This window comes from Carassius auratus, unplaced genomic scaffold (assembly GCF_003368295.1).
Source record: "Carassius auratus strain Wakin unplaced genomic scaffold, ASM336829v1 scaf_tig00017073, whole genome shotgun sequence".
NCBI lineage: Eukaryota > Metazoa > Chordata > Actinopteri > Cypriniformes > Cyprinidae > Carassius > Carassius auratus.
This window is the reverse complement of record NW_020524739.1, coordinates 211,016-283,104: the sequence shown is the minus strand read 5'-3', so window position 1 is coordinate 283,104 and position 72,089 is coordinate 211,016. Positions and strand designations below refer to the sequence as shown.

At 37.6% G+C, this 72,089-nt stretch overlaps 1 protein-coding gene across 1 annotated transcript; it reads left to right on the top strand.

Moving 5' to 3' along the window:
- The first annotated feature begins 32,842 nt into the window (after positions 1-32,842).
- LOC113075490 (protocadherin-11 X-linked-like) lies at positions 32,843-54,414 on the top strand. Its single transcript, XM_026248208.1, is given in 5 exon segments — positions 32,843-33,290; positions 40,211-40,795; positions 45,992-47,476; positions 47,478-48,479; positions 53,367-54,414. Coding segments are annotated over 4 exon segments (3,111 nt in total). The 5' UTR covers positions 32,843-33,290; positions 40,211-40,255; the 3' UTR covers positions 53,451-54,414.
- The last annotated feature ends 17,675 nt before the right edge of the window (positions 54,415-72,089 follow it).

Sequence of the window (72,089 nt, the reverse complement as noted above, 5' to 3'; positions counted from 1 at the left end):
TGATTTGTTTTGTCCCTTTTTAAGATTGTGGCTATGTGACAATAATGAGCAAATGCAATAAATGATTCAAGAAAGCTCATTTGATCATCTCTGCAGTAAGAACAGAAATGCAGTAGAGACAATCTGCACAGTAAATAATGAGCCAATCAAACTTTTAGTCACAAGATCAAGGGAGTCAAATGTACAAACCTTGCATGCCATCTGTTGTTAGTATGTTTCTTAACATAAGAACAACCACCTCCGCACCCTATCCACCTCCAGCCCCAAGAGAGCACACAGACACATACACTCACACATGCGAACACACACTTAAAGCTTGAGCCAGGAGCCCCGCTTCTCTAAGAATCAAACAATTAAGAAAGTTGCTTTCCTGAATCCACCAGCTGGATGTGCTTTAATCTCAGATTCTCTGCGAACTAGAGAGACAGTGGTGCAAATTATTTGCTTGTTTTACATCACATCACATGTCAACTATAATGATGGAGGCCCACGCAAGATTTCAGCGGACAAAAAAGCAGCATGCGTATGTCTCAGTAAACCCACGAGAGCAGCAGCCTGTGAAGCAAAACAGCTTTCACTTTCATGCCTTTCTCTCTCTCTCTCTCTCTCTCTCTCTCTCTCTCTTTTTTTTTTTTTTTTTAGTTTCAAGTAAAATTCTCCATAAGCCTTCAGTCGTTTGAAGAAAGTCCATATTTGTTTAATTTTTGAAATGCATTACTTTTGGATGGAATGCTGATACAGAAAGATGGATGAATTGTGATACCACACTTATTATATATATTTTTTTCTTAGGTCTTGCTGTTTCAAATTTAATCATATATGTTTAGATTTAAACTGTAAACATTTGCAACAACGATCAAAGAAGCAATATCAACTGGATTTTTTTTTTTTTTATTACACCATGCATTATGAGGCTGCTGAAAGCTGATTGCGGACCAGGAATGAAATATAATATATGTGTTTTATTTAAACACCTCATAATTCGGTCTGATTTTATACACTAGTTATGAGTGTACAATGACTTCTGGGAAATTAACTGTGTATCATGTTTTACCAACAAACAGAATTCCGATTATTTAGATGCATGCTGTGAGAATTCAGACCTGCAGAAAGGGGTCACATTTATGAAGCCCTCTCAAAAATTCACCAAGAGCTTTGCGTGAATATTGAATACCAATCTCCATGTGAATATAAATATCGTTGGTGATGTAAATGGGGGGGGGGGGCACTTTATAAAACCAATGAAGGATAAAGGTTTGTTTATGCATCAGTTGTTTGTAAACATTTGCTATGCTACATTTCAATAATATTTTATATCTGTTCACTCAAATCATTGTAGACGAGGGAGTGTTAGGGAAACCTGTCATAAATTAAATTTTTTCTTTGGATAAAAATATCACCATGTACATTTAATAATAAATCATAATGTAGAATAACAAACATGCATTCATGTTCAAGGGCCCTGGAGAGCCGTGTGGTGTCCTAAACCATTTGTACTTGACAAAATTGATGTGAGCAAGTGAACGAGTCAAACCCTTGACATACTCAAATATAAAATACACTAGATTTTTACAATAAACCTTTAAGAAAATCTTTACAATACTTCCATGCATCCACATCCATCTCTGTTTCCTGCCCCACTGACCAATTTCTTCGCCAGACTACAATAAGTGGGACAAAACTAGATGACCTATAAGGAGTATGTCGTGATAGTGTCTAATAAGAAGGTTCCTAAGCATGTTATACTGTAGTTTAGCACAGCTTGACTATGTCAGTGTCACTTTCCCCAATGCAGCCATTTTCAAAATGTATGTGATAGAAGGGATCAGAAAAAAGCACCATGCTTTTGTGTCAGTCTGGTTAAAAAAGGAAAAAAAAGATAATTTCAATCTGTTTTAAGTAATGCTGAATGACAAAAGGATGAAGAGGCTTCAGCAGCAGTCTGACGAGATTACCAGTGGGAGAAGAATCTTAGAGATGGCAGTCTTTCACAGCCCACTTGACTTAAAGCTGCGGTAGGGAACTTTTGACGCTCTAGCGGTTAATAAACAGAACTGCTTGCGTCCTGCGGAAGAACATCGTAGCCGGAACTACTTCTCTCTGTTTAGGTCTATGAAGAATCACAAAGGTACTGGGTTACTTTTTTCTTTAAAAAATCTCAAAAAACAAAAACAAATATATGAATAAATAAATAAATACAAATAATTATTGTGTGTGTTCAGCAGTTCAGCAGATTAAATAAACTCATGCAGGCACAACAAATTGAGGGTGGGTGAATCATGACGATATTTTGATATTTCAAGATACATGATAGAAGTTACAAGATACATTGCATGCAATATGGAATGCTATGATTATGAATTTATGACTTTATTCTCTAATTTAAGACTCATAGAAACCCTGTACAAAATGTGTAGGCTCACACTTCCAGGCCAAATCTCAGAAGGCAAATTGTGGCATAAAGGGATGTGCTGGAAATCTCGGTGGTGGTCAAGTGCCATAACACATTTCCTCTGAACAGAGCATGAAATCATGAGATGATCCAAAAGGGCTGACAATTATGACCCCCTTTTGAGCTCATTTATGAAGAAGAACCAAAAAAGCAGGCTTTCATGCTAGAAATTGTCAGGAAGCACATCACCGAGTGTTAAAATTTCAACTTCTTCACAGCACTTGCCATAAACACATGGCTTTGTATGGCTTGTTCAGTATGTAAAATATATTCATTGAAATCCTAAAGCTGACAATGTTACACGTTTCCTTTATTAACCGAGGCTACAGGAATCCCGCTCTGTTGATTTATTTAATGAAACTCTCAAGTGGCTCTAGGGTACCAAGGCACCAAATGAATAAGGCGTGCACCAGTGCTTCTAAATTCAGATATATCACCACAATTAGAAAGGCCAAACTGCCTGTTCAGTATTCAGATTCAGACTACAAAATGATCCACCACAGAAGCTTGTGGTGTTGAAAAGATTATTATGCATCAAAGACATTGGCAAAAGCTCTGCCCACAGCAGCTCATTGCTCCTCATTCGTGGCACTACTTCACTTCTGCACTAGTTAGATGTCACTGGGGGATTGTTATCGGGACTGACTCTTCATTCCGAATCGGAATGTGTTAGGGATCAGTGATTTTAAAACTGGTCATGGGGCAATTTTCACCACCACAAAGCCTGCATGTGTCAGGCTGGAAGTGACAACTGCAACACTAGTACACACATCTCCCATTGGATCTGCATGGCATCTTTTATAGCGTGTTTGGAGACATAAAACCACAGTTTGCTTTTTAAATCTTGAAATCTCATGTACTCTTCAACAGGAAATGTATAAAAGGCTCCAAATGCAGTGAATGTGACAAGGTGGAGTGTATACAATGGATTTCTTAAAGAGTCATTTGCTAGGAGATTCGTATTCAAGACTATGCTTCTTTGGATCCAGACTTAAGCTTCAAATTCTTAACAGGATGCAGGAAGACTGAACATTGATTCTGCTGCTTCTCCCCTTGGAATAATAAATCAGTTGAGTGTTGCAGAAGCTAGCTATATGTGTATGTAAAACGTTCAATTATTATTATTATTTAACCCTTGGCTTTATTGTACACTATGTGTAAGGAGTATTATTATTATTATTTAGTTTTTTTTTTTTTTACTTTATTTCTCAACAATACTTAGAAATTGTTTGGGGACATCCGATTACATAATTTCTTTACAAATTCACAGAAGAAAAAAAAAATCCATTAAAATCTCAACTGTGGCAACAGCATTAAATGTTAGCAAGTGAATCTGCAGAAAATAACACTGAATAACTGAATTTACTGAACTGAAAACATGATGATTAACAGCACTACTGCTAATAAATACTGTTTAAAAGCCAGCAAACAAATAAAAATAGACTGTCAAAACAATCCATTATTTCATTGTTCGTCTGGGGAAAATATTTACATATTTTTGAACCATTTTAATTAAACTAACTTTAATGATGATGCACTTCTACTGTAGTTTAATATATTTATATTATTTTAAAAGCAAATTGGCTACTAATGAACAGTTGTCATTTAATGAAAAATGTTACTAGCAATGTGACTTTTTACTCATACTAATTCCAGTTGAAATATCAGAGCACTGAACATTTCATTTTTCTATTTCAAACAATGTGTGTGCTAGTGTGCTATATTCCAATGGTTCTGAAAACATATGAAATAAATTAAAACTGTCATTCAGTAATATTTTCTTCTAAATATGAAAAATGAAATTTTCAACAATTATATTACATTCTTGGCAGTGCCTGATCGCTATGAAAATCATGGAAAAGAACGACACACACATTTTTCAGATTTTCTTTTGTATTAATAACAGCATATGGTTTTGGAAAGGGGTGAGCAAATGAGTGTGGATAATGAATTATTACTTGAATATCCTCATAGCTCAACCTTTATGTGTTAATTAGCGGAAACTCTTCTATTGTTGGTTTTCAGACTATTTGACAATTCTATTTGAGTTCTTTTGAACTGTAGCTCTTGGACACATGACTTGGAATTCATTGGTCACTCAGTAATTGCAAACCTCCCAGCACAGCAGATCCAGACTCTTCAATTCATTCAATCGTGCTTCACGGACGAGATGGGCTTTTGATGTTGCTATGCACTATATTCTTTGTTTCCAACATAAGGCAGTGCACATAGCATAACCATAGACATTATTACATGCAAGAGGTTCCTGCAGATTCATAGCAGTCACCAAGGAGTTATTGTTGTCATCTATTGTTGTCTTCACCCTTGAGCAGCCTAGTGCTGGTCTTTTTAGGGTATTCACTTCCTGTTTGAGAATCAACAGTGCTGAACTTCTATTTATAAACGGTATAGTCCATTTCCAGAGTATGTGCATGAACAGTTTAACTGACTGTAGAGTCAGACCAATGTCCCAGTTTCTGAGTTTGTAGAAAATTATTTTAACGGAATAACATACAGTAGGTTTCATAGACAATTGGATGAGCTTTTGGGGCAAACCTGACCTGTTGAAAACCACTGGGGTGGTGCTGCTCTTCTCTCTGGAAATATGGCACATAGATTGTACTTTTCTAACTGGGGCCCAGGTCAGGAAGCAGACAGACTGGCTAAACCGACCGTCTGCTAGCTGCCTCACGTCACAGAAGTCAGTTAATTCTTAGCACATAGAGACTCTTTCATCTAGATATCACACTATAGAGACTGTGTCTGTTTCCTGAACTAGAAAATGCAAAAAACATCCAAACCAATTTAAGAGTAACAATTTAATTGAGGTTCAACAAAACAGATGCAATACGGATAAACATATAGAGCTTGGCATATTGAATATCAGGTCCCTTTCTACAAGAGTTAGGGCACTTTTTTGCTTCCTATAACATTATCCAAAGAAACAAGTGTTGATGATGAATCCCCTGTGATGTTTGTATTGGCTACTGTACACAGGCCACTAGGGCACCATACAGACTTTATTAAAGAATTTGCTGATTTTGTATCCGACTTGTGCTGGCTGCAGATAAAGTTTTAATTGTTGGTGATTATAACATCCATGTTGATAATGAAAAAGATGCATTGGGATCAGCATTTATAGACATTCTGAACTTTGTTGGAGTTAGACAACACGTCTCAGGACCTACTCATTGTCAAATTCATACTCTAGATTTAATACTGTTACATGGAATTGATGTTGATGGTGTTGAAATTATGCAGCCAAGCTATGATATCTCAGATCATTATTTTGTTTTGTGCAAACTTCATAGAGCTAAAACTGTAAATTTGGCTTTTTGTTACAAGTGTGGTAGAACCATCACTTCTACCACAAAAGACTGCTTTGTAGGTAATCTTCCTGATGTATCCCTATTCATTGTTCATGTATCCCTATAGCATTTGAAATACTGTTGCTCCTTTACGATTAAGGAAGATTAAGGAAAACAGTTTGACAACGTGGTATAATGAGCACATTCACACCCTAAAGAGAGCAGCCTGGAAAATGGAGCGCAGCTGGAGGAAAGCATAACTAGAGGTATTTTGTAATGCTTGGTGGGAAAGTAACCTATCCTACAGAAAAGCATTAAAAACTGCTAGATCTGATTACTTTTTTCGTCTCTTTTAGAAGAAAACAAACATAACCCCAGGTTCAATACAGTGGCTAAATAAAAAATAAAAATAAAGCATCAACATCAAAGCAGTAATGACTTTATGAACTATTTTATAAAATTGTAACCATTCAGCCGTCAGCTACAGTAGACATCAGAAACATCAGACAGTGCACTATAGATCCCCTGAGGAAAAGTTTCACTCATTCTCTACTATAGGAGAGGAAGAATTGTATAAACTTGTTAAATCATCTAAACCAACAACATGTATGTTAGACCCTATACCATCTAAGCTCCTAAAAGAGTTGCTTACAGAAGTCATAGATCCTCTTCTTACTATTATTAATTCATCATTATCATTAGGACATGTCCCCAAAACCTTCAAATTGGCTGTTATTAAGCCTCTCGTCAAAAAAAAAAATAAAAAAAAAACACAACTAGACCCCAAAGAACTAGTTAATTAAAGACTGTCCAAGATACTAGAAAAGGTAATATCCTATCAATTATATTCCTTCTTAGAGAAAAATCAAGGCTCTTCAAGGCTCAGTACTAGGGCTGATACTCTTCATGCTTTACAGGTTACACTTGGTAGATATCATCAGGAAACACTGTGTTAGCTTTCACTGTTATGATTATTAAACTCAGCTCTATATTTCTTTGCGGCCCAGCGAAACATACCAATTTGAAAAAAACTAACGGAATGCATAGTCGATATAAAAAACTGGATGACGAGTTATTTCTTACTGCTAAATTCTGAAAAAAAAAAAAAAAAAAAAAAAAAAAAACAGAGGTGTTAATTATTGGACCTAAAAACTCTGCATTTAATAACCTAGAACACTGTCTAAGACTTGATGGCTGCTCTGTCAATTCTTCGTCGTCAGTTAAGAACCTAGGTGTGCTATTTGATAGCAATCTTTCCTTAGAAAGCCACGTTTCAAGCATTTGTAAAACTGCATTTTTCCATCTCAAAAATGTATCTAAATTACAACCTATGCTTTCAATGTCAAATGCAGAAATGTTAATACATGCATTTATGACCTCAAGGTTAGATTATTGTAATGCTTTATTGGGTGGTTGTTCTGCACGCTTAATAAACAAACTCCAGCTAGTACAAAAGACAGAAGGTACAGAACTAGGAAGTATGACCACATTAGCTGGTTATTAGACAACTTATAACAATGTAAAAATCATAAAGTAAACACTGTCATAATGAAGAACAAAATAATAAGCAATCACTTGACATAAATGTGTGGTATTCATTCACACACACTGGTTTAGCTATATAACCTTTTGAAGTTTAATGAATCACAATATAGCTGTGATATAAGTGTTTTTCAGAATCGTTTGAACCTTGCAAGTTTTAAACATTCCTGCTCCACTGCAGATACTTAAATATACTTAAGTAAATCTAAATGTTGAGCACAAGCCAAACGTATTCTGATAATGTGTATACATGCCAAATGAAGCTAAGCTATGATGATCATATTATCTAGATCTATTATTTTAACTTTAAATGAATACATAAATAAATAATGAATGAATGATTTCAGAAGGAATAGAGCGCTTGCATTATAAGACCAAATGTTATTTCAGTCTTACTGAAATGTAAATTTTAAGGTGCGTGTAAACTTAGTTATTTTTACATAAAAAACATGTGGCTTCTTAGTGTTATTACTTTTCCAAATCCAAATTTTATTGCCAGTCCTCAAAATCAACAATTTTCTCTATTTTTTTTGTCTGTAGCACAAAATAACCCTGTTTACATTCCGACTCATTTTGACAGCACGAGTCACATATTATGTTCATTATAATAGCAGAATTGCACACATTGTGTTTGCAGTGGATGTTTGCACACATTTATTTTGTTAGGGTGTGCAGTTTTCAATGGGTTGCCTGTGATGCCAAGATGAAACTAAAATGTATTTTGTCTTCCTCACAGAATACAACATGAATCAAACAAACCACCCCTTATGAGCACAAAGCTTCATACTAGGAAAACTTGAGAGAGCAACTTAATGCGCATTAGACTTCAGATCGTGCAATGAGATAAATTGAGAGGGGATACCAGGAAAGCAAAATGGCCTCTGGGCAGAATGTCTGTCTTACACAAGCAGAGCCTCTGGGTCGCTGTAGGCAACATTCACGACAAATGACATACTCTGGATGTTTCTCTGAGCATCTTGTAAAACTCCACAGAGCAAACATTGGGCCAGTCACCAACACATGTCAACGCACACCAGCCCTGTCCCCATCAAGCGGAAGATGTGAGACGGAGGTTACTCAGATGAGTGGTTCGATTCCTCTGATCGTTATCAGTACACTGCTCTGTTTTCACCAAATCCTCATAAGAAATCATTTCACCTTGGGCTCAGTATATCTGAAACTGTCTCTGTTATTCAAGTGTAGAAGATTATATTCACTGAAAACAGAAGAGCGCAAGATGTGAGTCAGATGCCTCTGAGGGACTGTAATGTTTTAAGATCTGCAAAAATGGAAAGCTCCTTTTTAAATTAAAAAGACAACAAGAAAATGGCAGATATATCTGGCTGTTTGTGTAGAGTCTTAGTCACTGATACATAAAGGGACAGAGGACACAATTTAATGAGCCCTTGAATATGTACCACTGACATTTTCAGTGGCCCCTTCATGCAGTGCCATCCAGACTCTAACCTCTTAACACTTTTACCACGGCATATTTGCTATATTTACATATTTCATCACCTCCTTGATGGGTTGTTTTTATAATGCAAATATTTAACATCTATAGTATTGCCATCTGTATTTAGCAATACATTTATTTTAACAATACTTTTTAACTTTTTTGGAATCGGGTTTGTATAAAATAATCACCCCCGCACACAGTATTTGTTTTATCCAGCTGTATTTAATCAGTGCAACTTATAACATTCAAGTAAAAAAAAATCACAAAGAAACTGTGTCCGTCTTCTTTCATGCTGAAAAGCAACAAATTTTGATTGTTTTAAAGGGGATGTTTATTTCCTATAAACACTATGTGTTACCCCCGACATCATAATGAATTAGTTCCATAATAAACAATGATGAAATTTACTCTCAACTAATAAATAAAACACTGGACATTAAACAACACACTACCCAGGATGTATATTGGCAGATATTCTGCGCTGCTCTCTCTCGGCAGTAATGGGAAAACCCTGTGGGAATTCTCTGCAGGCCAGAACCCCTAAAAAACATGAGGGAGCACATCTGGGGCCCAGCAGGTGTGGGATGTCCCACGAGAGGTTGTTGCCAGGTATTAAAGACCAGCTTCCCCCAGTGCTCAAAGACATCTAGATAAATGTGATAATCAGCAGCAAGCCCAAAAAAGACCTGTTTGCCAGAGGGGTGTAATTGTGTACTCACTGACATTTTTCTATAATTCTTACATACATGTACTCCACCCTCCTCCTATTTCAGAGTAGAGATCATTTTTTTACCCTGTCGTGCCCTAAGGACAGTCTGTGTTTACAGTGTAGCTCAGGTTTATTTTTGGTTATGTTTATGATTACAGTCACTATTGCAATTTAAGGAAAAATTCAGCCCAAACATGGAAATTCTGTTATTATTTGCTTACTTTTAAGTTGTTCCAAACCATATGACTTCAATTCTTCTGTGGAGCATAACGGAAAATATTGCATATAGCCACTAGATTCATTTTACAAGGACCAGTAAAATACAGACGTGTCTAGAAGGCCACTGTACTAATGAGTGCAAAATTCTCACACAAGCACATTACATAAAAAAACATACATGTTTTGAAAGACATGAGGTTGAGTAAATATTGATCATAGTTATATTTTTGAATAAGCTATTGCTATCCAAATAAACACAAACTATATTTGCATGAGGCTTCTGGAAACTATGTTGTTTTAAACAAATATGTCACACCATGAGAAGCATTATACAAATTTAAGTAAATGTTGTAGGTAATGTTACATGGGAGTCAATCAATCATGTGAGGAACACTTGTAGTGTAGTGCTGCTGAAATATGCTACAAAACACAAATAATAATGTAGACATTTTTAGATTGGGAGATTGTGTTGATTAAAGCAACAATCAAGCTTGCATTTGCATGACTCTTGACAGCCACTGTACAATCTTTGTTTACATGTTTATCAAACACTGAAAGGATGAGACAAGGGAAGCCAAGAAAAGTGCCACAATCTCATCAGCATTCTAGAGAGCTGGCTGGCCATGTTATCCTTGATAAGGAAGCCTGGAGTAATTGGGGAAGATAGCTTTTATTTCAGCCATCATTATCTCCCCCTCCTTTCTGTTGAGATTTAATTGTAATCATTTCCTCCCAAAAATATCATTGACTTTGTGAGGTATCTGCAGCAAGATCTGAATAATATTAAGGTGTCCGACAAGGGACACTGGGTTAAGTGAAGAATGGGATGCAGATCTGGGACAACATGAGATATTGATTTTTCTTTTTCTTTTTTGGTAAACAATCTAATTTACCCAGAAATATTTAGTTATAATTTACTTTAATTTTCATTTTACTCCAAAAATTCCTTTTTATTAGTATTATCAAGATTTTAGCCATTTGTGTTATATGCAAAACAGTGGCCAGGTTATAATTCAAAAGTCAAAAAAATGAGGGAGAGTAAATGATGACCTTTCATTTATTTATTTATTTATTTATTTATTTTGAATAAATAAATAAAAATCAGGGTTTATATGACACCTGTCATTAATCATTTTAAGGTTTCCAATGATCATAAAAGTCATGCCAGGCTCTGCGTGAATCCTTTAGAAATGTCGCACCAGATGAGCAAAATTTATCAAGGTACTAAAAATCATACCAGTCACCTTCGACTTCACCCTGCTGAAATATGCACATGTCTGGAGGACACTATGTAAAGCAGAGGGGCAGTAAATTAATTTTAGATTGCATCTAGAGGACTACCTGGTAAATTTGGACTAAAAATAACTTAGAGGCACTTGACAACTAAGGATAGAGATGGAGCATATATTCTAAAGCCTGATTAAATGAGCAAAGTCAGCTTGTCGAAAAGGGTTGTGGAAAATAGGATAGGTTTGACCTTTCTCACCTCAGTTGTGAACCCAGCTCAAGGTACACACACACACAACACAAATCCTTGTTGTTGTACTACATAAAGTCTGTAAGATTGTACATATATATCTTAGTCTACATTTTAATAGGCTATTAGAAACCGTAATAATACTAGGCCATTAGTTAAATGCCAGATATTATTTATTAAGCTATGACTCTGAATAATTGTTTTTTATAATAGAGACCATGGTTCTTCCATGATTCTCAAAACAAAACATTATGGCCTGGGTACACTTCATATTCAGCGTTCCTTTCCGTCTCACGCACAGCCACATCCGCTGAGCTTTCAAGAGTATACTCAACCGCAGATGAGCGGAAAGGTATGGTGTACGGGTGTCTGCGAGCCCTCTTGATGACGAAAATAACATAATGCCATTGGTGTGGGGATGGTCAAAGTATATATATGAAGTGGCCTTTACGCAATCGGCAACCAGATGTTTTTTTTTTTTTTTTTGCCTTATTGCAACTCTCTGTTCTTGACTTGCACAAAATGTTGCAATGCAATAATTTTCCAAAATGTCAATTTCAGTGAAAATATGAAGTCTGTTAATGCCTGTTAACACAGGCCAGTGACGCAAAGACAGACGCACAGACAAAAATACTGTAGCAGGCGGATCACTCACTTTTCATGATGCACAAACTATTGAAAAAAATCCTTAATATTGTTTTTTAGGTTTATATCAATGTGTTTCTGAGGGAAGCTGACTGTCTTCTGAAAAGTTTGCATGGTATAATTTCACAAAGCTTGTCAGAACATTCTGTTTTTGCTTCAAATTGGGTTATTATAAAAATATATCAGTCTTTATTTATTTCCTTTTAGGAAACAATTCAAAGAAAAAAAATATATTATAATTCTACTGTTTCTAATATTCAGTATGTTGCTGGAAAACTAAATATATTTTGTCCATCAGTTTTTTAACCAATTAATAAAAAATGACACAATTCAGAGCTGTAACAACAATACCGTGATATATGTTATAGGCTAATTCACTTAGGTTTCTTACAAATGTTTTATTTATCGTTATAAATGAGTCTAAAATGTTTGAATTGATTTGAAATAAATTAACGAACTTGATTCAATTGTTTTTCAACAAATCGCTTGATTGAATGAATTTGACAGCAAATGCATTTCAGACAGGACCACTTTGACAAGTTACTTGAGTTTACTGAACACAATTTATCTTTGGTGGTATGGTTCCTTATGGGGGATCTTGCTCCCAAACAGTGGGACGTCTATTCTGTAGCTTGGTTATGAGGATGAGTGTCTCTCAGCAGTGAAGTTCATGCCAACCGGGTCATGAAAGCCTTAGTGGTCTGAAACAAAGAGGCGACAAACAGAAGGTACGCGGTAATATGCTCTTGCTTATTATAATGGGGAGGGATGGATTGTTGCGAGCCATTTAAAGCCAGTAGTGGCATGTATATATGTCCCGTGTGTAATAGTAGAATAGGGTTGAAGCTATTTGATAGCTGACCGCATCAGCTGGCCACAGCCTATGCCTCCGTGGCCTGACTGAACTAACGCTGCACTCAATTTTAACAGTCACTGTTCGCAACTGTACCTATCGGCATAACATATAGGCGTACAATCTTTATTTGAAGCATAATGAGTTCCAAAGGTAGTTTTCTAATTTTGTATGCGGCTGCTGCAACATCAGCTATATCTGGTCTATACATTTTTATCCCAATACTTTTGTTATTAGTAGGACTATTTAATGTTTGCAACACAGCAATGTAACCTTCTGTGTAACTGTTTGTGAAGCTGTTTCAAACATTACATGAGGAGATCTCTCTGGATCAGCAGCTGTGTGAAAGCAAGTTTAAATATTCCAATGTGATTGTGATTCAAATGTTTAATATACGAAGTGAAATCATTGTCATAGCTATAGGATTGTGTATGTTTGAATCGATATTGTAATCTTTTAATGGTTAATCCATATGAGCCTATGTCATAATTTGTACCAGACCGTAATTCAGCAGTGCAGTTTCAACAGTCAGTAAGACTGACCTAGCCTCTAACCCAGATGCTGTCTAACAAACACTACCAAACACTAACATTCATCACAAAATGCATAGAAAAGGGAACTCCTTCAGTCCACGACACACCACTGATCAGCAAAAAGGGAATGCATGCTTTTCTGAGTATGCAAAGCAACTCTCCACTATACATTGGGTGCAAAGGTTAAAAGGGCAAAACTGAAGGATGACTCTGACCTTTGAGACCTGCGGGTCGGACCAGTGATACCTATGCTTAACATTTGCTTGGGCAGAAGTTTAAAAATATCTCGGTGAACTAGATTACGCTTGGCTTTCCCACCGCCCCTGTTTCGAGAGAAATACTGTGTGTTTTTAGCTGCATTTGAATCCTTCCCTTCAACTTGTCAGTGCTTTGATTCCTTGACAGATTTCCTTGCTGCATTTTTGCTTCAGTGCCACAATGCTCTGTTTTCTCCGTACTTTCTGGATCTGTCTCAAGTCTCATCTGACATGTGCGCAGAGACAGCCCTCTGCTCATCTGCTATTTTCCATATACCATGTACAAGGTTTGGCGATCTGCTATGCAAGCAACAGTGTAAACGTCTTTCCTGACAAGTGAATCAGTGCCAATTAACAACTGTATGCCATGTCTTACCATTCACCCTGTTGTTGGACTTTTTCTGGGAATGTTTAACGGGCATCAATTCTATTCTGGTCTTCAAAAAAGTTGTGTTTTGTTTGTAAGATTTGTTTTGCTCAGCACAAATCTGTGATATGTTTCCATGCTGCTTTCATCGCACCACATCAAATGATAATCTAAGGATTTGATAAAAACAAAAAGATGTCTATGTTTTTCCCTCAAGCAAAACCATTCTTTCTATTACATGTCATTTGACAAGTATTTGCTCCAGAATGCTGTCTCGTGAGATTAGGGAGGAGAAGTGAGAAATAGTCACACCATCAAATCTGGGGCACCATTTCACCTGCTGAAGTCTGCCGTCCCAAAAGTAAAGCTTTCTTCTTTTGCTCTCTAGTTTACTGTTAGCGATTACCTGGCTTGGGGTAAACAACAAAAAGATGTGACTAGTGCGCTACGTCCATTTACAGTGGAGAAACCGAAGTCTATAACAGCAATCCCAGATGCCAGTTAGTGTTGTATTCTGCAATGTTTGGTTTAATATTTTGAGACCAACAGAACTGACAGAATCAGACCACGTTCACTAATAACGAACAAAGCTGTGTGGGTGTTCTGCGATGAATTCTCAATGAACTGGCGATTAACATGGGGTCGGTGAGGAGACTGTGACCAATACAAAGGCATAACAGTTGCTTTTTATGAACGAAATGACTATTTCATGAAAAAAGGTGGTAGCAAAAAAGTAGGAGTGATAATGAAGTTGTCAGATTATTAGGATGCATATAGTGAACCACAGCAGGTTATATAAAATGAAAAGCATATTCAAACCTAAGCACATAATTAATATGACTGTCGATCAATTTGCATTGCATTTGGTTGCTTTGCTGTTGTCACTTCTAATTTTTAGTCTGCCAAACTTAAGCGAAGGTTTACAGGCGATGTGGCACAATCTTACACAACTGCAGCTGTACCGCAGAACGGGTGAGGGGTCAACACAGCAACAGTCGGGGAATGCTGCAGGGACGGACATAAAATTGGATCTGTCATTTCTGAAAATTGTAGAGTTGATTTGATCCTCCTCAGGCTAGACTTTGTGTAACCGGCGTTGTCCATACAGGCTGATGAAGACAAATTACAAATATTCTTCCCATGTAAAATAACACTAAAACTCTGGTTTTTAAATCTTAAAAGTAAATGCCACTTGATGATTGACATTGTAAATCAAGTGATTAGAGAGAAATGAAACAAACTTGATTAGCTTGTTTTGTTATAGTAACTTATTAATTATAATCATCTGTGTTCACAGCAAAAAGCAAAAGTGATTTCTTAGGCATTAAAAAAGGGTTTAAAAATAAATAAATAATTAAATAAATAATTAACTTTATGTTAATTATTACTAATTATGTATTAGTAATAATAATCACAATAAACAATTGTTCCACCAATTAACATAATTATCATTATTATCAAATCAACAAACATTAACCTATTGTAGATTGTTTACAGATTCCATTTAGCATTGTTTTTCCATTAAAGCGAAAAAACATTCTCAATTTTTTCTTATTTTTATTTTTATTTTATTTTTCTCCTTGAAACACATAATTATACATTTGAGTGTGTCATTGATATAAAATGGCATTGGTTTATGTGTCATTGTAATTGAATGTGTAATTTTGAATATGTGGAATAGGGAGTGATGTAGGCAACATAATACTAAATTATACATTACATTGAATTCAACTGATGCTGAGTTCACAGGCATCTTTTCATGGCTTTGAACGAGGTTCAACCAATGAAAATAGTTCAGATTTACAACTCAAATCAAGCATACAGTAAGGGTGGTTTATGGTTTATTCCAGTATGCACGTCTAGATGTGTTTTGGCATTCCTACTGCAGGGCATGAAACATCCAAAATTTTGGCACTGAAGCTTGACTAAGAAGCCTTTCCACAAGTCTCATGTTTATCTGTTCAAGCTGTCACTACCACATGCTGTGGCCCAGCCTAACATATGTACAGTATTGTTCAAAATAATAGCAGTACAATGTGACTAACCAGAATAATCAAGGTTTTTAGTATATTTTTTATTGCTACGTGGCAAACAAGTTACCAGTAGGTTCAGTAGATTGTCAGAAAACAAACAAGACCCAGCATTCATGATATGCACGCTCTTAAGGCTGTGCAATTGGGCAATTAGTTGAATTAGTTGAAAGGGGTGTGTTCAAAAAAATAGCAGTGTCTACCTTTGACTGTACAAACTCAAAACTATTTTGTACAAACATTTTTTTTTTCTGGGATTTAGCAATCCTGTGAATCACTAAACTAATATTTAGTTGTATGACCACAGTTTTTTAAAACTGCTTGACATCTGTGTGGCATGGAGTCAACCAACTTGTGGCACCTCTCAGCTGTTATTCCACTCCATGATTCTTTAACAACATTCCACAATTCATTCACATTTCTTGGTTTTGCTTCAGAAACAGCATTTTTGATATCACCCCACAAGTTCTCAATTGGATTAAGGTCTGGAGATTGGGCTGGCCACTCCATAACATTAATTTTGTTGGTTTGGAACCAAGACTTTGCCCGTTTACTAGTGTGTTTTGGGTCATTGTCTTGTTGAAACAACCATTTCAAGGGCATGTCCTCTTCAGCATAGGGCAACATGACCTCTTCAAGTATTTTAACATATGCAAACTGATCCATGATCCCTGGTATGCGATAAATAGGCCCAACACCATAGTAGGAGAAACATGCCCATATCATGATGCTTGCACCTCCATGCTTCACTGTCTTCACTGTGTACTGTGGCTTGAATTCAGAGTTTGGGGGTCGTCTCACAAACTGCCTGTGGCCCTTGGACCCAAAAAGAACAATTTTACTCTCATCAGTCCACAAAATGTTCCTCCATTTCTCTTTAGGCCAGTTGATGTGTTCTTTGGCAAATTGTAACCTCTTCTGCACATGCCTTTTTTTTAACAGAGGGACTTTGCGGGGGATTCTTGAAAATAGATTAGCTTCACACAGACATCTTCTAACTGTCACAGTACTTACAGGTAACTCCAGACTGTCTTTGATCATCCTGGAGGTGATCATTGGCTGAGCCTTTGCCATTCTGGTTATTCTTCTATCCATTTTGATGGTTGTCTTCCGTTTTCTTCCACGTCTCTCTGGTTTTGCTCTCCATTTTAAGGCATTGGAGATCATTTTAGCTGAACAGCCTATCATTTTTTGCACCTCTTTATAGGTTTTCCCCTCTCTAATCAACTTTTTAATCAAAGTACGCTGTTCTTCTGAACAATGTCTTGAACGACCCATTTTCCTCAGCTTTCAAATGCATGTTCAACAAGTGTTGGCTTCATCCTTAAATAGGGGCCACCTGATTCACACCTGTTTCTTCACAAAATTGATGACCTCAGTGATTGAATGCCACACTGCTATTTTTTTGAACACACCCCTTTCAACTAATTCAACTAATTGCCCAATTGCACAGCCTTAAGAGCGTGCATATCATGAATGCTGGGTCTTGTTTGTTTTCTGAGAATCTACTGAACCTACTGGTAACTTGTTTGCCACGTAGCAATAAAAAAATATACGAAAAACCTTGATTATTCTGGTTAGTCACATTGTACTGCTATTATTTTGAACAATACTGTACAGCATTTACATACATTCTTCTTCATCTTTGTTCTTAGGGTTTTCTTTTTGTCTTCTTTCTTTCTTTCTTTCTTTTTTTCATGCAAAACAAAAGTAACAGAAGTGATGAGAAGAAGTGGGGTGTGGATTTTTGGTAATATAATTTTACACTTGATATGAACTTTCTAAAATAAGATTATGTAATGAATTATGATCTGAGAACTGAAAGCTGCATACAGTACATACTGTACATAACCCAGCCCCCTAACCCCCACCCCACTAAACAAACACACACACACACACACATATTCTTATTGTATATCTATAGTGTATACTTATTCTGCATATCATGAACAATAACAATTTATAATTCACAAGTTTTAATTTGCAACTAATTATATTATTAATTTCAAATATCCATTGAAAGTTGCATCATTATTTAATTCTAAACAGCCTTAGTCACAGTAGATTAGAATGAAAATTCCCTTTGAAATGCAGTGAACAGATATTCTCTTTACGCATAGCATCAACTTTAATAGACACGTGTTTGAGTGGATGCTCACAAATATACTAATGATACCTAAATAAAATCTTAAACTACTCTCTAGAATACTTTGTGATTGATCAGTTTTGGCATTGAGTGGTCAGCCATGCAAAATGGATTGCTTCTACAGAAAATGTGTTTCTTACATAGCTGCATTCAATCACTTCAAAACAGCTTAAAAAAAATAATAATTGTGAAGAAAATGACAAGCTAATTATCTTTGGTAATTTTTATCTGCAGACAGAATAAAGTAAAAACAAGAGGAACATAAATAATGGAAAATCACTTTGTTGTTATTATTAGGCAAAATCTTTAATCAGAACAAATGCAAAGAATGAGGTTAATACTAAGCCGGAATAGAATTAAATAGCAAACAATGAGTTGTTATAGAACAAGAATACATGGCAAGTATGTATGAGTTTGCCTTCCATATGTATATAGGGCAGACTGGGGCTAGTTGTCACAAGTTTCTGAATAGCTAATACGCATGTAATTTTACAAACCTTGCAAACTTTGGTGAATAAATCTGTTAAATCTGTGTGTTTGCTGCATACAATTTGGACGCTGACATTTCTAATTGTCCAGTTTGTCATATTCATGTCATGTTCATTCTGTGTACTGTATGGAAAAGTAGTGCTGTCTGGTCTTCCCAGTGCACACAGACCAGTTAAAGTAGGTGGAATTTCTTCAAAGTGGACAGTATATTTATATATTTCCAGTTAATTATTTCTAATTAAATGCTGTGATATTACATATATTGTCAGAATAATAATAAATAAATAAATAAAAATTGGTTGATCAGTGGTCCACATGTGCAAGTTCTGTTTTTTGTTGTTGTTTTTTTTTTTGAGTTTTAAATCTTCCTTTTGAACTGAAAAATTCTCTTGAAAAATGTTGGTTTTCACATTTTTATTATTGAGATGAGTTGTAACCTTTTACATATTTGCTGTTTAAAGAGTTGATTTATGTTTCATTATATAAACACTAAATTGTCAATTATGTTATTTATATTCACAGCAGCTGAAAATACTAATATACGATGTTTAACAACAGGCAGCAACCCCGTATAGTGTGGCAGCATGCCATGCTATTGTGCTTAGTGTACTGTATCTTATTTCCTGGGCACTAATGGTGGAAAAGTAAAAAAAAAAAAGTAAAAATAAAAAATTGTAGTCAGGGTATGTGCCTTCAGAGAAATTGACTTTCAAAAACAAATGCTAAGAAGCATTCAGCAGATCGAAAGTGTGATAACTAGCCCTGCTTTCTCCTACAGTATATGTTTCTTAATTCATGGAGTCTATTACTTTGGCAACATATGGACAATTTTTGATTAATTTAAAAGACAGTTTATGAGAACATGTTTGGTGACATACAATGCAGGTCCCACTCACAGTATATAGAGCGTCTCCTCGTTTTTATCTTTTCTTTAAAACACGAACGCGTCGGCATATGATTTATTGGCGTTTTGTTCTGCCGGTTTAAATGAGCTTACTCTATTAGAATCACAGAGGGTCGCATATTTTCCTTAGTAGTGCACATGTGAAAGCAAAGCAGTCCCCAGAGCCTCTGTTTACCAACCAAGTCGGATTTACTCCTTTCATACCCAGACATACGGAGGCTCACCTTCTCCCCCGAGGCTTTCATTTTGTCTCACATCCTAACTCCACTCCAGCCACAATCCGCTCAAAACTTAGCAGACTGAGGGGCTTTTATGCAAATCTCTGCACCAAAAACATAGTCGCAAGCCCATTCCTCATTCTCAGAAATACACACTTCAAAAAGAAGCTATTTAATTCTCTGATGACAAAATTGAGAACAGTTCTATTATTGCCCGCTCCAGCTAGAGGGGACAACTTAAGGAGCTTGTCTGTAAACATAGCCGTACAAAACCACTCTCAAGGAAAGCTTCATCAGGCAGGGCATCATTTGCATTCTTTTAAACAAACGTTTTGATGGTGAAACACACAGGCCCGCCCTGCCATGTTTGATCGCCATCATTTTCACAAAGCACTGACACTAAGTACAAAAACAACTTAAGGTCATATCTCCGTGACTATGACAGACAATTATTCAGCTGCATTTCGTATGAGGAGCTATGGGGGCGGACACGGATGATGGGTGAATGGATACTGAGATTACTGTCGCGTTTCAGCAAACTGACCAAAACAAAGCCGGATTCTTCTGTGTCTAATGGTGGCCAGCGGAAAAGCTTTTGAATCAGATCACATTGAGGTTAAATTAAGCTTCTTGAAATGGAATGGGGGGTGGCGTGGATTGCAAAAAGAGGGATAACAGGGAATGGTAAAAGGGTTCGAATAGCAGCCTTATTCATCCAGTAATTTATGTCATTCCTGAAATATGTCAAACAGCCATTAGGAATGCTGTTCTGATTACAAAAAAGCGAGAAATAATTAAACGTATGAACTGGGGATGGTGGTTTGTGAGGATTGCAATTAAAATCTAAAAAAAATTTACTCTTAACTGTCCCGATTTGCCACTTCAAAATAGCAAGTATTGTCAGACTGCACTAGTATGCTAAGACAACAAACAATGAGGATGTTTAAATTCATTATAGATAAATGTTCTAGTTTTAGTTTTTACCCTAAGCATGAACTAAATGAGGTAATTTCGTTTAACACTCTTAAAAACAGAGGTTCAATGATTCCATGAAGATTATTTAACATCCGTGGAACCTTTTCATTGAACAAAAAGTTATTTCTAGTCAGAAAAGGTTCTTTTTTTGTTTTTGTTTTTGTATAATGTGCACATAACATGTAATAGCATGTCTTTTCCAGTCCAAAAGTACTCAAATGCCATTCATTTCTCAGTATTGTGTATATTGTAAGACTCAGCTCTTTGTACTGAATGACTGACGGCTGCCAATTGCAGCTTGTGTCACTGGGAAGCTGAGCCACAGCCTTTCACTTCCTACTGTTCTTTCTACGGTCACACGACATGAAATCAATACTGAGCGTTCAGCAGCTGATAGGGATGCCGTGAAAAAGAAACAAACTATATTTAAGTCCACTGAGGCACATAGCATGACTAACTTGACAGGACAAACTGTATATTATGCTTGAGATCACACTTACAATTTTGTAATATCTTATTGTCTAAAGCCAAACATCATGGCTAAAATAAGATAGCACAAATTTCCATCTGTTTGTGTTGAAACTGAGACCTATGTTATTAACATACTGACAGCATTCAACAATATAATAATCTGACATGCAAACAACTGTAGAGATGAACAAACTATTATGAATCATTTCAATACATCGTATTTATTTAACCCATTTACCTATTTTGATACTTATATGTATTCTTAAACAAACAAACAAAAATCTATATTTGAAGTAATGATTGTCTCTGTTATCTGCATTTTACGTTTGTATAATGTTTTTTTTTTTTTTTTTTTTTTTTTTTTATGATTATGAACATGGAATGATCACCATATGAAACATTGACCATTTAGGCAGTCTTTTGAATACTATATCGGCATTGTTCTGGAGGTTTAAAGAGCCACTATGTTTATGTGTTTAAGGCTAGAAGAATTGAGATGTTAATGAATTCAGTGTTTAACGTGAGCAACATCTGTTTGAAGCTCTGATTTATTTAGTAGTACACATCGATGGCTCATGTGAAAGATTTTAAATGTCATCGTAAGCGTCCCTCGGAGCATTACATGAGACGAAAGCCGAAAGAAACATAAAAGAGGCTAAAGTGATTTCAAGTATAAGACAAGCAGTCCCAGAAGACCCAGTTTAAGTAGGGCTCCTTTGGTAGAGCCCTCATACGCGATACCTACAGTTGTGACCATTGTTCAAAATCCTGCTGCACTGAGCTCACTGTCTGTGACTAAGAGCCTTTGGAAAGAAGAAGCTTGTTTCATGAACTCCTGAGGGAGTATGTGACACATATCAGATTTCAAATCAGATGGATGTTATTCTTTAAGGAGGACACCTTGACACATAGGATAGTAACCTATAAAGATCGTAGAACTGCAAAACTGACTTCATTTCTTTATTTTAAAGTTCTCATAAATCATAAAGTTATCAACCACATCGTATACAAAGTGTGGGAGGAGAACTAGCTTGTGAAAAATCTGACAGCAAAGCGTTAAAGTCATTTCAGAGTTCACATGCATGACACCTCTATGCCTTTAGTGCTGCTCGTGTTCATCTTATGAACCTGTCACTCACCCCTTTGACCCTAATGACAAAGAAAAGTGAAGCCTCAAGCTTCTGGTAATATCTCAAAAGGTCATTCAACAGTAGATAATGCATTCATCAGCACTAAAGGAAATTAACTATATAATTTCACATTCGTAGTTGTAATGTGGAGATGAATTTGTGCCATAGACCATCCGAGAGCAATGTGCCATTAGTTTTGGTTGGCCAAGTGAGAGTGCTTTCATTGTGTCCAATGCATACCTGAGTCTAATAATTGTTAAAGTTAAATCTTACTGAAATGGTTTAGCAGTTTTAAACCAATGTGTACCTGATTGCATGTGATTTTTCACTGTTGCAGTGCCATGATTTGCAGGCGTTTGTACATGAAAATCTGTGCAGTGTAGAAAATCTTTTTATTCCTTTTGCTGGTTATGTAATCACATGTTCATTAGCTGAAAAATCATATTAATCTTATGAAATGGACATTTTTGAACACATCTTTCTGTTTTGACATTATTAGCTTGGTGCAACCAGAATTACTGATGGAAACTTTAGTTATAGCAAGGGTCAGTTCCGTCAGTAGTCATTAGGCTTTTCCAAACCTCAAAGAATTCAGGGCTGCTAGAATTATGAATAATGCCTCTTGCAGTCTGCTATTAATCTCCCTCTCTCTTTGAAGTATTCGCTAAACTAATCCACAGATTTTCTAATAAAAGTCACCTAAAGAGTTTAGATTGATTTGAACAATATGTTGCAATCAGGTGGTTCAGTGGTAATTTAGTTGATATACGTAGCTGATTTACACATTTTACCTTAACCCCCAGAAACACCACACTATACACACACACACACACACACACACACGCACGCACACACATATACATGCATATATGTCTTTATGAGTCTCTTCTGCAGATGAAGACTTTCACCAAAAATAGTTTTTTTTTTTTTTACTATTTAAAATAATGTTTTTTTAGCCTAATATATTTAAAAATGTATTTTATTACCGTGGTGAAAAGCTGAATATGTGTGCTTTTCAAAATATTTTTTTGAAAGTCTTTTTTGTTCATCAATGCTGTATTGTACAATTGTAAATTAAAACAGTTTTTTTCTGTATTTTTGGTCAAATAAACGCAACATTGATGAACAGAAAAAAAAAAAAACTTTAAATATTGACACATTAAAACTCTTTTGAAAAGCACACACACACATTACTGTTCAAATATTTAAGCTCAGTAAGGTGTTAATACTATTTGGTAAGGATTAAAATTGATGAAAAGTGATTTTTAATTCAATCAATCAATCATTCAGTCAGTAAGTACAATGCAGCTGTTTTAAACTTTCTGTTCATCAAAGAATCCTGAAAAATGCACCGTGTTTTCCACAAAAGAGAAAGAAGAAAAATAGATGCACAACATATTTTAAATGTGATAGTAGCTACTAAAGGCTGCTAAAAATGTAACTTTGCCATCACATGAATAAACTACATTGTAATTTGGTAACGCTTTAGAATAGGGTATACATGTTCAGTAGTAACTGAGTTTTCCCCCGAAACCCTGAAAAAACTCAATTCATTATGTAACAATGTATAAACTTTCATAGTCACAAGAAGAAGGAGGCGGGAATCGGCGGACATTTAAATAAAACTTTCATAACAAAATAAACACAAAACAGCGCAACAGCCCCTCACGGATGACTGCCGCACGCAAACAAAACCAAACACAAAATAAAGCCCAGGACTGGTCCTCTCTCCTTCACTGTCATCGCTCCTCTTTTGTATCCTTCCAGATCTCCTCCGTGGGACTCGAGACCAGTGAGTGGAGCAGGTGTCACTCATTTCCAATCACTCCACCGGCCTTCACCCGTTTCTTTTTAATGAGACCTGGTATGTGAATAACATTCAAAAGAAAGAGTAAAAAAATAAATAAAATTGAAATAAAATAATTTAAAGTCTTATTATTGTCTGTTTTTAAAATAAATAAATAATAGTACAAAAACCTGGAGGATTGCTAGATTTGATCCAAAAGAGTCAGCAATGGTGTCTGTGGGCAGTGACCATGATGTGTGGCATTGGCTTTCCGGCTGTAACAAAGTGGCATTATTTAATTGCTTTGCAAATGTGAGATGAAGGCCAGAAGCGCTGGTGGAGGTCAGTCCACATGTGTTCCAGATCAGTCATTATTGTCAGACATAATGAACAGCAGGTTCTCGTGACATATTTATATAAGCTGATTTGTATTCACATTTGAAGAGAGGAAAGTCCATAATGAGATAAAGACAAGCTTAAGATGCAAAAAAAAAAAAAAAAACGTTACTTAGCTGTTAGCTAATATTTCTTGACAGTGTGAGATATTTTTATGCTGATTTGGAATTCTTAATACATATTTGATATTTAAGAATGTATTTTCATTTTATCGGTAAAATGATTTGTTCATTTGCAGTAGTCCCTTTGTGTAACCATTTCAATTGAAAGTTATGGGGCCATTCACTATACCCCTGACTCTGAATGTGTGTGTTGTCTCTCTCTCTCTCTCTCTCTCTCTCTCTCTCTCTCTCTCTCTCTCCACATGAGGGCCTTATTTGCAAATTCCCAAAAGCCACAAAAACAAAAACATTCACAAACTCTCACCACACCATATAAAAAGGCTATGTTCTTCCTCCTCAAAGAAAATGAGCATATCTTGCAGGTATTGGCTGTCAGTTTCTGGATTCCTAATGTGCAAATTTGGTTAAAATTTAAAGCAGCCGAATGGAAAACAGATTTGAGACTAGTACTTACATGACAATTCAACTGGTGCAAGCATGATGAATCAATAGTCTAGCAGTTACTTCTTTGACAATGCTCTCATCTATAATGCATGCTCATGCATGTGTAATGAATCAACAAATAATTTGTATTATATTACAGGTCTTGTTGCTCCTTAGTACCGTGCAGCTGTTACAATGCATTAAGATTTCTTAGGCAGTGTGAATTATCGGATTGTTACATGAATATATGTAGGCCACTGTGTTGCTGGAATATATAACACTTTAAAACGGCAGTGGCGCCGTCTAAAGAGCTCCAAAATCAAAGAACGTTGAGGAAAACTCAAGGGATATTAGCCAGTACTAAAAGGGTTGACCCCATAAAGAGTTGTAGCCTAATTATGATTTCATTTAAGTGTTTATTCAATAGAGGATATAGGGTCGAGATGAAATTGAATTGTACGATAAGATGATGACAGCGTTGTATTGAAGCTCAGAGTTGAGTTGGGCTTTCATCCTATTTCTAGGTTAATTACATGGAGCCGTCTCTTCAATTGTCAGAGGAGGAGCATCACTTAACCTAAATTACACCAAAACCCTAAAGAGAAATTGTCTCATCCATGAAGACAAGTCCCCTCTCTCTCTCGCTCATCTATCTCTTCCCCCCGCCTAAGATGTGCCGCCATCTCAATCCCAGCACACGTCTCAATCATGACGCTTACTTCATTCACGTAGCCTACACCTCAGAGTCTGTTCTGCGAGACTAATCGTCTAGAGTCAAATCGTCCTTTTCCTACATCAGATGATGACGGTTTACACAGATTGCGTTCAATTTTCCTCTTCAAACAACAGTTGTGTACACAGCTCATTTGAACATCAAGCATTGGACCATCTGGGCCACATTACAAGCGCCAAATAATGACCAGTCCTTCATTGCTCCTCTATGTTGTGTTTCACTTATATCAGTGTTGAGCGGATACATATTTCCATGCGATTATATTTTCATGCAGCTGTTTATACGTGTGGCTGTCTTCATCTCATTTGTCCCTAAACCAGAAAGAAAAGGCTCTATTAAAATTTTACACATACAGAGACAGGGCTGCCGGGCCTGAGGCTGGGTTGATGGAGAATCTCCAGTCGCCACATGCCATTCATTTCACCTGCTTTTGTTGTTATCAAGGCCGCTCTAATCCCTGATCTTACAGAGGCTGGTCATTAAGACTGAGCATTTCAACAAATAATAAAAAAAAATATTAAAATCAATTCAGCATCATTCCTATGCAAAGATGGGTCACTTAGGTAGTTTTTTTTTTTTTTTTTTTTTTGCCATACGCAAGCTAATTGGCATCACTTGGGCGCATTCTTAATTAAGCATGTTTATATCGAATGGCTCATTAATTGTAAACTGGTTATTAATATTCATGTTTTTATTAGTGTTTTATGAAGTAAAATCATTAAGTTAAGAGTTATATGCAGTGGTCCGATTCCTTAAATTCATGAGTTCCCTCTAAAAAAGAAAAGCATATTGCTTACAATTGGGCCATTGGATCAAAAGAAAATAAAGACAGATGACATAAATAAGACGACAAATACATCAATGGGCTTTTTTTAAGTTAAAAAGCACATTTAAACTATGCATATGTCTCACGAAGAGAGGCTTTTTTGTTTAAACGAATGCAATTTTGTATCGTGCAGGCCTCCGCAACCGATTTCCTTGATTTTTTTTCAAACATGATTCATCAAGACAAAAAGTATTTTAATGTAACCCCTCCTCTCTTCGATTGCTCTTTCTTGCTGTCACCCTTATTTTCTCTTCCTCTCTCTCTGTCTTGCACTCTCTTGTTCTCTCTTTTCCTGTGTGTGAGTGTGTGTACAGTTTGTGAGCGTGTGTTGCATCTGAGAACTATGGGGGGGGGGCAATGTAATAAATTAGTTATGCATGCACACAACAAATTGATCCTGCTCAGTTCTGTCACAGAAAGCAGATGTTGCATGCAGTGATGTATGTGGATGAGCAGCATGACTACAGTGCATTAATATTATTTCTTATTCAAATGTAATGCAAAGGACAAACAGTGTCTCTTATTCATGGCAAGATGTGCAAACAATAATAAGCTGTATTTTTCCATTGCTTGATGTATGAACTAATACATCACAAATTCAGAAAGACAATTTTTTTCTTGCCTTCTATACGTCACTTTCTCATTGAACATATTTTCATCTTCATTAGAATGAATTTGTTTATGACACACTCAATTATTGTGTTTTGCATTTCCCTTCTGATTTTTCCTATTGTTGTGAGACGTTTTAATAAATACCAGTGAAATGAAACATTTTCTACTTTTTAACTCCCATTTACTGCAACCAGATCATTATTTTCCAATGATATTGCAGGAATAACAAGTTATTTCTCCTGCCATGAGTTGTTTGTCAATGTAGCATAATGTGTAAACAGCATATACAAATCTGAAGCCATCAGGAAGCAAGAGCCGTGATTGTCGCCGTGATGACTTACAGTCATAAACCAAATGAAAAGCCTGTTTTCAGAATCTACAAAACCTCTTCGAATAGCTGTTAAAAGGACAAACAAACATCCCAAGGTGTTTTACTTCTCATTAAAAGTCCCATCCAGCAACATCTGGACAGTTGGCATAAGGTGCCCTTGGTATGCCATAATAATTGGTCCATGTACAGCCTCTTATTAGTCTTTGAGGCTCTTCCACATGTACAATCTACCGTTCGAGCCCAGGATCATGGAAAACATCCAGTACAACACAAGCGTAGCTGTCACGGATTGGTGGAAGCGGGCTTCGGGACAGATGCATCCTTGCTGTCGGATATCTCCTTGGCCTCCTCACCTCATAATATTCCCCAAGGACGTGGCATAGATCCACTCCATGATTGCAATCAACCTTGACTTCCACACAAACAAACAACTATCCTTCTCCCTGACCATCGGCAAGCTCGCTCATGCCAGGCAGTTCACCGAGCACCAGCATTCAACTGAATCGCTTCATCTCATCTAACTGAGAAACCCCATGGCCTGTGCAATTGACTCTTCCATGAGCCGTACAACAGCTCGGGAAGGCTGTGTGAGAAGCTACTGTGCATCAAACTCGGAAATCTTTTATGTCAGACTCTCCTTATAGTTGGATGCAAACCCTAACACTCACCCCTGATGGTAGCAGTCATTGACATTTTGAGAGACAGGCAGGATTTACCCTCTGCCTTCCTCCTCTTTTGCTGGCAGAAAAGCATTTCACACCTACCTGACAAAAAGACACTATCCAGTTCAGATGGCTTAAATCCTTACATATTTCATTAGTTTCCAAAAGGCTTTCATAATTCATGGCCCTGACTGTATTACTGCCCACTTTTGTTTACGTTTTGCCATTTTCCACCACGGTGGAACGACAAGCCTGCGATCATCATGCCTGAAGGGTGCTTTCATTGAATGCCAGCTTACTTTAACGGGTTGAGCCGAGTTCTTGAATGTTGTATGTTTTGAAGGAGAAGGTCAAGATATGGAGTTCCTTTCAACCTCAGACACCTCTGTGTCTCTGTTCATCATTTTCGCTAGATGAAGGCATCTAGCCAGAGTAGGGTAAAAGGGTCAGTCTATATATGCAGTTTATAGAAGAATGGACTTCAATTATAGTTGATGATAATTCAATCATCCTGTTAAACATAGAAAAAAGCAGTGGGCCAAAATGTTGTATGACAGGTTAATAGACTACTTCCCGCTAATAACGAATTCAAGGTAAGTGTGCTAAACATCTTTTGAATACAAGCCTGTTTATTCGACCTGCGTCCATCACTATGCTAACAGAGAAGTAGCGTTGATTTGTCTGAATTATATGTATCCACTGCATAGCATGGAAGGATTTTTAAGAGGTCAATGAATGTGTGGAGGAAGAGGGAACAGTAGCAAGTCATTCTTTAAAGGCAGGTTGGATAATACAGAGGCATGGTCATGTTTTATAGGGAAGAAAGATCAATCCTCTTTGAAAGAACTTGAATGTTAATATACTGAGGCACACCTTGCAATTTACCTCCCTGGTCTTCAGCACCATTCTCTGCCAAGCTGTGCAAGACTGATAAGATATATTAGTATGTTCTTTCCTCCAATGATTTCTCTTTGTGCCGTTAGTAATGAGTCATGGATCCGGTAGGGGGCCAGTTGCATGCAGACTAAGGGATGAATAGAGGAAAACCCCTCTATTCAAAAAAATAAATAAAATAAATAATAATAATAAAAAAGGTGAAAACCAGATCTGTGCAATACTCTAGACTTTTCATGAAGGATCTCATATTATACATAGTACATGTTTCTCACATTAAAGAAACTGCATAATCACTAAAACATTAGTATGGATTTTACTGCAAGAGGTGTAATTAACACTCATCTTGATTACATTTAATGGTTCGGTCTGATATTATTATTATTTTTTTATGAATATTATAATTGTTTTATTTATTTAATGTTTTACAAGGCAATTTTACTGTAAAATACTTTTAGAATTATGGTATTATAAGTAAAAAAATATATATAAATTGCCACGAACCATCATGTTTTGGTTGTATTCATTATTTATGTATTCATGTATGTGCATCGTATAGGATTGTTTTCTCTATTTGATCTCATTTGATGGGAAGGTCACTTTTGATGAACTTTCATCAGAAGTCATTATCATCGTTAACATTTTTAGTAGATGAAAATGATTTTGCATATTAAGAATCACATCTTTTAATGACATACAGTTATGAACTCTATAAGTTAGGGGTAGTTAGTCACCAAAATGCGCCTTATTATGGCTACAATTTAATCAGTATATCAGCTTCCTGTTTTTCCAGTAAATTAGAAGATTGTGTTTTGCTTTATTATTTTATTATTGGTTTACATATTTTCTTGCTTACTTATTTATTAATTATTTTTATTGAAAAATTGTAAAAGATCCAGTGCCATAATTCAGTGGAAAATATTTAACTGCAGGGCTTTGTACTTTGAACATTAATATGATATTGAATTCTGAACCCAGCACAAGTTAACCAGTGAAGTTTTAAATGATGAGCACGAAAAGCAAATACTTCACACTGTTAAATATTGTAACTCTTTCTTTATCTGGCCCTTACAATTCAGATAGAGGCATCCAGTGTCACACATCATGAGATTATCATGGTTGAGATAGTGGAGAACCGCTATCTAAAAATGCTTGGCGTACAGTTCTCTTCAAAAACAATATGCAGAGATGCAACAAGGACAACAGAACGTCTCAGATACTATAAAATCATCATCATTTGTGCTTGCTTTACATGCAATGCATTTAAGAGTTTATTCACACGTGCTTCCTCACAAATGTTACCCTCAAAGCAACATTTAAAGCAGGAAATGAAACAAGATGTCCAAGATTAGATGGGCGACATGACATTTAAACTGCTCAGTGCATTTGGTGGATTCTCTAACCCTCTCAGAAATGCATAACTGGTTTCTCTAAAAGTTCATTTTGAGGGTGGCAAAATAGCCCTCTGAATAATTCATGAGGTATTCTGTGCCTTTCATTTTGCTTTAAGGCTCTCAGATTTGCATTTCTTTAACATGCCTAGGAGAAGTCCTTCAGTGACAAGAAGTATGAATCTTAAAAATATCAAGGGATCAACCCTTTTAGGTATAGCTCTCGGATAGATACCTTACTTGATGAGGGAGAGAAGCTCCCTGAATACTCCAAATTCCTCCAAAGATGTATGTAAGTTTCCCGGAGTAGATTGTGCAACTTAGCAATCTTATTGGGAGACATTTTCCTGAGGTGTTTTGAAGGAAGCCATTGTAAATGTTTCCCTAAAATAATGCCTGGTAATGGGATGTTAAACACTACGATCAAATACACATTAGCCTTAGACAGAGTTCAAGAAATAGCTGTAAACATGTAATTGTACACAATAATTGATTTTATTATTATTATTAAATGCCAACTTTCCAAGCTTAAGGGCATGTCACACTCAATTGAAAGTGTGACCATTTAAAAGCATGCTGAGGTGAAGCATCAGGACGTGATTGATGTTACGAAGGTTATGGCTTTTAGTAAGAAAAGCTAGCTTGAGGGGACCAGTCAAAGACTGTGATTTGTTACATTGCAGCAGTGTAAAAATTAATGGGAAGATCAATGTGTACACGTTGTGTGAGTGACCTTTATTGAATGTGGGGCTGTGCAAGATTTTCAGCCATCCCTGGCAATAGAAAGTGTTAAGATTGTGCTGACGAACCATAGCACTTTGCATTAGTGGGGCCGGGGCATGTTGTGCACATTTTGTTTATACATCTGAAACTTTGTGGTTAATTCTATGGATTCCTGTACTCCTACTTTGTATTAATGTTGCATAAACAAAAAACAAAAAGGTTAAGATATATGCTGAGATTTATGACAGTCTGTTCCTGATGTTTCAGACATTAGATTTAAATGTTTGTTTGTTTAATGTAATTTTTCTTTATGCACAGTAAATTGAGTCTGTTGGTTATTGTTTATTTATGTTTGAGCAGTTGTGCATTTGGTAGATTGGTGATGAATGGCATTCATTATTTATGGCTGTTGTGATTTTAGAGACTAATTATATTCAATGATTTGGATAACGTTAATGTGTTAATTGATTGTAATAATGATAACAAATTATTAATTGTGTAAATAGTGTGTGGAGATGATAAATGGATTCACACATTGAAGAAGGCCCGACAGCCGAAACATGTTTATGTTCTTTCAAGTAATTAATAAAGTTACAAAGAATAAATAAATAAATAATTTCTGAACTCTCAGTGTGAATTGAATTTGTGGTGAAAGCAAAACAATTATTTTAAACATAATTTGATTATCACAATAGACTCATGCACACAATTTTAAATATTAATGTTGGTGTTACAAACCAGGCTGGTGGTGTACTTGTACTGTACTAGAACTTAACATTCATTAGACTGGTTAAAGATTACATTTGCTGTTGACAAATTTGGAAGTATCAAAATTTGAGACATGTGACTAAGAAAAAAATAAATTAATATTTACATAAAAGTATCTTGTTACACAGAAACGTAGATATCTGATTTGTCATAGGATGTGTTTATGGGCTAGTGACTTTTTAACAATTTATTTATATTAGTGATTAATCAGCTTGGTCAAATTTAGTGTCTGTGACCAATATTTAAAGAGCTTTGATAACTGGTGGACCGAATAATTAAAAAATTGTTAAAAGTTAACTATTAAAAACAAACATAAGTTGTGAACATAAGTTATATTAAAAAATATATTGTTTAAATAATGCCTTGGGGTATTATTTTGGAATAAATGTAAAATTCTTAAAAACACTAACTTGATTAGTGAAGCATTTATTTATTTTCTGGTAGTATAAGTTATGTTTATTTAACCTAGAAAAAGTGACTGGGACAGGAACATCTATCTATCTGTCTGTCTGTCTGTCTGTCTGTCTGCACATTAGTGAAGTCTAATGAAGTAGTTTGACGTTGGACTTTGCACACTAACTGGTGTTTACAAGCAAAGCGAACAGTGCCCCCTTTTCCTCTCAGGCGAGTCGCGGCGTTGGAGTGAGGTATCAGTCCGCGGTGAGTGCGAGCGAGCGGGGCTCTGACTCCGGCAGCAGAGCGGCTTTAAGATGATGAAGGCTGTGAAATGTATCGCTGGCTCCTCCTCCTGCGATGATGTCAATCGGAGGTGGAGAGGTGGGCAGTACTAAGGAACTGAGTTCATACAATACAACAGAGATTGCTAGAGCTCTGCGTACAACTACGCCAAAACGCAGTCTCAGTGTATGGAAGTGATGCTGTATCTACAGGCACACTCTCCACCTGCTCCGGTACACTGACAGCCCATGAGTATTTCTCAAAATAGATGTTTTGCTCTCTTTCACCCTGTCAAACCACGGGATGACATAAAATGAGGATGTTTTAAACGATTTGCAAGTTCTTTAGCTGTCAATTAAACGCACAGATCAAAAGAAAACAACTTAACTAAACAGTTCTCGTACATGACGAGCAGCGTTCCCGGGTTTTTTCCCGTTATGACTGTATGAATGCACTGAAATAAGAAGTCAACCCCATTTGGAGCAGCACTATCTCTCCGCGCGCGTGGGATTCAAGCAGTAGCCAGCCGCGAGACATCTGAGGAATTACATCGGCTCTCCTAAAAGTCATTCGCAGATGTTTTTCGCTGTTCGTCCGTGGACCGTGGACTTTTTCATGGACATGGATCGTTTTCTCTAGTTGGATACCGACTGGTCGCTACGTGAAGCTGTTTGATTCTGGGATATTCTTCAGTCTGGTCCAGCAGTGATGCCGCTACGTGACGGGAATTGAGAGTTTCCATATTCACAGAGAAATCCGAGGTAAGACACGTCCTCTTTATGCACATGTATTGCCTTTTTTATTTATTTTTTTGCATTTTTTGTGAAGAAAAAGATGAGCAGAAAATATTAGCAGATTTTGACCGCGCTCCCTAGTTTATTCAAGCGACCGGTTGTAGGTTAGGCTACTTTAACGTCTTTAAAAACATCGCGTATTAGATTAAATATAGACTAACGTAGCCTACACTTTACATGCGCTTTTACTGTTCGGGGAAAATAAACGCAAAAGTAAAAGGGCCTTTGCATCCACAAAAGTCGATGCGATTATCACAGTTTGCCTGAGGGAAATAAATTCACGGTGATATTTAAAATAATAATAACGAAACCAACTGCAGAATTTCCAAAGATACCATATGGCATCACTTTCCGATTGAAGATACGCTAGTCTAGTTTGTCCGTTAAAAATAATAAAAAAAAAAAAAAAAAGTACAATGGCAAAAATAACGTGTCGTATTGAACGCAAATAAAAAGTCGTGTTAAAAATATAATTCTGAGGGAACATCTAATGAATAGCAGCATAGAGACTGCTCTAAGATGCCATCCAACAACTTCTGAAGCGTTCTTCTCAGTCTTCTGGCTTAATGAGGTTACGTTTGGTAATTCTTCAGAACCTCTGAGGGAAATATTAATGTATCCCATAGTTTAGTTTGCATTTAAGAAAATGGAAACATCACATAGGTTAGGCTACTCAAAACATGCACGGCTGTGTGCAGCTCGCGAGACAGAAGAGCATCAGCAGATGAAGTCTGAAGCTGATCCAGGAGGATGCGTCATTTTCTGAACCGGTGTGCCGTCCGAGGCAGAACAGAAATACTTTGTTTTAAACACAGATCTGGTCCCTTAAAATGCCATGGTAACCAAACTTTCCGCTAGAATACCATAACATCTTGGGCAGAGAGAGAGAGAATAAATAAATAAAAGGCAAAAAATAAAAAATAAATCTTCAATGGTTTGTCAAGAACCGTTTTTGGCTATATTGAAGTTGTTGATTAATATATAGTTTCACTGGTGGTTACAAAGTTCTTAATTAGCCTATAGGTTCTTCAGATCAGTGCATGGTTTTGTGACCTTTAATTAAAGTTATATAAAAATATAAAACTAGTTTTCTAGTATATAAATAGTTTTCTCAACCACTAGAAAATAATAGCTGACAATAATCATACAAGATTTAACTTAAGTGTGTAATTTCAAATGTTCACCTATTAGATCATGCTAAACCTTGTGGTTCTAATTGGAAGTTTTATAATTAAGAGTGCATATACATTTATTGTTACTTATGAAAATGTGTTGTAGCTTAATATTATAATAGAAAAACTAAATAATAAATAGCAAAGAGCCTTACACTGTTTGCAAGGATCTCATATTCATATATTAATCTTACCTTGGTAATAACTGTAGTGACTATGGTATTTTGGAGCAAACTACTGTAGTTACACTGGAGATTGTAAGTGTAATCACAAGTGTACAAGTGTAATCCATTCTGCATGCTTTGTTCACATTATGTTATGCACCTTGACGTTTGATGAGAGGTATGAGTTTACAATCTGATTAATTTCTAATTTAGATTTTTATAAGGACAAGAGTTCAACATTGTTTCATGCTTTAAGGCAAAATAATGCAACTGGTTTTCAGTTTTACATTGCATATCTGTTGGCTGGGCAACACATTGATAAATTCAGTAGGCCTTTCTCTTTATAACCCATTGTTTTTAGTACACATTACTTCATCGAGTGTGAAAAGAACTGAGCCCCAATAGATTATAAAAGAATGTATCAATATCGTTTTTTATAATTCTTTTGAATTTATATTTTTTACAGTCTACAAGAAACAAACAAAAAAAAACCTTCTTTACTACTATTTTATATTTATTTTTTAAAATATATTTAATGCTGTGCTGTTAAATATGCAGTAAATTCTATCTAAAACAAAATGTTATCTTTATAGACAGAAGTTATGGCACATTTAAGGGTGTGAGTTAAGAATTATTTTATGTAAAACGCAAGACGTTCTTTTCGGTCTTGATTGGCTGCTTAAAGTATGATTATGTCATCGAACATGAAAGCACTATACTGTACTGTACCGTACATCACAAAACAGTTGTGACTGTAATATAGTACTGCCATAAATGGATAAGACTTCAAAAATGCATTATTGTGAAGTCAGATGTTTTAAACATTCTGTATTGCTTTATAAGCTACCAGTATCATCAATTATAAGTAACAACAATTTGAGTGAAGATCTTACCTAGCAAAGGTTGATGATATCAATTGTACAGTTTACCTTAGCAAACTCAAAAATAAAATAAAACATAAAAAATAAAACAAAAATTCTGCACTGCAGGGCTGGTCAAGGTGGTTACACTTGGGACAGTTTCCTAATATATTATACAAAGTGATCTTGAATGATTTGATAATTAGAATAAAAGTTTGCCTTCCAACTATGTAACCATGCATATGAATGTTTATTTATTCTATATTAATAGTTTTATTTTGAACTCACTCACTTTACAGTCTGTGTTTGTGTTCAAGGTGAGCTGAATTTAATATGTTTAAAAGAAAATATTTTCCCTTTAACTATGTGCTTTGAAAAGAAAAAAATATTGACATATAGTTTATATAAGTACTCTAAATATGCATAAAATAAACCATAAACTATATAGTGAAAAAGGAGTGATGCAAGCATATACGTCTATCATTTTCAAGTCTGTAATAAACATAATCCTTCATTTGTGAAATCCCCTTGTGCTTCTAATTCCTATTTATAGTTTGTAGACATAATATATTTCATTATGTTTTTTATTTGAAGATAAAATTTAAGAGGAAAGAGTTAAGCTGAATGGTGCATCACAATACCAGTCTTTAAGATTTAGAGTTTCAATGGCATGTTATACACTTTGCAATGTTTGTCCATATAAAATCAATTTGGGAGAATGATATATCCACAGCTGACATGTTGTTCCACTGAAAGTGCCCACGATAAATTGCCTGATGTTGGTCCTAAGAATTAAATCAACTTTTAGTATGATAATTTATGATGCAAATTAGCAAGATCTCAACCATGATTCACTCCGCACCATTTTATGTAAAGAAAATCATTGGCTGAAGTTAGCCATAACTTATTTTGTCACCTGACCGCATGGAAACTTTGATAAATTGATAAGTGGCAGACGTGACTGTTTGGATGCATAATCTTTGCTGACAGACCTAAATCGACTATATCTGTTTATCCATCGCAACTGGCAGCCTGTATGTTAATACCTCCCTATTGATCATTCAATTGATCATTGGTTCTTAGGATCACCATCAAAGCTACTCAAAGACAGACTGTGTATTTCAGAAAGATCCTAGCTTTATATTATGCATCACTCTAGCCTGTTCAGGTACATGAGCAATTAACTAAGATATATGAAATTACGATAATGATGTTGCAGAAGAACAAGCCAATAGTAAAAGTAATATTCATGTTTAATAATAATACCACATGTTTTTTATTACCCCCTATTTGATTAAAAAAGATGCCTTCATGATCTATAAAGGCTGAATAAATTATGAAAAAACATGTTTTCTGTTGATGAAAAGCCTGACATCCTGACAACACAGTAGGCTGGCCAATAGCTGCCACGGGGTTATGGGTCTCAAGCTGCTGATGGCAAAAGGTGTAGGGCGAACTCAAACAAGACATCGGGATGTCAAATAATCGTGCACACATGAGGTTTCTTTAAACCGATAAAGAGAGCAAAGCTTCTGATAAAAATGAGTTAAGTGACATGCTTCAGGCAGTTGTCCCAGTTTAACTTCCTTAAGCGGCTTTAATCATTATTTCGAAATGTCATTTTGCTTTAATTACCGTTCGTATTCAATTTGATTGTTTTAATCTGATGCCCGTTTGGTAGGTTGAACTGTATAGATTTTTCCACCTCTGCAGCATTTGGTTCCTGCTGATTCATATAGACAGAGATTCTGCATGAACTCGCGGTTGACATGTAGAATTATTTTCTTCCTTGACAGCTCAGCTCAAAATAAAAAAACAGGCAGGCCTGTCCGTCATGTTATCACGTAAAGCAAAGTCTGTGTGCCGCTCACTCCAGGCTCCAGAGGGAAGTATGGCTTTTGCATACTCCCTGGAATGCATGGTCCGCCGCTCAGAATAGATCACTGGAACCCTGCGCAAGCAGGAAGAAAGTCGCACCGATACCCCTGAGCTCAATTTTCCCAGCTAATTCTTTTTATTCACTCTCGAGCTGCAAGTTTCCAAAGATTGGGAAAGTTGAAACTTAAAGCATTGCAAATTCATCCAGAGTGCAGTTTTGAAAGAAGCGCTCCCAGGAGTAAATCTGAAAATGTCTCCATGAGTTTTCGCAACAAATATAAACTGTCCTAAATATGGGGAGGAGTGACATGTGAGTTCCCGTGTGGAATTGTCTAATCCCAGCACCATGTCCCTGGGTAGCAGAGCTCCATACAAAATGCCAGACATCACTTAGTGAGAGCTGGAGCTTATATTGTCTACACTATTTGGTGCTATTTTGAGTTATACAGGTTCATCAGCATTCTCTCTCTCCTTGGGATGGTTTGATTTGTTATTGTTGAAAGTAAACTGATTAATTAGAAATGCAAGGGAATTGCAGAACAGGAGAACCGTCGCCCTTATTGTCCGTAATAAAGGCCTGTCTGCGTCATGGCTAATGTCAGTTGCAGTTATTTAGATGTAGATCGTCTTTTCATCTTTTATGCACTACTCTACAATGCACTCCTTAGCCAGTGAGTCCTCTTCATTATGCCTTGTCGGATACAGCCTTGAACTCTTTTGGGTTTATTGGAGTACAGTAGGTGAATAGTAATTGCTTTGCTCTCACCAACTCAAAAATAGTGCAATCGTCAAAAGCAAACCAAATCATTTTTCACTTCTTTCTTCAAAGAACGACATAACAGTCTGAGAATATGTGCAGATCGTACGATGGCCATTGATCACTGTCATGTAAATAATCTGAGTGGTGCTCGTCTGGCCAACAAACCTTTAATGAGTCCCTACAGTCCAGCCGGAGTTTTCACTGTGAAAACAGAACATTCAGGCCTTTAGGTCTACGTGTGTTTAAGGAAATCAGCTTTTGAGATGAATTTTTGATGTGTGAAGCAAATCTTCAAGGTACACGATCGTGTATCTCTGCTGCACATGGCTTTGCTTTTAAACAAACATCCTTTTGGCGCATATAAATTACCCATTAATGACTTGATGAATGGGGAGTCATTGTTAACAGTATTTTCAAGACATCCCATTTCAAAAACATAATGCCGTGAGCTGTAATTTTTCTTTGTCGCTCTAGACACGTGCAATATTTGAATAATTAATATGTTGAAGCTATATTGGATACTCCTGCTTTGAAAATGTTTAACTTTTATTAATGATCTAGTAGGGTTGGGAATCGAAAATCGATTCCGATTCCAGAATTTGATTCTTAAGATCAGGAATCGGATACTTGTTGTCAAATAAAAATTTAAATTCTGCCTATCAATTACTATGCACTTTATTTTTTCTTTTCATCTCTGCGGACCAGACCTAGCAATCTGTCAGGACATTGAAATGTTTGATATCATTATTTAATCATATTGGAATCAAAACTGAGATTTGAAAAGAATTGGAATCGATAAGCAGAATCGGAAACGGAATCAGAATTGATAAAACTCAAACGTTACCCAAATCTATGATCTAGTTGTATATTATTACAATCAATTTGATTTAAAAGAAAGTCAAACGCTTGCTTTTTGGTGTTATCAATGTGGTTATTGATATGTAAACAGAAATAGTACTGCATGGACAATTCTGAAAACTAACAAAACCCAGAGTCTGGAAGTGTTAGGCATCTCCCCCACCAGTTCTCTGTGACCTAGTTGAGTTGTTGGCACATTGTGAAAGCCTCAGCCCTCTGGCTACTTTTATTTATATAATGCCCTGACTGGATTTATGTGGCCATCGAGCAAGTTGGCAACAAACACTGAAATGCTGATTCATAAATCATGTCTTGGTACTTTTGAATTATGGCTTTGTCTGAGGGATATTGACAGTCATTTGGGACTCATGTCTTTATTGTTAAACTTTAAATCATAAAACTCTTACTCACACTACAGTTACATCTTGGCTGCTCAGAATATCAACATACTGTAATCTGATACCAGGCATTGTAGCTCTGTTGAGTGTAGCCAATGGCATAAAGGAGTCCATTATGTTCAGTATGAAATCTGGACAGTCTCTCTAATGCAATGGTATGTTGTATTTGGTAGCATTTGAATGTTTTACTCAATGATTCCTCTTGTTAAATCAGTTTCTTTTTCCTTTTGTGTTTAAATAAATAAATAAAAAGTGAAACTTGGTTAAAGTGGTAGTTCACCCAACAATGTAAACTGTGTCATTTACTCACCATCATGTTGTTCCAAACCTGTATGACTTTCTTCTTTGGAACACAAAAGAAGAAGAAAAATATATTTTCTGTCAAGTTTCTTTCTTAGTATTTTTCACAAAAAAGTCAGTGACCAGTCAAGTGAGTCATTTGAAAACATCCAACTCAAGAGAAATTTGTTCACATTGAATACTCATGAACATGGATAAAGATTTAAAACCTCTGTCTCCATTATTGTCATTAAATGGAAGAAGAGCAACAGCATTTGTTTGTGTGTGTTCTCTTCCTGTACACAGAAGAAAGGCAGATGGTTTGGAAGTACATGATGGTGCGAGAGTGAGCAAAATTTATATCTGGCTAACTAATCTCTTTAATTAATTGAAAAAGTTGATATGCTTTCCAAAAAAGTTCATATTTTAAAGGATCAAAAACTATTTGTATGAAAACTATTTTATGGTTGTGAGTAGGACATGACCATTTGTCTTTTTTCCCTCTTGTCTTCCTCTAGCAGACTTTGCCAATCTTTCAAGACAGTGCAGCACCTACTCTGAGTATGGACTTGGCAAGTGAGGCCCATGTTCTGGTGGTTTTACTCACCTGCCTGTTCTTGATGTGCCAGGCTCAAGAGAAGGACTACACCATAAAAGAGGAACAGCCGGAGAATGTGCGCATCGGAAACCTGCGCAAAGACCTCAACTTGAACCTTGATCCAGACATTAAACTGTCTTCTGCGCTGCAGTTTAAACCTGTCTACAAGACGGGCGATGTGCCTTTGGTCAAGGTAGAGGCAAGCACGGGAGAGATTTTTACCACAGCCAACCGCATCGACCGTGAGAAACTCTGTTCCAGAGTCTTCAATGATAAGCGCTGCTTTTACGAGATCGAGGTCGCCGTGCTACCAGACGAGATTTTCCGATTGGTCAAGATCCGTTTTCTCATCGAAGATATCAACGACAATGCCCCGCTCTTTCAATCGACTGTTATCAACATCTCCATTCCAGAAAACACAGCCATCAACAGCCGCTACCCTGTCCCTTCCGCATTCGACCCTGATATCGGGATCAATGGGATTCAACACTACGAGCTTGTCAAGGTGAGTTCAACATTCAGCTGTGATTTATTACATGATTTATTACTGCCATTTAATGGGCCCTTAATATCCAGAATAAAAATAGCACAGTAAGCAATAAAAAATAGTTCTCAAGGTTTTAAAAGTAATTTCCTCTGTTTTGTGTTTGGTAAGTTGTTAATTGCACCAAGATAGATATGAACAATGTGGAGAATAGTTCTTTCTTCTAACTGATGTCTTCTGAGAAACTAGCGTAATATTCTCAGAGGATTAATATAGTCAGCTCAAACTGAAAAGTAGGATAATGGTATGCATGCTATTAAAATATATACAGATGCTGATATGTTACGCGTGTATATAATTTAGCATTTTATACAGTGTGAGAAGGCCGATTAACCCCAGAAGTGGTAAAAGTCACAAAGCACTCTCACGTACATCTGGGCTGTCAGTCACAATGCAGAAGATTACGACAAAGTACGTATTTCAATGAATTAACTAGTATTCCCTAGAAAGGTCGCCCTGTGTTTTAATTAAAATTCAAATACAGTGTGAAATTCAAATACAGTGTCAAACAATGAGCTAAAGACTGTCATTAAAGTGTGAAAGAGTAATTTGTACCTTTTCTTTTGAGAATTAGGCGAATCCTTGCTTTTCATGTCTGATTACGTTACCAATTTGCATGTTTAAAGAGTCTCTTTCTCTCCCTCTCTGCCAAGACTGCTGCGGCTCTCTCGATTGCCTGTGCTTGGAAAATGACCAGTGCATTGCCTCACAAAATTACAATAAATATGTAAAAGCTCTATTGCCTTTCAGATGATTTCATCTGTTCTTTGTCTGTAAGTGTAGTGTTTCCTTTTATGAATCATGTACAGAGTTTGGTGAGGGTAGATCTAAGTAAACAGAAATGGAAAGGGAGGATATGTTTCATCCTCTGAGGTTGTTGAAAGCATCCCACGAGCAGCATCTGGCCGTGAATCCACCTCTTGGACTGCGTTTGCATGGTCCTGTGAGAGTTCGAATCGCTGAAGCTCCCACACAGTTATGATTTAGACCAGCTCACCGTCAGCATGGAGCTGCAAGATTAGCATTGTGGGCCACAGCTGCTGCCCGCGTAGCTTTGAAAGAGCTCTGATAGCAATCCCTCTTCTGCTCTTTACTCATTCCAGTCATGTCCCCAAGGAGGAAGCCCTCACTTATTACACAGAAGGCCGTTATTGCCTACCCCGGTTTTAATTGCGGTGCCATATTAATTGTTCCATCAGCTTTAGTGTTGCCATGTCACCTGGAATGATGCACAGAAGCACCCCTGGACACTATCAAGGTCAGCATACAGAAAGTAACATGCATGGCTTGAGGAGTGCTTTCCAATAGAAGAGATTTTATCACTCAAAGAGAACCTCTTTACAACTACTATCTGGAGACATGTGGATCAGATCAGGCTCATGGGATGAGGATATTGACTTTTCTGTTGTGGGTTCCACCCAGCTCATTGTTATTTTTCCCTGCCATTTAAGCACTCTAACCTCACATTAAGAAAGTCGTTTCTCTCCTTTTGAAGCCATTTGTGTGTTTTTAATCACCTGGGACCACTGGCACTGTTATTTTAGATCTGCGCCATATTCTAGATCCTTCAAAGGACTTTCATTTCAGCAAAGTCTCCATTGGATTGCTTATTTGGGGAGTCAAGGTCAGCCTTAAAGTTGTTATCATTTAATTTCAATAATTCATGAGTATTTTGGTTTTCATCTGTCTATGATTCCGATTTGAAACTAGCTTGGAAAAAAAAAAACTTGCTCTGCTTAAATAATTTATTGAAAGTGTGATTTAATTTTATTTTTTAAGCTCGAACTTCTCACTCTTCCAGTTATTTCTGTTCAAGACAATGAGAAGAGCCAGTCGAATGATGCATTAATGATCAAGGGTTGACAAGTAACATGTAATAAAGAGTTCCCATGAATATTCCACCACAAAGGCTTGCGATTGATTCTTGAGAAAATATCATCCTCTTTGAACAAAGAAATTGTTCTGCCTGAAGTTGAGCTGAAGGGTTCTGACACTTCTCACTAAAGGTTTGTTTCCCAGGAAACGTTTACAGTATAGAAAATAGATACTATTAATTTTAACAATTAGCTTTTGAGATTATAGATGCTCATTAATACATTTTTCTCTCTTGAGAATCAGTCTGAGTAAAAGAGCATTAAAATTAAGGATGAGTGGATAAGGTAAACTGATTTCTGCTACTGTTCTGGACAATGGTGGACACTGGGGATATATTAGCTGATTCTAATCACATTACTACCTCAGTCAGTTGGTTACATGTTTCATTTGTGCCTAATTTCTGGTTGATTCTTCAGCCAAAGTTTCACCAAGAAGGCAATGCTTGTGTTTTGGTTTCTGGCAAATGGCTGATTAATTCATAGTGAATCAAAAAAGGTGACAAAATGTTCAGACTGTTTAGTGTAAATTAAATATTTATGTCATTGTATTATATGCATTTACTACTTTATATTGTATTCTAACACAATATAATAGTGCAAGGATCTAAAATATTCAGTTTCTCTGTTGTTGATACTGAGTTCATTCTGAGTCGTTGCTGTAGAAGGTCATCTCATTGATTCGTGCAGCAGATATTTCAGCCAGTCTGCAAAGCTGAGAGAAAATCTGGGGTTGAACTATGCAAAATGAAGCCTACTGATTCCTACTATTCTACTGTAAAGATACCCCTCTCTTTGGGTTATTTATAACTGACATTCGCTTTTGCATATATTTCTTGATTGCACCAGGCAATTGGGTTCAGTTTAAGCAAGTTTTTTGGCATCGTCTCACACCCAGTATTATCCCCTGTCAGTCTCGACTTGAACAAAAGAGATTCATCCCCTGTGTCTCTTATAATGCTCTATGGGTCAGTTGCTATGAATATGTAGATTCTTATGCATTACCTGTATTAATTTCAGGCATTTGTCACTTCCCCTTGGACTGTGAGTCATGTTCTTTTTACTCTATCTGAGTCTGTCTGAAGATAATCAGAATTCCCCAGCCTCATTTTCTATGGACATGGCTTGAAAAATTATGATTGTCAATGGCAAATCTCCTCAATGCTAGGCATTTTAAACCCAGACTCATTAACTAATCCATGTTTTAGCTCCCTGTATAAATATGAAACAATCAAAGATAACTAGTGAAAAAAAAGCTGTATGGTCACCAGGCATGCATTTGTAACTGACAAACTGTAACCCATCTTTACCATAACCACAAGTGCACTAAACAGATCCGCCTCTCCCAGACTTTTGTGTTGATTCTTACATAAACATCTTCACGTCAGTCACATTTGACTTTTTTTAAAGAAGAAAAAGTTTTGCATGTGCTAATATATGTAGGCATCCAAATGGTTCCTTTTTATAACCTTTCCATTTTAATGCTAATTATGTTCTTGGATGTATTTTGATATGTGTTTTGCATGTGTTGGTAGTGCTGACAGTAGACCGCAGATGGTCACAAAAGTGTGCCAAGAACCACCAAAGGGGGAGCTTACATGATTTTAGCATGTACAGAGCTTACTTTGTCAATGCAAAATATAAATTGTCATTTTCCATTGTAGTTCATTTGTGGCTGCATGCAGTGTGCCAATAAAAGATGGGTTGTTAGTGCCAGACTAAATGATTCAAGATTAACCATGGCATGAGAAATGCATATATGTATCGTAATTTGAAATATGTGCCTAGACAGAGTAATCTTTCTTAGCTTTATGTGCGGCAGGAAGCTTATCTCTTAAGGAAGTTGCCTTTTCTTGTTCTAGCATGAAATGTTTTTGACTGAAAGAGCTTCAAAGAGCCTCTTTGTTTCACAAATGTGCTTGACTCTCATTCAGGCACTGTTCCCGTCTCCCTCGTTTGCCAATCGTGGAAATATAGAATATGCGTGATGTTTTGCCTTACTATGCAGCCTGATCTGTAATAATAAATATTAGGGATAGTTAGGTAGGAAGGCAATTATTTTAAACAGTAGAAGCTGGTTTCTCTTGGGGATTACAAATGCATTTGTTTTCATTTTTCTCAGGCTCTGCTGTTGCCTAGAATTAGCTCCTTGCTGGGAGAGAAGCTTTTTTTAATGTTCAGATTTTTCACTTTTCTTTAATCTGTGGTGGTCTTGCAGTATGTTTCAAATTGAAGCTTATCTCTTTGACTCCTTTTTCAGCTTCTTTCTTCACATATGAACTTGAAACTGCACAAGCTGTCTTCCATACATATACTAAATCCAAAGCTTTGCTAGTTGTATAAAACAGTAAGTTGTGTGCAGGGAAGCAGAATACACAAGAGGATAGGGCTAGCTCACTGTTTCAGAATTTGAGATGCCGTGTGGCTTTGTTACTTTTAATTATTTAATTTATTTAATTGTTTGTAGAAAATGTTGTTTTTGAATGTTAAATCTGCAATTTTCTGTCAGACTGGCAAATAGTTTTTACGTTTTTAAGAGAATGTAAACTTAGCATGCGTATTAGGGGGTCAGCTAAGGCCAGGGAAGAAAAAATGGAGTCTAGCAAAGGCTTACTGTAATATTTACAGACAGGAATATTAGCAATGATTAATGCTTATCCAAGTAAATATGGAATGACACAAGGCAATTTCCTATCCAACAAACAATTTTCATTGTTTACCACATCTTAGACCTATTTACTTTGGGGGCAGAAACCGTGCTCTATGAATGGTTTATGGCACATATTTTAGTTTCCAGGTGCTCGATGAAACAGTTTACTAGATGGGTATCCAGTGTTTGCTTTATAGGATCATAACCTCCCGGATGGGCTTGTCAAGTAAATATTTTGAAGACCTTGCGCATTTTCTCATAGGAATAAAGAACTTTAACCCAAAGGTTTAATGCTGGAGCTAAAGCCAACATTTGTTGAAAGCCAGTATAAATTACTGCTCAAACATTAGTATTTGTGTTTTTTATTTTACTTCTGTTCTGTCTGAGAGATTATCATAGCATACACTTCAACATACACTAAAAGTAGGAAAAACTAGTAATAGACACAATAATTACAATACTATTAATGACAACTGAAACAGAATGAAAAATGCATCATGGTATTTTAAGTTCAAGTATAAACATCAAGTGGGGGTGTTCTCTTACTGACTTTTAGCTAAAAATTGTAAAGATGTACTGTTCTTTGTCAAATATACTGCAAAGACTTTACACAACTGCTATTATTTTATTTTCCAGAGTGTGAGTGAATTTGGCCTGGACATCATTGAGACGCCTGAAGGAGACAAATGGCCCCAACTCATAGTCCAACAGAGCCTCGATCGGGAGATGAAGGACACCTTTGTGATGAAAATTAAAGTAGAGGATGGTGGCACCCCTCCAAAGTCCAGCACAGCTATTCTGCAGGTCACCGTCTCAGATGTGAATGACAATCGGCCAGTGTTCAAGGACAGCGAGGTGGAGGTAAACGTTCCTGAGAATGCCCCAATGGGAACATCTGTCACTCACCTTCATGCCACAGATGCTGATCTGGGATCCAATGCTCAGATTCACTTCTCCTTCAGCAACCAAATATCCCCTTCCACCAAACAACATTTTGCTATCGACAGCACAACTGGACTGATTACCATCAAGCAGCCATTGGACAGGGAATTCAACCCGGTGCACAAGCTTATAGTGCTGGCCAGTGACGGTAGCTCTACCCCTTCAAGGGCAACAGTGATTGTCAATGTAACAGACACTAATGACAACGTCCCCTCTATAGATACCCGTTATATAATGAATCTTGTAAATGGCACTGTGCTGTTGTCTGAAAATGCCCCCCTTAACACAAAAATAGCTCTAATTACCGTGATGGACAGAGATTCAGATCTGAATGGTAAAGTGACTTGTTACACTGATCATGATGTACCTTTTAGACTGAAGCCAGTCTTCAATGACCAGTTTTTGCTTGAAACTGCTGCTCCTTTAGATTATGAGACCACTCGAGAGTATGCAATTAGGATAGTTGCATCTGACTCTGGGAAACCTTCTTTGAACACTTCGGCAATGGTTCTGATTAAAATAAAGGATGAGAATGACAATGTCCCAGTTTTCCCTCAGCCTGAAATCCAGCTGTCCATTCCGGAAAACAATGACCCGGGCACACAGTTGATAAAAATCAGTGCAACAGATGCAGATAGTGGTTCTAATGCCCTTATTATTTACAGTCTTGGCCCAGATGCTCCTGATGGATTTAACATAAATCCCCGATCTGGAATCCTTTCTGTCGTCAAAAGGCTGGATAGGGAGAAGCAGGAGACGTATTCATTCACAGTCATTGCCAGGGATAATGGTTCTACCCCTCTCCAAAGCAATGTCACAGTGAAGCTAATAGTCCAAGACCAAAACGACAACAGTCCAGCCTTTACCCATCCCGAGTACAATTTCTATGTGCCTGAGAACCTGCCTTTGTATGGGACAGTGGGTTTGATCACTGTCACTGATGCAGATGCTGGCGACAATGCAGTCGTCACTCTCTCGATCATAAATGGGAAGGACAATTTCATCATCGACCCCAAAACCGGGGTGATCAAACCAAACATTACCTTTGACAGGGAGCAACAAAGTTCCTACACGTTTGTTGTCAAGGCTGTGGACGCAGGTCAGATGCAAACAACCTCCTATGCCAAGGTCACCATAAATGTTGTTGATGTGAATGACAATCGACCAGTGTTTGTCATTCCCCTCCTCAAACTACTCCTATGATCTAGTACCTTCAACCACCAGCCCTGGATCAGTGGTGACCAGAGTATTTGCCATTGACAATGACACTGGGATGAATGCTGAGTTGCAGTACAGTATTATTGGAGGGTCACAGAGAGGATTGTTTGCCATTGACAAAATGACAGGCAACATTACTCTGCAGGAGAAGATTATAGCTTCAGATCAAGGTCTCCACAGGCTGGTGGTAAAGGTAAAAGACTTGGGACAGCCTGAGTCCTTACATGCAATCGCCCTTGTCCATTTGTTTGTCAATGATACTGTCTCCAATTCCACATTCATCCAGGAGCAACTTCGCAAGAGTTTGGAGACTCCTTTGGAGCGGAACATTGGGGACAACGACGTGACACCTCAGACCAATGGCTACGTAATTGTTGTTATTGCCATAATAGCTGGAACTATGACCGTTATCTTGGTGATCTTTGTGACTGCTTTGGTACGCTGTCGACAGACACCTAGACACAAAGTTGTCCAGAAGAGTAAACAGAGTGGCGAGTGGGTATCACCCAACCAGGAGGGTCGGCAGATTAAAAAGAAAAAGAAGAAGAAAAAGAGGTCACCAAAAAGTTTGCTGCTGAATTTCGTAACCATTGATGAAGCCAAGACCGATGACCCTACTCACGAGCACATCAATGGCACCTTAGACCTCCCTGTTGAACTTGAGGAGCAGACAATGGGAAAGTATAACTGGGCTACCACACCAACTACCTTCAAACCCGACAGTCCTGACTTAGCCAAGCACTACAAATCTGCTTCCCCTCAGCCAACATTTCAGATCAAACCAGAGACCCCTGTGGCTCCCAAAAAGCATCATGTCATTCAGGAACTCCCGCTGGACAACACATTTGTGGTGGGCTGTGACACACTCTCCAAGTGTTCCTCGAGCAGCTCCGACCCCTACAGCGTTTCAGAGTGCAGCTGTCAAGGGGGCTTCAAAGCACCTGGACAAATCCACACCAGACAGGTAATTCACAAGTTCCTTTCTTAAACCACTTGCTGCTCCAGCTCCCATTTGTACTGTCCTTCTGATAGAAAGATGTAGAATGGAGGGTGACAGTTGCGTATGCTGGGCTTCAACAAGGGCTCAAATATGCATGCATGTCAGGATGCAAATGAAAATCTGAAACTTAAAAACTGGGAGGTTGTTGGTTTTATGGTTGTGTGAGCAAAAATATAATTTCACGTCTTCACTGAATAAGACTATAGAAACAAATGCCACAATTTACCACCTGAAGGGACACTGTACATATTAAGAAGACTGTTACAGATAGCGAGATGTTGGACGACTTTGATTATGGGATGTGTCTTCCAATCAGGTGTTTAATTCAAAAGAGTAATTATTCGAAAAACTACTTTTTGTGTGTAAAAAAAAGTTTTTATATATAAAACTTTGATTATGGGATGTGTCTTCCAATCAGGTGTTTAATTCAAAAGAGTAATTATTCGAAAAACTACTTTTTGTGTGTAAAAAAAAAAAAAAATTGCTAGCTTGAGATTACAGCTATTTTTGTTCTTGACTGACATGCCAAAACCAAGCATGCTTCACAGAAAACCAAACGAGATAGGGTTGTGTTCCAAAGAACAACTGAACAGATGCACACTGCTAAAACAATTGTTTTCCACAGAAATGCTTGATAGAACTCATTAGAGCTGAAACTTGTAACATAGTATGGAAATATTATTTTTGAATAGAATTTCAAACTTAGTCCAAAGGAAACATTATAAGTTGTCTCTGAGGAAAATTGCTGGCATTAATGAGACGATGGTTAATTTGAATACTTATATTCTAGTCTACGGATTCAGAGGATGTGCCAAATGCAAAATAGCTAATACATAACAGCAAGTGAGGAACATAAATGTAAATTGGGGTGGAGAGAGAGGTGGCCTTGCTGCGGCAATTGGTCTTTCTTGCAGAGTGGAAGACTGAGCTGTGCGATTGTAGGTCAGAGAGATCAAGGTGAAGACAGAGCTGTGGGAACATGAGACTTAAATAGAAGCATATTCACTAATAGCTTGAAACACCATTCATTTTACCTATCAACTGCATGTTGCTAATGACCAGCCGTTGAATCTGCAGTGTAGCCATTTTCTCAGGCAGGTTAGAAAGCCGAGGACTGGGGTCAGGAATTAGTTTAAGACTCCAGGGGCCTAAATTCAAACAAGACTGAGCATGAAGATTGTGATAGGACACCAAATAGGACACTGTCTAAATGATCAGTGACTAGCTGCTCCAAAAAAAAAAAATAATAATAATAATAATAAAAAAAATTATATATATATATATATATATATATATATATATATATATATATATATATATATATATATAAAAGCATTCATGTATTTTTTTTTCTGTAATTTCATGTCATCCACTGTGAGCTCTTGTCCTTATTGAAGAAAATCCCCCTTTGCATATTTCTTACAAATTACAGTATATCCACTCAGATACATTGTGCGAAGGATAATTTAAGGTGACACCCACACATAGCTGATGTTCCATTTCCACCATGAGGCCTTTATTTTAAAATGCAGTTAAAAGCAACGCTCTGCCATGATGCATTATACATAAGTGTGTTTATATAGTGAGATTATGGAATGACACATAATTCAGGTTAGATTTGTAATTCACCCTGCCATAGTTGTTGTTCTTTTGTATATTTTGAAATATGCAGCAATATTTGTTGAAAATTGTTAAACCTTGCATCAGATTCTTGAAATGTTTGTGATTTAAATCCTATTCAGATGGTGACTTGTGGTGCCGGGTACTGTCAATACCATAGCTACTGCAGTAAATTCATGTGTGTGTGTGTGTGAGCTGGTATGTATGGAATATGAATAGATTGATATTTTATTTATTTACTTAATTACTTATTTTTATTCATTGTAAAAAAAGAGTGCATTCTTAATGAGAGTGACCAGTTCAGAAACAGCAGTTCTAAACCTACTGCAGGACAGGTTTTGACCAGATTTTTTTATTATTTTATTTATTTATTTATTTTGCAGAAATAAACATAAAGCTTTTCAACTTTTTTCAAGATGTTGAGTTTAACATTGAATGTCTTAGTCATGTTATTTCTGTACATCTCAAGGTATCCTGCATTTTTGACAGGTAAAGACTATTGAATTATCCTAAAGAAAGTTAGTGTTGAATCATCTGCAATTCTGAATTAAATTGCTTTTTATTTTGTATCCAACCATTCCATAATCTATGTAAAGCTAATTTTTGCTTTCATATTAGCTATTGTCTTTAATATTTCTTCTTACTTAGTCATTGTAACCACGACTGGGATAGAGCCATTACTAACCTAATCTAGAATATCAGACCATGTCTGGACCTAATATTTGGTGAAAAATCTCTAGTGTCTCATGTTTGCTATAAAGCAGTGACACAAATGTCAGCATTATTTAACTTTAGCGACCCCATCTCGATGTCTGAGAAACATCATGTCTGAATTGGCCATGATGAATTGGTGCAAGAACATTTGTAGGGACCATTAAAGGATGCATTTCTCCCAGGAAACATTCGCTGATGAAGGTCAATGGGATGCTTAGCAGGGCTGGGGATGATGTCAGCATCAAAGAAAAGCTCAAAATACAACATATTTATGGGCCATATGGATCATAATACCATCAGAGGCCCATTCTCCATTTAGAGCACCAGTGCGAACCCCTTTCCCACCCCTTCCACTCATATTTGCCTTTCTTTTATCTTTCGTCTCTCTGTTCTCAGACAGTGATTTTAGAGGTCAGTCCCTCCGGTGGTGGGGGTGTGCTTCTGTCTGAATACACACTTTAGGTGTGACAGATCAAGTAAATTCCACCGTACTTGACTGATCCCTGGCAGGGCCATGAATATGCAAGAACTCTAGTCGAACCAAATGCCATAAGGCCTCTTTATTCGGAGCAGGGGTGCATTTGAGGTCAGCAGCTTTGCTATTCTAACCTCATGTTACTTGCAAACCTGGTCTCCATTTGGATTGTTATGTATATACCCTCACAGGCTTATGGGGCCTTACAGTCAAACACACTTTCTTTGCATCAGGCTTCTTAGTACATTCAGCATTTCAAAACATCATGAAATATGGGAGAGGATGTCCTTGAGTCCACAGTTTGTGCTCTCACCCACCCGGGTTTCAATAATTCAAATTCTACTTCATTTTTGAATCTTGCTGGGTTTAGGGCAGATGTGTCTAGATTTACAACCAAACACATTTTTTAGAACATGGAGTGATTGAGGTCTCTTGAATTTCTCTGTCTCTATTGATTAAATCAATTTGTGTCATACCCCAGACAATTTCTGCAACGTTTAGCCCATCAGCAATTATTGTGCATCTTGGACTGTAGTAATATATTCTGCATGTTCATTTAAAATTCTCAAGTCTTACCTATTTTTATGCCTTTTTTAACCATCTGTTTCTGCCACTGATAATTCTAAGTAAATACAATTTTACTTTAGGTCCAGCCATATATGTATGCATGTGTGTGTGTGTGTGTGTGTGTGAGTGTATTAGTTATGAAAATGTTCACCCAGTTAACGCACCCACCCCGTCCAATATCTGTACATTATCTTACATTTAGGGATAATTCATACAAGAAATTAAGCTCTGTCATCATTTACCCAAACTGTTTTGTTAATCACTGAATCTCACTGTGTGAAAATAATAATAATAATAATAATAATAATAACACCGAGATATTAATCAAATTAGTCTTTTTTATGTACTATAAATCATGTTAGGCTATTGTAGCTATCAAACAATCAAACAAAATATTTCTTTCTAAAGCTCCTTTTGTTATGTCTACTTGATACTTTTTTTATCTAACACAATATTGGCTTTAAATTATCTTTTGGGCCTATTTTTTCAGACAAATTTAATATGCCAATAATTAGATTAATAAAAAGGAACACACACACACACACACACACACACACACACACATATATATATATATATATATATATATATATATATATATATATATATATATACTGTATATATATATATATAAAGGTTGAGAAATCCATGTTTGTTTGTTTTTTGCATTTCTAAGGCTGGAATTATTATTATTATTATTATTATTATTTTTATTTATTTATTTTTTAATATAAATAAACCAGAATTTATTCATATAGGTTTTATTGGCATATGTGTTCCCTAGGAAACAAACCATGACCTTGATGACATCACTTTGTGTTCTATCAGGGAAGGCTTACTATAATATCAGTTTTTTAAAAGTCACTCATGTTAATTTAGCATTGCTGAAGATTGAATCTAGGATATAAAGAGCTTTGAAATGGTATTTTCCTCTTGCACATGCACATCAGATCAAACACATCCACAGCTGCTCACAGATATTTCAATTATGGATTTAACTGATTGAGTTATAATGAAGTAAATATAACCTTATTAGTTGAGTTTATCATATAATAAAAAAATAAAATAAAAACTTAATTATAGTGTTGTACCACATGCAGATAACTTAAAAGGAAATTGGTTGTAGTCACAAGAGCTTCCTGTAGTCATTAAATGAATGAGTGTTGCTGTAGTGTGGTGGCTGTCACGGCGCATTTGGAGCAAAAAGCAATTTGGTTTACCTGCATGCACTGACTAGTCACTTTTCCAAGCATTCTTCAAGGTAAATCTGAAAAGATATAAAGAATATCAACCTCTCTCGCTCTGTTCCTTGAAGAATGCTGTTTCTCTCCCTCTCTCTATGTATGCATGTGAATGTATATGTCCAGAGAGAGAGGCCTTCATTATCATCATACACAGTACATACTGCAGCTTAGCAAGCCAGATGAATTTGTAACTACAATCTCCCTATATCTGTCTGTCTCTCTATATTACAGGAGACGGCACTGAAACCACCACTCTATGGCACACTCTGTGGCACAGGTACAGCTCGCTCCCACAGGATAAAAATCAATCTCTAGCTGCCATTTCCTAAAGAGAGGGAGGGAGGGAGAGGAAGGCACTCACAGAAGAGGTGAAAACATGAACTGAACACATTCTCCAGCCTCAAACGAGTCCTAGAGAGTAACGCCAGACTAATGTAACTGTCCGAAACTCTGCTTGTGACATGTAGGAGGTTTGAAATGCTTTGTTTAACCCTTTTGTCCTCATTCACCGGTTGCACCGAATAGGGCACAAGAGACACCTCCACTCTGCTTATCCAAATTGAATATGTATATGGCGAAGACCTCTGTAAAGAATGTTTATATAGATATGTATTTATGTATAGCAGCAGCCACAGTCCTTGTCGTCTGTGTGTCTATTTATTGATTTTGTTCACTGATTTTCTTGATTGACACGTTCAACAAAGTTCGATGAAACTTTGATGTGCCTGGTGGTTGTTGTTTTTCTTTCTTTTTCATATCCTTTGCTCACCTGCTTTTACTTTTTCATTTGCTCAATCTGTGCTTGTATCCGATAGATCACGGTAGTGAGATGGAGATCTCTTTGTCACCGATTGCCACAGCACACCTCACAATGTCCCAGCGTTTGTTAACATTGAAATGCATGGCCCTCCATAGGAGGTACCAGAACTTTTTAACTCTGTCACTGATTGCCTCCAAATTTGGGAAGTGGAAGTTTCGAAAAGAGCCCTAATTCTTTGCTAGGATGCAATCATATGGGACAGTGGCCCTGCTTCTAATCAAAGAACCCCCTTGTACGCAGTAAAAAGGGACACCGGGTCTGACCTTTATATGTTGTCTGTTGGCTTTAACCAGAGCCAATATAACTTCTGAGATGTATTAACTGATTTTGAATAGAAAGTCTTCAGCAATCTTGTCATACGAGATGGCAGGTTTTAGTTACATCATCTGGGTGTTTGTATATTCTGAAACTGACATGCTATGTATTCATACAACCGGAGATAGGAAAATTATATATATATATATATATATATATATATATATATATATATATATATATATATATATATATATATATATATATATATAATACAAGTATATTAAAAGTAAAAAAATACTCAACGAGCACGAGAATACAACGTGGACTATACAGATTTCATGTCAACAGCAATAAATTTACGATAAATCGAGAACTCACCCTACATGAGCACTTTAAAGTCGTGATAATAAGCATCCCACAGCTAAAGCTCTCTTTTGTGAAACTTAACAGTCGGGTATTTCCGTCTTGAATGACTATTACATCACTTATAAATTGCTTCAATGGATAGCACTTTTGTTCAAGCAGTAATTTACTCCTTTTTAGCAAATGGACTGATTTGTAGAAGTGTCTTTGGGCCCAAATGTTTGACCTCTTATTCTTGCGGCAGTATCAAATGTCTTAATGGTGTCAAGTGTAACACTCTGGAGTAGGAAACACAGAATGTCTCACACTTAAAACTGCACAGTGAAAGAAACAATTAGACATGCTGGACATTTGCACAGAAAAAGAATGAGAGGGGAAAAAAACAACAAGTAACGAACTGACTTTTTTTATTTTCATGTAAGGTGTTGGTTAAATCACGTTCACTACATTGTTTTGCCAACATGTGAAGTCAGCTGTATATAACTGTTTTATGTATGTCTGAGCTTTGGAAGTTTATTAAAGTCTTTTGCATTGTATTGTAGATTTCCATGTGTCATTTATTGACCAAACAATTTTATGTTCATATACTATGGGATCAAAAAATGGAGATGACTAGTGTTAATGCTTCTGTATTGTAGTTTTCTAATGTTATTTACTTACTTGCTCTTATATAAAACACAGAAGTCATGTTAGCCCACATGGGCTACAATTACAAAAACACGTTTTCTTTTTCTTTTTTTTTGCCCAAGTATGCAACTTCACTGGAATGTATGCATCTTTAGAAATATACCTTTTTATATTGTGAGCGGGCCCAAGAGCCAGCCATTGGTCATAGGTATCTAGTTTCAAAGCAGCTGTTCCAGAAGTTCACATGAAAGAATGGATAAATGAGTGGCGCAATGGAAAACAATTTAATTGCTTATCAAAGTTACTTTAAATTGCAAGATTGGAGAGCTAATCATTTCCCTCGAGGGAAATATGTCCTTGGTGTTTAGAGAAAATGGTGCACATTCACTGTGTTGATCTTGTTGATCTCTTTTTTTCTTGATAGTGCAAATGTCAGCCTGCTATTAATATCTCATTGTAAACTCTCAGTGTGCTAAACTCTGTCTACATTCATGACAATGTTGGCATGCACTCTTCCATAAGATCTGAATGATAAGACCATCATCAAATCACATATGCTATTTCGTTAAACTCTTTTTGTTCACTCAACTTGCACAAGTGTCAGTGATAAATACGAAACCATGTTTAACAATTCAGTGTGACATATGTAAAAGATAACTTCAGCAGGGTTCTGCTTCGACACTAGACAGCGCTAGCAACATCAAGGTCATAGGTTCAATTCCCAGAGAGTACATGAGCTGATTGAATGTAGCATGAATGCAATGTAAGTCACTTTGGATAAAAGCGTCTGCCAAATGCATAAATATAAACATTTTATCAGCTAAGAAAAAACAGAAAGTACAAAACAAAAAAAGACATTATGTATTGAATCTCTTGCCTTGTACAATGTCAATTATAGGCTACTGTTAAGTGGTCATTATACAAATCTGAGTGCAGAACCACAATCGACCAATCGCAATCAAGTATTCCAGGGAGTCTTATTATTTGGATTTAAAGTATGGGTAAAAATCTTCCAACAGATTGGTCTCCATCTGCTGGCAAATGATGTTTCTTAAAGATATGTAATTTAGCCATTGTTATTCCTTAAATTGAGCGTGACAACTGAGGAGAGATTCTTGTGTTGGCTCTGCTTGATTTGTGGCATTGAGCTTAAATGTATTATTTGTTTGACAGCAAAGAGAATTCCCACTGAATCAAATAGAAGTGCTAGCTCCTAGTGGATTATGTGGCTCCATGTGATGTGCACAAAGCAGGAACACCTGCTCATTTGCTTATAATCTAATAAAGCAACTGTCAATAAGGAGACTTGTTAACTGGGTCTGTAAAGTTATGGCCTTAATAATGGAGATGCCTCAGGGATTGACCGCATTAGCCTAGAACAACCTTCAACATATTAAAGGTGCAGTTCACCCAAAAACTGATAATTTGCTCACAAAATGAGGTGACGTTCATTTAGGGTGCTTTCACACTTGGTTCACTTGCCTGCTCCGAACCCGAGTTCGGTTGCTCCCCCCTCTCCCTGCCCCCGCTGGACTGTGTTCATATTATAATATTTGAGTCCAATCTGCGGTTCGCTTGCGTCATCAAGCCATTTTCACACATTTTCATCAAATAATTTGTCATTAAAAGTGGTTCACTTATGCGATTTGGTACGATTGCGTTCACATGAGCAGCGAACCGTACCAGAGTTCACATGAAGTGTACCCCAGACCACCGTTTTTAAGCGGACTCGGGTACGATTCGCGGGTGCATATCCAAGAACGGAAGATAGTGTTCACATCATCCAAACGAACCAAATTCTGACGTCAATCGACCCCGGGTTCGCACCAAAAGTGCTAGTGTGAAAGCACCCTTACACTATACCGTTCAAAAGTTTGGGGTCAGTACCAAAGATTTCTATTTCAAACAAATGCTGTTCTTTTAATTTTTGTATTCATCAAAGAAAGAATCCTGATAAAAATGTATCTTGGTTACAAAAAAATAATATAATGTTTTCAAAATTGATAATACTAATAAATGTTTCTTGAGCAGCAAATCAGCATATTAGAATGATTTCTGAAGAATCATATGACATTGGAGTAATGAAAATTTGGCTTTGACATAATAATGGAATAAATTACATTTTAAAATATATTAAAATAGTAAACTTTAATTAGAGTTTACAGTATTATTTTTACAGTAGAATTTTATCAAATAAACATATTTTACTGTATTGTTATGTAATATAGGCTGTTGCTTTTTTATGTCATGAAAGTGTAACTTTTTAATTGTCTCATTTGTTTGCACTTTACCTTTACATCTGACCATCCACAGTGTTTTTTGGTCTTAGTTTCCAGTGAGTGTTGGTGGGAAAGAACAACTGCATAAATACATCAATTATATCTAAAAATAACTAAAGAGCTGCAATTAATTTTGATTATTTTAAGGAAACTTGATGATTTGAAACAAACTGCACTGCCAGGCACAGCACAATGAAAGTGATACCAGTGAGGAATTGCATTACTTGAGTCTGAATTCCTATGAAAGTACCTCTCCAGCAGGTGCTGACTATGAGAGTAATGCACCATACTAGAGCTCATGAATTAATAAATCGCCTGGACTTTAGAATGACAAAATGTATCTCCAGGAGGACAGACTAGGATCAGATTGCTGAGGAAAGTGCAACAAAACATATGTCTTGAGATCGTATTTATAATTCATATCGATCATATCCTGTGTCCTCAGTTTTACATCACACACAGAGAGGGGCAGAATGGGGCCGGGGGGTTGAGGGTACAGGAGAGTCGTCCGTCGTTATAAATGATCATGTACACCAGGGAATTACTGCAGACGGAGAATATTGTGTCCAAGTCCCAAAGGGTTTGCTGATTATCTCTATGTAGTGCTATTTGTGCATTTTTGTACAGCAGGGTAGGAAACAGGAAGATGGTCTCTGTTATTTGCTCTCAAGGCAGTGCTGCGTGCTACTGCTGCCAAATCTCTGCCAAACTGAATAATTCAATCATGCTATCCTTTCTGCACTTCTACATTTGTGTGTTCAAGTATCGGTGTCTCAAAGACACTGGTTGTCGCTGTGGCTTGTTAAAATGTGCCCAATGGTTAAAAGTACAATGGTATAAATATTCACAAGCCACACAGTGCTGACTGTTTTTAGCCTGCATGGATTTGCATACAATTGCTCTGAGATGGCTGATATTAATGCTATTGATTAAGGATGCGAATTGTGATTCTGTGTGTATGCAGACATTTCTTTGAATATAGAACTGAACAGTGTGTTTTGTCGACTACAAACTCTGTTTCTAACATTCAAATGCAGGAGAGATTGTCCTAAATGGGTCTCTGCAGCCATATAGCTTTTTGTTGGTTTTCGGGGACTTAAGAATTGCTTTTAAACATGATTGTCGTTCTTGTTTGTTTTGGATTGCCAGGTTGTATAGGCTTATTATTCTTAAGGGAAAATGTAAAAAAAAAAAAAAAAAAAGCTTCAAAATGAATACACTGCTGTCTGATTAAATGCTCGAAATTCAATTGAAGAGCGTTGTTATACACTAATCTTCTGGAGGATGCTGTCTTAGAAATACATTCTTTTAAAACAAGGGATCAGAATTCAATTTCCAGGGCTTGTTTTTCATTTTGTCTGCATAGTCATTCTAGCAAGGTAACGTTTGTGTGTCACATCTTTGCACTGCTCTGCAGCGTATTGTTCACAGCCAAAATCAATATTGTCATCATTTACATACCTCCATGTCTTTCCAAACCTGTATGACGTGCTTTCTTTCTTTAAAGCATTGAAGCTATTTTGAGATAATTTGTCAATGGAGGTCAAAGGTCACCGAGTGGTTCTGGTTTGGTTACCAACATTCTTCAAAATATTTTCATTTGTGTTTTGCAGAAGATGGAATGTAATACAGCTTTGGAACAACATTAGGTTAAGAATAAATAAATAAATGTCACTCAAAACTCTTATGATTTACTTTCAACACAAAAGGGTACATTTGTTTTCTTTATTTTCTATTATTAAAACTATTTTAGTGTATAACAATCTTAAAAACTAAATGTTTTAAAAAAAGCTCTCAGACGCCTTCCATTGTACACATAGTATTTTCCTTTTCATACTCTAATAATCCTTGTAAAACAAACGTCAAACAAATCGCTTCTTACAGTGTTTGGAAAAGTGCAGCATGCACAGTCTTCAGAAGCTCTTTCTTGTTATATTATATTGTTCAAATGAAGTCAGATTGGTTTGGAACAACAAGAGGTTGTCAACATTTATGGGTCAACTACCCCTGTTAATTTTCCTTAGAAAGCACTGCTTCTATCTGCAGAGTTTATTGTGTCTAGGAAACGGTGTCATGTGGAAGTGTGCTGCAGGACATTTGAACGAGCTCTTTTCTAAGTGAGTAAGCAGAAGATCGGGTTGGGAGGCGTTGGTTTACAGACATTGTTCAGATCCACTGTAATCCAGGTAATCCAGCACAGATTTCTTGATTTGCGCTCGCAAAAGAGATTGAAGGAAGATAAGAACCCAGCCTCTTCTTAGAATAGTTGGTAATCTGGTTTAGACAGAGGACTCAGGGGTATTTACCCAGCCTTAACATTTGCTGAAGCAGATGGTAAGAAGGAGGGGTTGGAGCCACCAAACTTGCTCATCCATCTACAGGACAAAAAATAAGGGGAAAAAGAACAGTGGATGATAATCAATGCTGTTTATTTTGCTGCTTGACTCCTTAAGCACTGTCAGACAGATTATAGGCTTTCCTGGGGATAATCGGAGACAGCAGACAATTGCCTTTTTCCAACCTGAAAGTATCCCCTGTGACGGCGTAAAGAAGGCGGTTTAGGGTGGATGCCGACTCTTAATTCCTGATTAGTCCTGTTCCAAATCTTGCTAAAATTAACTGGGCAGGGTGCTAATCACTGAGCCTTAGACACTCTCCGCTTCACTGTTGACGCTGAGTTCACGCTACATAGCTGACACGGAGTAGACGTCTCTGGAGTGAGACCCAATTAGGCCAGGCTTTTGAACCCTGCTCCGAACAATATCTGACCACACAATGGACAAGCGTTTTTTTTTTCCCGAGCCGTTTGTTGACTTGACTTTGTTGACTTTATAATAGCCCTTCAAAAGAGCTGTCCCTCAACACAGCTTGCGTTTTTTTGCGCTGAACAGAAAGCCGTCGCTCCCTAAGCCTGGTCTGAATAGGCTCTTATGAATAGCTTTCCGGATATTTGGAAAGAAATAAAAGTAATACTGACAAACAAGAGAGTTCAGAAGTTTGGGGTCTGAATATTTTGAATATGCTGAATATTTTTAATCCAAGGCTGCTTCTTATCACTCAAAATTGTGAGATTTATAGAGAAGATTCATGGAGAACTTTATTTTACAGTACGTGTACTTACATGTACTTATAGTGTACTTACAGTGTATTTATCTAAGAAAGTTCTGGTAATACAAGGTAACTACATGGGGTAGGGTTAGGTTTAGGGTTAGTACCTAGTTATTACATAGTTATTGTAATTACTATAATAAGTACATAGTATGTACATGAACAAGACTGTAAAATAAAGTGCTACCGAAGTAAATTCTGTCAACACCACTACGTCTAAACCTTAGTTTATGCATCCCTGCTTTTTAGTTACCTCACCATCAAGGGATGGACTGCAAGCACAGACGGGACATATTTGTCTAATTAGTCCGCAGAAGACTCATTAGCGCTCGGAACGACAAGAGTGGATGACATCTGGACGTCACGTAGCCAGGAGACCATATAATGCACTTTTAAAGGTTTACCGGTGCTGGGGGGGGGGGGGGTGTTAACAGAATAGAACAACATTGTATAATGTGGTCAAATGGTGCAAAATGGAATTGAATTCAATTAGCCGTCCTTTTTAATTGGACAAAAATGTGTGATCAGGGGCCAGACTGAATGACCGGTGCGCTTTATTTAATATGCATCTCCAGCAGGTGGCCAGACGTGTTCAGAGGACAGTAAACAAGAGCAGACTGACTGCTAAGTATCCAGGAGGCAACAAAATTATGCAAGCTTGTATTGACAATCTTCCAGTGTTAACCTGCTGCCACAGGTTATTAACAAATGTCAATATCAGGGCAGAAAGCTTGCTATTTTTAAGTTGGTTATTCATTGTATGGTTCATCACATATTTATGACATCCAAACTTTGTGTTGCTTCATGCAAAATCCTGATCTGGAATGTCAGCTCAGTATTCCACTGCAAAACAGGCAAGACAACATTTCATTATAGGATAGTGTGTGTGCCATTATGCATTCATTATATTAAATTTGCCTGCAGGCAGTAGAATGTAAGAGAAGTGGGCCTGCTGTTCAGGGGAACGCGAGCAGGAGCTGGAAACATACTGTTCGTACAGATTGTCGGCCCCAGAGATCTGCCCTGTAGACCCGGCATGCCTTCAGATGCCTGCCGCTTGCCTAGTAAGCACTTTGAAAGCTACTGCATTGTTTAATACCTTGCTGTACTCTGTGCTTCACTCCATCTAACAGTAGTGGCTTTTGTCACACATGATGGGTGCTTGAAAAATGTGATACATTTTCTAAATAAATGGGACAAAGAGCCGCTAAAAGATAAATGGCTTTCCTCGGCTGCAGTCTTGCGCTTCTTTATGAAATATTTTTTTAAAACTGGTTTCCATTGCTAAAATGAAACAAATGCTGTTTCAAACCAAGCACAAGCACTTCTCTGAATGCACCAAAAGCGCTCCATTCAAAGTGTTTGAGATTTTAATATTTGAACAGGCTTGGATCGTAGTTCAAACCTTTAACAAAAAACTAAATCATAAGACCAGACCAAAGTACCCCTGTTTTTCAAAGCTCATTGATGTTTTGAGATCACATAAAGGCATAAATACCTCATATGGTCATTGCTGTTTCAAATGTCGTATTTTTTGTTTTATTGTTTGATCGCTAGATAAAAGACAGTAGTATTCTCTTTTGTGAGCCATGCACTTTCATATTGCTTTTTTTTCTTTCTTTTTTATTATCTTGCCATATTTAAATGCAAATGGGGTTTGGCTGTTCTGCAGTCTGTCTGCATGCGGCAAAGCCATCGGAGTGCTATGGATGGTGGGCATGATAAATCTTTATAAGCAGAAACCAAGCACATGGACAGATAATGTTATTCCTCCCCCAAAACATTGAGCCACTGTCCCTTAAAATGAACAGCTGAGCTCATGCAATTAAGCGAAACGTGTTAAAACGCTCTGAAACAAATGACGGGAGTCATAACTGATTCATTAGCTTGAGTATGTGAAGTCTACCTTTGATAGATCAGTTAAACAGATTATTGCATGTGATTTCTGCCAACACCATAGTTATTTGTGATGTTTTTTGGCTCGGTAGATCACACAAGATGAAATGTATTCACCTCAGCCTTCACCAGAGTAGATCGTCATTTTGCTGCAGTCACACATAGTTTGAAGTCTGACTAAAGTGCTGTCAAGCTTTAAGTGCAGAGTATTTGCTGTGCTTGTTTCGTGTTTGTTTGCATGGCAGGGACCTCCGGTATAAAGACACATTGGTGACACAACAAAGCCGTTGTACTGAGTGATATTGAAATCAATGAGGGATGTTCATGCCATCACTTGCAGTCTTTCTTTAGCACGTGTTGCACTCCAATGAGGGAGTCAATCTGTACTAATTAAACATAGGCGAGAGTGCCTGCGGACTGGCAGCTCTGTCTAACTTCATTTACAGTCTGATAGCTCTAAATCAAGATTACAAAGAGTTTACAGAAGCACAGCCCCAGTATTTACAGGAGCCAGTTCAGGTCTGTCCCATAGGATAGTATTTGTCCATAAAGTGTGCAGTACATGAATGGTTTTGATAGACAATAGAGCTTATAATGTGTACATCAACATAATGATACTATCTAAAATAGCTTTTTTATATATATTTAAGTTTTTAGAGAAAAAGCATTACATTTTATACACACACACACACACACATATATATATATATATATATATATATATATATATTATACTCAATTGTGCATGCATTTTAAATGTATCTCTAAATTAAATATGTACGTTTATATACATTATATTATTATATTTATATAATATAAATTAAATGTTGATAGGAATAATACAACTAAAAATATATATTTGTATAATTCGTATTATAGTTAACTAAAACTAAAACTAACATTAAAACTGTGAAGAAGAAAAAAAGTTGCAAAATAAAATAAACGTTATGACTGATAACTGAAATAAAATAAAATAAATGTCACACATTTTGTTTCAGCTATTTGCCAAGGCAACATTTAAATAATTATACATTTAAATACTTGAATAGGTTAAATATATACTTTGTATGTTCCATTTATTTATTTATATTATTATTTATTTATTTTATAAATCCAATAAAATCAACTAATGAATTTGATATTCCATGTAACCCAATGTGCAATGTATTACTTTGTAAACTTTATTTTAGGATTATTTAAGGTTTATAATTTAGATGCTGTCAATTTGTGCATATTTCAAGTATAAATAGATGTGCCTGATCCACACTTTACATATGAATACTAAAGAGATTACATTGGCTGGCACGCTGCTGTTACTGAACTGTAACGCTTACCCATTTGAAACACAAAGAAATAATACCACTGAAAGAACATCTAATCTATTATATATAATGTAATAAGTTTATTGCATGCATAACGTCAATAGCAGACAGAGTGTCTAGCCATAACAGCAAACCGTAATGCCCAATATGGCTAATATAGTCTATTTTCCAGACACTAGTTTTGATGTTGGTTCAGTGGTGATGCTGTTTGATGGGTTGTAAATCTGCTTTGTGTTGAGGCACCACCGAGCAGACCAGGGCACATTCCTTACGGCTAATTCACTTCATAGATTAGCACGTACAGTGAATACATGTGTTCAGCCCAGGGAGATGGACAACACTTGAGCGCATTGTGAGAACAGAGCTCATTTCATTGTGTGGATGATTGGGTTCTCCTGCTGGGGATAATGACTGTGCCCTCCTTTGACTTTGAGGCAGTGACCTGAAATAAGGCCCACAAGTGAAACCGGAGTGTGTGTGATTAAGGTCACCCAGACATACCACATTTTCTTGACCCCCTGCTCACATCGACCACAGCTTGAATTCTTCGGGGAGTCTTTTGTAATTCTCGTCGCAATGCTAACATCGGACCTCGGGTGAACGGCGGGGATGAGGCGATGCCCAGGTACTCCAACCATCCTGTAGCAGTTTCTTTTCTTTTTAGCCTGTTATCTGTTGTCTGACAGCTTGATAACACTCGCAGGGGAATTATTAAAGCATATTCAGCTTGCTAACTTACCAAGGACAAGCATTCATTCCTGACCACAGTGCTAAAACCGGCATGTCGAGTAATTAGTAAGATGGCTACTCATGAAAAAAGACACTGGGCTGGAGCTCATGCTGAATGTTCCCAGCTGAATATGGCCTGTAATGTGAGATTTATGAGTTTCAACACAGAGTTTACTCTCAATTCATCTCCTTGCTGTGCCCTATTGGGGCATCAAAGTCAGCCTTTTTTTTTTCACTTTAAAGTGTCCTGGCGATGCTGACCAATATTGTGTGATGGCGTGTTGTAGAATAACAGATGACCCTTGCACTTTTCACCACAATGTAGGACAATTTAGAGACAGTTACTCGCTTATGGATGAACAGCAATTCCTAGGAAGGTAGTTCAAGTTATTGTGGAGTCTACTGTAACCTACTTTAGAATATTTCCCCATGCCGTATGATTTTATTCACTTAAGACCCGAACTATGATAAATAATTAAGCATAATATGTCATTTTCTCAAGTTTTCATATGATTTTAAATTAAGAAGTATTACGTATGTTGTGCATTAGCCATACTTCGATGGAAAATTGAAACCGCATCTAAGCTAGAATATGAGGACTTCAGCTCCAGCTGGGTTTCTAGAACTAAAGTAGAATCTAATTATTGATTTTCAGCCGTCAGATGATTGGAGGATATAACTTTTTTTGTAAGGTTTATATAAAACGTTGATCAAAGGTAAATTATGTATAATACAAGAGTGAATATGCAACAGGAATTATTTGAAAGGAATTATGTGGGTTATTTTTCTGCAATCACAATTATATTAATGGAGTAAACCTGTAAATGCAATTGGATATTGTAAACTAAGTGCCTTCAAAACCAGCTGTCCTTGACTGCTTAAGTCTAAAAGAGAAGACATGAAAGGCAGAGCAAGTCAAAACACACATTTCCCGCAAAGTGAGGGATCCTGCCTCTTATCTATTTGATTTTGCACCTGGGGAATTTCTCTTCATCTTATGCTTCAAACTTCAAGTGCCAAATTAATTTGCATGCACTTGAGGCTTGGAAAGTTAAAACAAAGACGTGTGGCTGGACTTGGTTCAGACACAGAAGCTGTGGGAAAGGCAGTGCAGAGGGAGGGGAACCTGGAGGGAGGAGGGGTTCTGAAGGCAGCAAATCACATGAGGAGGATCATTTAATCTGACTCAGTCTTTCTGTCACTTCATATAAACTGGTTAGTTGGCTAGGCCTCCTGAAATGAATTAAAACGCATGAATAATGAAACATTTCTGGCTGTGAAAGGAGCTGTGCTTTCTGCAACTTCAAAGCTGGACAAAGCAGCTTTTATAATCAACCATTTGCTCTTTTAGTCTTATATTAATGCTCGTGTTTGACACAACAGAATGGAAATGTAATTAGGTTACCAGAAGTGAAACTATTTCCTTAATCAACCAGCGAGCAAGTGCACTTGTAATGCTAACAGTCGTCATGTGCAGCTGTTGCCACCATTAAACTTGTAGAAAAACAGAATTTAGCATTCAGTTTGAATCAAGACGCTTTGAACTCAAAAACTGTTTGCTTGCAGCATCTGGTCATGTGATTTTAAGTAACTTTGACATGAGGTATCTAACATCAATGCCAGAAGTACACTTTTATGCTTTGGAAAAAGTCCAGACGAAAAAAAAAAAAAAACTACTATCCCCTAAACAGCAACATACTTTTAAAGTTTTAGTGTTGTCAAGGTTAAGCTGCCTGCTGTGGACTGCTGTCTTTCTATCATTGTTTACTGCTAGAGATAAACGTGATATTCCTTTTAATGTTAAGCTCTTATAGAGAAGCAATATGCACATAAAACTTTGACTCATGTCTTTACTTTAACCCCAATTTGATGGTGGCAGTGTACCTTAATATATTGGTGCCACATTGTGAAGAATGGAGGAATGATAATGCTTTGTGATCTGCAATCCAGTCAGAGATCAATGCTCCGGCAAATAAAGCATGAGGCCAGCAAAGCCAGAGAATTTATAAGCAGCTGAAAGTATTGCAAATCAAACCTCAGAGGCATAAAACCAAAGGTGAACAAGCTCCTGGCAGTGAAGTCCTACTTAACGGAATGGTTTATTCACCCTCATTTTGTTCCAATTCCACATGACTTTATCTCTCCTGTAGAAGAACAAAGTGTTTTTTTTGTTGTTGTTGTTTTGTTTTTTAAAGTGAATGACACCTGGGACTATGAAATTCCAAAATCATATTTGTCTGGTAAAATGTAATATATATATATATAGTCACGTGGGGAGCACAAGACAGACACAGTGGGCGTGGCGTCAGGCCTCGGAGAGGCTTTTATTAACAGAAATCATAAAATAACAGGGAATAAAAGTGGCCAAAGGGGGAAAGTGTCCAAAATAACAGGGAATCTGGTGTCCTCGTCGTGCTGCGGGGTTTGTGTAGGTCGGGCAGTGTTCATCGAGGAAGGGTCCAGGCAAGGGGCGGAGTCCGGCGGCCGCATGCGCTCCCCTCCTCGGTCCGGGGCGCGAGGGGCGGCGGCTTCTCCTAGCGGCCGCGTCTCTCTCGTTGGCCGCGGCGCTGGTAGGGGATGGACGGCCCGGCATCCTGGCCCGTCGGCCGTGTATACGGGTGCGGTTCCCATCCGGATCGCGGGTCCGGCAGCTCACGTCTTGGTGGCGCGGGAGTCCCTCAACGCACCCTTCCTGGACCCACGAGGACACCAGTGTGCATGCACGGGGAAGAGATCGGTCTACTGAGGAGAGGCGCGTTGGGCTTTTAAACGGCGGCGGTAATGAGGCTCCACTTCCTTCAGGTGTGCCCCATCACACGCCGCCAGCCCTGACTCGTCCAGCGCCCCTCCTCTCACACACCCACTCCAGTCGGGAGCCTGGTGAAAGGCGGCGATTTAGGACGGGGTGCCAGTGACAATCAGGGAGGAGGCAGCTGACTCGTCACATTCCCCCTCCCAAGTGACATCCCCGTCCCCAGGGCGCCACCTACACGGGAGTGCTACCATCCTCAACCAGACTCCAAACGGTCGGAGTGGGCGGGGATTCCTCTCCGGGCGGTCCTCCCTCTCGCAGCGCACCGGAACAGGGACAGAGAAACCGGGTTTTAGTGACAGCCTCAACCAACCACAGGGTAAAATGACAATAACGGAAGTCACTTACCCCTTTTGTGGCTGGGAGTCTGTCCCCAGTTTTCCTCCTTCCCAGTCCGGGTTCTCATGAACGTTTGCAAGCGAGAGGGAGTGACGTCACCAGATGTTTCCCAACTGCACTGTCTAGGCTCCGTCTTGCCCGCATTCTCCACCAGTGTCACGTGGGGAGCACAAGACAGACACAGTGGGCGTGGCGTCAGGCCTCGGAGAAGCTTTTATTAACAGAAATCATAAAATAACAGGGAATAAAAGTGGCCAAAGGGGGAAAGTGTCCAAAATAACAGGGAATCTGGTGTCCTCGTCGTGCTGCAGGGTTTGTGTAGGTCGGGCAGTGTTCATCGAGGAAGGGTCCAGGCAAGGGGCGGAGTCCAGCGGCCGCACGCGCTCCCCTCCTCGGTCCGGGGCGCGAGGGGCGGCGGCTTCTCCTAGCGGCCGCGTCTCTCTCGTTGGCTGCGGCGCTGGTAGGGGATGGACGGCCCGGCATCCTGGCCCGTCGGCCGTGTATACAGGTGCGGTTCCCATCCGGATCGCGGGTCCGGCAGCTCACGTCTTGGTGGCGCGGGAGTCCCTCAACGCACCCTTCCTGGACCCACGAGGACACCAGTGTGCATGCACGGGGAAGAGACCGGTCTACTGAGGAGAGGCGCGTTGGGCTTTTAAACGGCGGCGGTAATGAGGCTCCACTTCCTTCAGGTGTGCCCCATCACACGCCGCCAGCCCTGACTCGTCCAGCGCCCCTCCTCTCACACACCCACTCCAGTCGGGAGCCTGGTGAAAGGCGGCGATTTAGGATGGGGTGCCGGTGACAATCAGGGAGGAGGCAGCTGACTCGTCACATTCCCCCTCCCATGTGACATCCCCGTCCCCAGGGCGCCACCTACACGGGAGTGCTACCATCCTCAACCAGACTCCAAACGGTCGGAGTGGGCGGGGATTCCTCTCCGGGCGGTCCTCCCTCTCGCAGCGCACCGGAACAGGGACAGAGAAACCGGGTTTTAGTGACAGCCTCAACCAACCACAGGGTAAAATGACAATAACGGAAGTCACTTACCCCTTTTGTGGCTGGGAGTCTGTCCCCAGTTTTCCTCCTTCCCAGTCCGGGTTCTCATGAACGTTTGCAAGCGAGAGGGAGTGACGTCACCAGATGTTTCCCAACTGCACTGTCTAGGCTCCGTCTTGCCCGCATTCTCCACCAGTGTCACGTGGGGAGCACAAGACAGACACAGTGGGCGTGGCGTCAGGCCTCGGAGAAGCTTTTATTAACAGAAATCATAAAATAACAGGGAATAAAAGTGGCCAAAGGGGGAAAGTGTCCAAAATAACAGGGAATCTGGTGTCCTCGTCGTGCTGCGGGGTTTGTGTAGGTCGGGCAGTGTTCATCGAGGAAGGGTCCAGGCAAGGGGCGGAGTCCAGCGGCCGCACGCGCTCCCCTCCTCGGTCCGGGGCGCGAGGGGCGGCGGCTTCTCCTAGCGGCCGCGTCTCTCTCGTTGGCCGCGGCGCTGGTAGGGGATGGACGGCCCGGCATCCTGGCCCGTCGGCCGTGTATACAGGTGCGGTTCCCATCCGGATCGCGGGTCCGGCAGCTCACGTCTTGGTGGCGCGGGAGTCCCTCAACGCACCCTTCCTGGACCCACGAGGACACCAGTGTGCATGCACGGGGAAGAGACCGGTCTACTGAGGAGAGGCGCGTTGGGCTTTTAAACGGCGGCGGTAATGAGGCTCCACATCCTTCAGGTGTGCCCCATCACACGCCGCCAGCCCTGACTCGTCCAGCGCCCCTCCTCTCACACACCCACTCCAGTCGGGAGCCTGGTGAAAGGCGGCGATTTAGGATGGGGTGCCGGTGACAATCAGGGAGGAGGCAGCTGACTCGTCACAATATATATATATATATATTGCTGACCATGGTTGTATTTGTTCAATCAAAAATATAGTATAAACAGTAATATTGTGATATATTTTAAGTCTCTGTTTATTGTCATAAAAAGAGTGACCAGTACATTATTTAAAACATTTTTCTTTATATGTTTTGAATTCAATTTTAGGTGAACTAATCCTTTAAATCACTGCAAAAAAAAAAAAACAATGTCATAGAAGAGATTAGATGAGCAATATTGGTTTAAAAAATGTAAAAGGTATATTAGCTGATTTGTTAGAATGGTTAGATGTCTGGTTTTTGTCTTTTCTCTAATCTGATCAAACCAAACCAAAAGAGCATGATTAAATTCACCCTCTTTTACAAAAAAAGCCAGTCTAAAGGAAAAGCCTATTGCTCTGAACAAAGCTGTTTGAACAAAACAGAGGCAGCATGCACTTTTGTTGGATCCAGGACAAGATTAATACAATCATGTTTTAATCACTGACCCGGCTGATTCTAGAGGCACCCCGTCCCTTTCAGTGACTCCGGACTTGAATGAAGCCAATTTATCTCCACCAAACTCTGTGAAATCAATGCGTGGTGACCATCTTAAAAGGAAAATAATGACTGGCATCAAAATCTGTGATCACTTGTTTAGCAACTCAATATTAAAACGATAATTACTGGACATGTTGGTCTCTTTACAGCTTGCATAATAAACACATAATTAAGTGTTGAGTTAATGAGTTCTCTTAAAGTATGGATGGCAATCCTAATGTGCCCAACAGTCGAGACTTTGCTGCATTGCCTTGATGAAACACAAAGCCGAAGCCAATTCAGCTCATTGCCATTTGATAAAGGAGAGAAGATGAGTCACTTCCATTCAAACAAACCACACACCAGTTTAACAGTGTTTCTTTTGTTGTTGATTTTGTTATGAAACCCCAATTAAACCACAATAATAGAAATAATAATAATAAAACAAAAAATACTTTTTCTTACTGTTATTTGAAGGTCGTATTAAAACCAAAAGTTTTACACTGCCTTCATCAGTTGTTTTTATGACTTTAATTGGATTTTATATAAAGATGTTATTATTTTACCCTTATCCAAAACTCAGATGTTCAGTAATAAACTATAAAATATCAGTACATTTAAACTATAACAATATAAACAAAAAGTGAAATGTGAAATTCATCAACCACTCCGCTATTTATTTTGTGTATCTATCTATCCATCCATCCATCCTTCCTTCCTTCCTTCCTTCCTTCCTTCCTTCCTTCCTTCCTTCCTTCCTTCCAACCATCCATCCATGCATCCATCCATCCATCCATCCATCATTCCATTGCATTCCATATTCCAGACAATTATCTGTACATGATGGTTTATATATATATATATATATATATATATATATATATATATATATATAGCCTGTTGGACAATTCAATTTGAGAAATATGAGTTCAAGAGAAAAGTAAGTTTTATAGGAGTTTTTTTTAATTTATTTATTTATTTATTTATTATTATTAATATTTCATTGCCCCTTAGCTTGACGCACAGTATTTCCATGTAAATATTGTTTATTAGGTGTTGTTTGTCAGAGAATGTAAGGCCAGGGCAATGTTTTTCTGTCACAGATTTCCACCCATCCATGAATATCTGATGCATCAATTTGTGTTTAAAGAGACATACAATGTTGAGGAGAAAAGAGCATAATTTGACGGGGGTAATCCTTTGTAAGACTCACCCTGAAGTTGCCTGCGGGAGAATAGAACAAGAGAGCAGATTCTCACTTCTGGCTGAATTCACAACTGTTATCTGGTTTCCCTTGTTCCCTTGTTTAGTGATATTGCATTCTGCTCTTTGATATTCCGGTTAATCCTTCAAGTAAAAAGATTTAACTTGAGATTATGCTGTTTCTATGAACGCTGGCTCTTGCTCGCTCTCGCGTGTCTGAGCGAATGCTCCTGAGGCGATGTCATAATTCGAATCCTACAGAGAGACAGCGGAAGAGGAAGCAACGGGTTTCCCATTGGTGCCCTCGTTCACATCTACATCATCTATGGTGCCTAAATCTGTATATGACCTTAAATGAACGCATTTTAAATACATTTTAAATCTCAATTTAACAAATTGCTTGATGGCTGAGAAGGATTGTGAAGTTATTTTATGTCATTTTGACATGTCACTCTCATTTTTTTCCCCCAATTTCTTTAGAGAACAGTAAAGTGCTTGGCTCGTGATAAGAGTTGGGACTGATAACCACTTATAACAGTCACCAGCTTGATGTTAGATTAGACACTTCAACTCCCCGCTTCATTTTAACTCTCTAAAGCACGTAGTGCCACTGTTCACAAACTAAACTACTCTATCATTGCCATTTCATTACTTCATAATGCACAACAAGACCCTCAAACACGTTTTACATTGTTTTCTAACAGTGAAGAAGCAGAAGCCTTTATAAATATATAATTTATTACAATAACAGTTTTTACCAACTGCTTACACACAAAATATTTTCATGTCACACGATTTTTGAAA